This window comes from Quercus lobata, chromosome 2 (genome assembly GCF_001633185.2).
Source record: "Quercus lobata isolate SW786 chromosome 2, ValleyOak3.0 Primary Assembly, whole genome shotgun sequence".
NCBI classification, from domain to species: Eukaryota; Viridiplantae; Streptophyta; class Magnoliopsida; order Fagales; family Fagaceae; genus Quercus; species Quercus lobata.
Genome location: NC_044905.1, coordinates 19,722,000 through 19,794,088, shown reverse-complemented (window position 1 = coordinate 19,794,088; position 72,089 = coordinate 19,722,000). Strand labels below are relative to the sequence as shown.

The window sequence follows — 72,089 nt, the reverse complement described above, 5'->3', positions numbered from 1 at the left end:
ACTTTCAAATCAAGTCAATTTCATTCATGAATCTTCTCCATATTTAAATTTCAATGAAATTAGTCAACATTGTAATTGTAGCATGAGTTAAAAGGTTATTATATAAAGTATAAGAATTTAAGAATCAAATCAATTTCAACTATTAAATTTAATAAAATTTAAATAAAGGGAATACCCAAGGATAAAATTGATTTACTATTGTAAGCTGAGAGACTAAATTAATACAATTAATAGTTGATGGATCAAATTAAACTTTATCCACTATTTAGAGGACAAAATTAGTTATTTAACCTATTATTTAAAAGAGGTATTTGAATCAACATGGGTTGAAACTAACTTATGGTTCTCCTTCAACTTCTATTGTTACTTTTTACACTTAAGTGTTAGGTCCATATATTAATTAACATCTGAGGTTTAGAATTCATCACTATTTTTGTACCTTCATGAGTTGCTTCTTTTTATCCTATACTTCATTGGCACACTAGGATGTTAGGAACGTTCTCATATGCACTCTACAATAAGAAAAATTATTTTCATCAAAATAAGGGGGAATACTAAGGGACTGTTACTTATCCATTAACAATGATGAAAGGACTCTTTAGTTGCCACATAATGGATTGAAGCAAAATAGTTTCAAATATGTTTAAAGCCTAACTTGTTCCTCCAAGTTTTGGATCATTCATATTTTTGAAAATTTCATTAATTCAATTTAAAGATTTTTTACTTACTCTAGTATAAAATATGATAATTTGTATCGAAAATGAAACTTTTTAATAATTTCACTTTGAAAACGGTAAAAATGGATTTTATTTTATGAAAGATCGCCATCAAATATAATTTTGATTGAAAATACTAAGCTTTTTTCTTTAGTGCTGCAACTTGGCCCCCCCCAACAAAAATTCCTAACTCCGTCCTTGCACACTGAAGAGTCCAGTTTCTAATTCAGCCAAAAAAGAAGGGTTTCATTTGAGTGAGTTTTTTTTTTATATATGCATGTTATGTTTTGAAGAAAGTGTTATTGAATCTTGAATTAAGTGACTATATTTAGTTTTTTTTTTTTTTATAAATGAAATAGTGACTTTTGTTTATAATATTTAATTTCACTAAGGTTGAGCTTTACAACTTTCATCACATAATCTTTTAATTATTTTTACACAAAGGGTCATACCATTGGAGCACAATTTGTACGACACGGCGAAATGTAGAATTTAGTATCTTCCTAAGTACACTCATCATGACCCTATCAAGAAGCAACCAAGGTTGTTATGATTCTAGGTAAAGGTGTTTGGTATCAGTGTTTAAACACTAAAACACATGTTTCCACCACACTTTTTAACTCTCACGTATTTCCACAATACTTAAACAACGATACTAAAAATCTCTAATCAAACGGGCCCTAATAACAATAACAATGTATTGGATTAATTGCCAGTAGGGTATACAAAAGAGCACAGATTTGAGTTTAACTACTTAAATCGCAAGAATTGCAATCAATGCTGGATCACGTTAATAATGCTCTTAGAGCAACTATAAATAAAGCATTTAAAGAAAATTTTGACACGTTTATGAGAAATATAAAAAGCCATCAAAAAAATTAATTGACTTTTTTCTTTTTTTATAAAAAATTTCTAAAAATATTTTCAAAACCAATGCTCTATTTTTTTTTTTTTTTTTTATGAACACAAAACCAATACTCTAGTGCATTAAATAACTTTTCCCATTAATATTATATCAAGCACAAAATATAAAGCAACTAATGGCCAAAATTACATATAAAAACTGAAATTTAGGACAGGACCAATCCAAAAAGAATGCCCACAATGAGCCTGGTTCTATATCCATAACCAATAGTTCTCCTTCTTTCCCTAAATTTCATACAACTGTGTATAACATAGAATGACTATTATGCATGTCAGATTCTAAAAATAGGTGTAGTGCCCATTGGATAAAGTATGAAATAAAAGAAAACCTCTCAATCAGCACTCTCACTCTTTTTTGGGATTTGTGTGTCTTGCTTTAATTAGTAATAAGTGTCATCATTAGTAAATACATAAAGTCCTAATTGTAATTTGCAACTTGTGAGTGCTCGTTTTATGCATAGAGTTAGAGTGAGAATAAAATATTTCATTCAAACATATCTTTATCATGGTTGATGCTCTCTTGGATATGTTGCTCTTTCTTTATTAGTTTATTTACCTCGGTCTATTCAGGCTAATCTTGGCACCTCCACAATTGAATATTCTTTCAAATCATTAGAATGTACTTTTTTTCTTTTTTCTTTTTTTTTGAGAATCAATACGACAAAATATTATTAGAAAACTATAAATCTGAAACTACAACAAGAATCACGTCTGGCGGAACATGCTCCATCCAAACTAACAATGGAAAAGAAAATCTTACTCTCTTGGCTAAGGCATGAGCCACACAATTACTCTACCTCCTAGTATGAGAGAAAGAGAAAGTTCGAAGCGAACCGGAAATAAACATAATATCTTTCACATATTGACTGATTGAGGAATGGCCCACATCAACTGATTTCAACGCCTTGTAAACTATCTCCGAGTCTCCTTCAAATATTGATTGTGACATGCCCAATTCCACAATGAACCGAACAGCTTTCACATAATTTTCCTTCTTTACATAGCTTTCACATTTCCACTACTGGTGGTATACTGTTAATCTAAACTAAACGTAGGATATATCACTATCTAGAATTAACTAATTATATTTTTACTAGTACTACTTGGAACTACTGACATTGGTGCCCAAGCATATGCCAACGTTAAAAATTACGATTCATCGATTTTGCTAGAACATCTGCCTTAGACAATGGACCTTAATTAATTTAGTAGAGTGGCACATCAATTCGATCATCGACCTCGAGGTGTGGTGAATAATATTTAGGCTATATTATTAATTTGGTCCTCTAACTCTAAGGTAATGTTCAATTTGATCACTCAACTCTTAGTTGTGTGAATTCTATTCCTTAATCATTAATTGTACTAATTTAGTCCCTCAACTTTCAAATCAAGTCAATTTCATTCGTGAATCTTCTCCGTATTTAAATTTCAATGAAATTAGTCAACATTGTAATTGTAGCATGAGTTAAAAGGTTATTATATAAAGTATAAAAATTTAAGAATCAAATCAATTTCAACTATTAATTCCAATAAAATTTAAATAAAGGGAATACCCAAGGATAAAATTGATTTGATATTGAAAGCTGAGAGACTAAATTAATACAATTAATAGTTGATGGATCAAATTAAACTTTATCCACTATTTAGAGGACCAAATTAGTAATTTAATCTATTATTTAAAAGAGGTATTTGAAGCAACATGGCTTGAAACTAACCTATGGTTCTCCTTGAACTTCTATTGTTACTTTTTACACTTAAGTGTTAGGTCCATATATTAACATCTAAGGTTTAGAACTCATCACTATTTTGGTACCTTCATGAGTTGCTTCTTTTTATCCTATGCTTCATTGGCATACTAGGATGTTAGGAACATTCTCATATGCACTCCACAATAAGAAAAATGATTTTCATCAAAATAAGGGGGAATACTAAGTGACTGTTACTTATCCATTAACAATGATGGTCAAGGATCATACTCAAGAAAGTAATTTATAATTGAGTGAACATGTACTTTGATAACAATTGAAAAATCTAGATTCCCTAATAATAGTTTAACATACAACAGAACCACAATAATAATCATCACAATACAAAGCATAAAAAGTAAAACATGGATTTTGACGTCGAAGTGGAAAACTTTCGAAAAAACTCTTCAAAAGAAAAATCACTATAAGAATAACTAACACCCTAAAAAATTTTCAATATAAAAGAAATTGTTGTTACAATCAATCTATACTCATAAAACCTTGGTAGACTAAACAAACCACTATAGCACGTCCAAAACTCTAGGCTTCTTCTATAGAACTTCCTCTAAGAATGAACAGGTAAAGGCCTAAAAGCTAAATTTAGTTTGAGGGAAACTCACAAGGAGAAGTTTTTTAACATTTTAGGTTTAAAAGGAATTAAGGCTCTCTCAATGATCTTAGATTGTCTATCTCTCTCACTAGATATTGTTCATGGAGAGGTATTTATATGTTTGTTAAGGATTAGGTTACTAACAGGTGTTTAAGAAACATCGAGAATCTAAATTCCACAAACTTGCTAGAGCAAGGGTTGAGATAAGTATATGTTTGACTTAAGTGATCACTCAAGCGAGCCTTCGTGAACTCACTGTTAGATTCCAAAGTGTAGGACTTTATGTATTTAGAACTCTAATTTGTATTGTTGGCAAACCATGATCAAAACAATGTGTTTAAAAGTGTTTAAAGCTAGCTCAAAGTTGTATTTCAATGTAAAGTTGGAATCGAGTGTAAAGCAGAAAGCACTGTGGCTTTCGGCCTGGCTCGATCGATCGAAGCTTAGGCTCGACCGATCGAAGCTCAGGCAGATCGCTTTTCTGCAAAATTTTCCAACTCAACCCTAGTTGTTTTAAAACGTTTTTAGGGTTTCTTATTTGTCCTAAGTATAAAAGGCAAACCCTAACCACGTTTTAGTGTTGCTCATATTGCGGTTTGTGTAAATCTCTTGTGAGATCTAGAGGAGCTTTCCTTTACACAAATTTAGGATTTTCAAGGAGGAGATATTTTCTACACCTTGATGATCAATTCAGTTGCTGCCATTAAAGTTTAAAGAATACACAAGCGGGGGTGCTTGTAGCTAGTGGGAATCCAAGAAAGAAGGAGTCCGTGGATTCGGAGCTTGCACGTGGTCGTGTCAGTAAGTTCTACTGGTTGGTAGCATTAGGAAGTCAAGCGGGGGTGCTTGTAAGTCCTTTTGTATGAATTTCGATTCTTTCAAGATAGTGGATTCAAGTTTACCTTGAGGATAGCTAGGTCAAATCCTCCCCAGGTTTTTACCGGTTTGGTTTCCTGGGTGATCATATCGTGTGTTATTTATTTTCCGCTGCTTTGCATGATTTGATCTTTATTATTGTGATAACCTAGACTTGTTTAATTGGACTAAGTAACAACTTGGCTAATTACCTAGGTTTAATCAATTGTTTAAGGGGTCTAGAAACTGTCAAGTGGTATCAGAGCGGGTAGCTCTTTTGTTTTAGATCTTTTGATCTAAGAGTTGATCCTTGACCCCTGTTGTCATGGATAATTTGAAGTATCTTTCTGATCATGTTTCTGCTCATGCTTCTGCTGATTTTATTGATGCCTGTGAAACTCTTCGTAAGGAATTATTAAAATCTATAAAAATTGCTAAGAAATTCAAGGAAGAGTTAAAACTGGCTAATCTTGAAAAAGAGGAATTGGTTGTTAGATTAGATGAATCTAATAAAAAGAATGAATTTTTGAGAAATCAAATTTCCTTTCAAGATGAGAAGATGAAAAGCTTGGAACAAGAGTTAGTTGAATCTAAAGCTAAAATTGAAAATTTAACTTGTACCAAGTCTGCTGTTGATAACAGAAGTATTTTTGTTTCTCTTAAGCCTAAAACTGAGAAAGTTTATATCCCTCTTTTCAAGAGGAATAATAAAGAAAAGGCTTATTTTGCTAGGTTAGACAAAGGTAAAAGTTCTGATGTTGACGCTGATGTTTCTAAACCTATGTCTAAACCTACTGTTAGAGAGCATAATAAATCTGTTTTTGTGCCTACTTGTCACCTTTGTGGTGTTGTTGGTCATATTAGACCAAATTGTTCTTTGTTGAGGCAAAAACCAAAATCTGAGACTAGACTTGTTGTTAGGAATACTGATATTCCTAAATTTGTTCCTATTTGTCACTTTTGTGGTGTCTCCGGTCACATTCGTCCTAATTGTCATAAACTGAAATTTAAGCATTCTGTGTTTCAATCTAGGATATGTGATGATATTTCTCCTGCCATAAGTCCATATAAATTGTTTCATATTATTTTGAAAAATTTAAGCTTGTTGGCTTGTGAAAGGAATTTGCAGGATTTGAATCTGTCTCAGAAAATTGGTGTAATCCCTCAAATACACTCTGCTTCACATGGATTTTCACCTACAAAGCCGAAGACTCGTGCTAGATGGGTGAGAAAAGATTCTCTAAAGTGAGTGTTGCTGACTTGTCCCTGTTTTAATTCTTTCAATTGTTTATGGACATGTCTTGTTTTTGTTTTTTTGGTTGTTTTGTTTCTTTTAGAATATTTTTTTATTTAATAAAAAAAAATCCAAAAACATTGAAAAAATTTCAAAAAGACAAAAATATTTTATTTTGTGTCTTGTTTTATTTGTTTTGAGGATTACATGAATTATGATATCTCTCTTGATTTAGAACATGCTGGACATTGTGGAGAAACTTGATAGCTATTTTTGATTTTATGTGAGTATGTACTAGTTTGTACATATACTCAAGGGTTAATTAAGAAATTGATATTTCTTGTTTGTGTACCCTCTATAGCCTAGTTAAGCATTGTCATGCATTGCATTTGCATTGTTCATTTAGCATAATGTATGCTTTTTGTTTTTGGTCATAAATTTTTTAAAACTAAAAAGATTTTTATGTTTTGTATTTCACATCTTGGATTTATAATCAAGGATTGGCCATATTATCTTTACATAACATATTCATGTACCTAGTTTAGCTTTGATGAGCTTACTTATTGCACTTTACTAGTTGAAATTTTGTAGTGCATGTTGTGTGGGAAAGATGTTTATGATGTTTATCACTTTGTCTTAATCTTGAAGTCACATGTTATTTGACTGTCAGACTTGATCCTTTTGAGAAAGACATAAATAACCATCTCACCACTGTTCACTAGCCAATCATGAACATCTTAGTGCATATTATAAGATTTTGTGCTCGAGAAAGTATAGCACATGCACAAAAAGAACATAAGGTGAAGCCTCGGTTTAAATTGCTAAATACTTAAAATTGGTATGTACTATTAGGCTTGATGTCAAACTCACATGACTTAAAATTGGTATGTATATTATGAGGCATAAATACAAGAAACTTACATGATTGCAAGCTTATGATCTAGGAGATGTGGGAGTTATGTGATGTAACTCTTTAGGTGATAGTCTCTTTTAAATTCTATGTGATGAATTTTGTAGACTTTGTGATTGATTGCTATTCACATATCACCTCACATGTATCTCAAGTTTTTGCTAGTTACACACACTACACAAGTTACTCTTTGTTAAACTTGGTACATTATATTGTGTGTGATCTTGTTGTGGCCATCCAAGATTAAAGTTCCTTGATCTTGATGCAAAATGTGCTTAATGTTTAAGTTTTTGAGGACAATTGGTTGAAAAACTTGTTTTTGGAAGATTTGGGTTGAATTCAAGTTTTTTTTTTTTTTAAAAAAAACTTTTAATCTCATACTCATGCATTTCATTCATGAAATATTGTGCTTTGAGGAGTTTCTGCATTAAATTGCTCTGTTTTTTCAAAAATTTGATTTTTCCATGCATCATTTATGTTTAGAATTCACATGCATTGCATTGTTTTCTGTATCCATCTTGCAGTTTTGCAGTCATATCTCTCATTGTTTTCATACATAACATGCATACACTTTGCTAAATTGGGTACTCAACTTGATTTAAAAATTGATTGATTAATTTTTGAGTTATGTACTTTCTAGTATATGCTATTTTTATGTGTGAATTGTAGAAAATTATTTTCGTAAGAGATATGATGGATAATCAATGTGCAAATATTTTCTCTACTCATGCAACTGTTTATGGGTCACATAGTGCCATGTTTGCATTTTATTGAAAGAGAGAATATTTTTCTTCATGTGTATCCTCAACTTAGTTTTTTTTAACTTGGTTTGTGTCTTTTTATTTATCCCCACCCCCTCTATTTTTCCCCAAAATTGTTTTTCCCAAAACTTGTTTTGTTTTTCCTATTTTTATAGGGGGAAAAGCTTGTTTTTAACCTTTGTTGTTCATAGGGGGAGTTGTCTCTATTTCTTATAGAATTGAATTGTTTTGTGTTCCCCTCTTTCTCTATTTTCTCTTACTTTGTTGCGTATGTTTTCTGTCAACTCTTTATTTGAGTTGTCTTTGTCAATGCGTGACAAAAAGGGGGAGAGATTTAGATGAAATGTGTGGAAAATACAAGAATGTTCTGTTTAGGGGGAGTTAACATTGTTTTTGATGTATCTAACTTAGGGGGAGAGTTAGATTGCATATTTGTTGATTTACTGTTTTTGTTTTTCTGTCACACATGCGGTTATGCATTTTGTTTAGTGTTTCAGGAAATATACAGGTTGATTCAATTGAGCTGCTGTCTACACTTACAACTGATGGATAGTAGTTAGGATTGAATTTGGTTTATGAGCATTATTTTGTAAAGGGCTTTTCATTTTGTAAACTTTGAGTTTCTATGTTGTGTTTTGTCACAGATTGTCAAAGGGGGAGTTTGTTAGGTTCTAAAGTGTAAGACTTTATGTATTTAGAACTCTAATTTGTATTGTTGGCAAACCATGATCAAAACAATGTGTTTAGAAGTGTTTAAAGCTAGCTCAAAGTTGTATGTCAATGTAAAGTTGGAATCGAGTGTAAAGCAGAAAGCACTGTGGCTTTCGGCCTGGCTCGATCGATTGAAGCTTAGGCTCGACCGATCGAAGCTCGAGCAAATCGCTTTTCTGCAGAATTTTCCAACTTAGCCCTAGTTGTTTTAAAACGTTTTTAGAGTTTCTTATTTGTCCTAAGTATAAAAGGCAAACCCTAGCCACGTTTTAGTGTTGCTCATATTGCGGTTTGTGTACATCTCTTGTGAGATTTAGAGGAGTTTTCCTTTACACAAACTTAGGATTTTCAAGGAGGAGATATTTTCTACACCTTGATGATCAATTCAGTTGCTGCCATTAAAACTTAAAGAATACACAAGCGGGGATGCTTGTAGCTGGTGGGAATCCAAGAAAGAAGGAGTTCGTGGATTCAAAGTTTGCACGTGGTCGTGTCAGTAGGTTCTACTGGTTGGTAGCATTAGGAAGTCAAGCGGGGGTGCTTGTAAGTCCTTTTGTATGAACTTCGATTCTTTCAAGATAGTGGATTCAAGTTTACCTTGAGGATAACTAGGTCAAATCTTCCCCAAGTTTTTACCGGTTTGGTTTCCTGGGTGATCATATCGTGTGTTATTTATTTTCCGCTGCTTTGTATGATTTGATCTTTATTATTGTGATAACCTAGACTTGTTTAATTGGACTAAGTAACAACTTGGCTAATTATCTAGGTTTAATCAATTGTTTAGGGGGTCTAAAAACTGTCACTCACAATCTTAACTCCAAGGAGTTAGCCTAGAGGTTTCTAAGGGCTCATAATATCCATGAGATCTTAGGTTCAAAACCTTTTGCCAGCATCTTGGGCCATCCCCATGGGATTCCTCCTTGTAACAACTTGGTGCGTGTGGGACGGGAGACTACAAACACCCAAGGAAATAGTTAAATACTCGAAAAAGTTTGGACACCCTCATTTGAAAAAAAAAAAAAAAACCTCACAATCTTCAAAGCAGCAATTAACCAATACTTGACCTAACAAACTTCCATCATATACAACCCTCATTTTTTACATAAGAATTTGCCAACATAAACCTAAATCCTAACACCTTGTCTTAAGCCACTACTCTTGGTCTTGCGATAAGATTTAATTTTAAACCACATTTAGTAGGAAGAAAAATAATATAACTGATATGTACTGGTGGATAAGATATTCACAAACTTTTTTTTTAGACCAAACTTCCTGTGAACACAGAGGGTCCTATGCTAATGATTGGTGGTGATTCCTTGTTAGTATCTGTACCAACTCTCATACACATTCTCTCTTGCCCGCACAAAAAATGGCCAGCCATGTTTACTTAGTGGCACAAGATTTCAAGAAATATAATATGGAAAGGGAAGATTGTAGGAATCCACACCAAATGTTATTATATTGTGGGCATATATCCCTTATGGGAGACAACAATAGCTAAACTTGCTACATGCATAAGCATTTTTATCAAGATACACTGCTCTTCCCCCCTAAACAGCATCACCTTAAATCATGCCAAGGAGAGAGTCATGTGACTCCAAAAAGCCAGGAATCTAAAGATTTTGCACCTCCCATGAATCTTCTATATATTGTGTTGTATATCATAAAACACAAAGTGTTCCATTGTAGTATATTTTGGTGAAAAGAGGTAATGATATCATGCAAGAATGAAACCCCTTATGGATGTTAATGGGCAGTTAATGATGATGCTCCTAGATAATTATATATAAATAAGCTTATTGGGATCTTGTTTGGACTTCGTATCTATATGGTGATGCTAAATCCGCAGCAAGGTGTAGTTGGAACTTGAAAGCTACTCGATAAGTAACTTCTCACAAATCTGAATCATGATGCGATTAACCACTCAAATGAATATTATAGTTAAAAATCCCTCCCTAAAAGAAGAATATGCTTACTGATGAGGACCTCTTTCGATCAATTTTCTTTTTAAAATTTCCTTGTCAAAATCCTTCAATTTTAATTAGTCCAACCCTTTATCAAAGTCATTCTCTTTCTTGTTCGTTGTCCTTAGCTAATCGATTTGTGAATGTCGATTAAAGATAGATTGTAAGATCAAATACTTAACCTGCACTAAGGAGGAATCGCATTTTAATAGTATCTTGTTAGGATACAACCATTGTAGTCACTGTCTAGTCATTGAGTTGGTCTTATCTTGAATTGACATTCTAGAACTTCCTAGTTCCTAGTTATAGAAGCCAGAAACAAAAAGAAATGACAACCATAATAAAACAAGAAGTTTAAACATTTAAAAATTTTCCCCATCTATTTTATAATCATCAAAATATAAATTATGGTCACTATATCAATAGTGAGCAAAACAAGTAAAGTATCTGATGGTTAAATAAGAGATTTGGGATTCAATCCCCGCCTACATCAAAAACCAATTAATGTCTTGGTCTGATGATAAAGAGCACAATCATCAGTAGCGGGCGTCATAGGTTAAAACTCTATAAAATAAAATAAAAATTGTTTTTCTCTCTAAAAAAAAAAGAGTATATTTAATAATAATATCAATTTAATAATAACTTTTCATGTCAATAATTGTAAAAAATATATTTTTTCTATTTATTGTAATTATCGAATCATTAAAAAAGAATTTATGGTCATTTTTAATAAGTGTGAGCCATCTTCCTTGATTTACTCGTGTCTATGCACAAACTCATAAATAACATTACACATTTTTCTTTTTCTCTTCCTCCATTTGTTTCAATGAAAAACCTTATATGAAGATAGTTTTACACATTTTTCAGTGTTTGGTAATATCAAGGAAAAAATTGATCAAATGAAAACTATTTCTTAACTTCTTTTATTTAGTTTGACATGAGATAAAATAGTTTTATTCCACTAAAATTTCCTAGAAACAACTCTATCTAATTAAGGGAAATTAAGAAATAGTTTTCTAAGTCATTTTAAGATTATGACCAAACATAGAAAAATGATATATTTTTCTCGAAAATACTTCCTAAAAAATGAATCGTTTTTCAAAAAATGTTAATGTTGAAACAAATATAGCAAATACCAACATGTCCATAAATAAAAAAGAAATGTTATATCCACAACATTTTCATAACAAATTCTAAGATGCATGTCCACAACATAACATTTCTCTAAATAAAAAAATGTGGTTAGAAGAACAAAGTGATAAAGAACCCTTGCCAAGGGCCTTATAATTGAATTAACATATCCGCATGCACAAAGTGCTTAGAGGTTTAGGACTCTAGGGGGAAAAGATTCGATCAATAAGATTAGCCATATTGTAATTATCTTAAAAAGAAAAAGAAAAAAAAAAAAAAAAAAAGAGAGGAGATAAAGAACCTTTAATATTAAAATATATATTACATGATTAGATGATGTAACTTTCCATACCAAGTCTGAAAACCACATACAAAAGTTCTTTCCACTCAAAGGACACACAAAATAGTGGGCATTCAACTATTCGGTGATTTGCTAGCTTTTTAGTCATCATCTTACTTTAATACTTTTGCCACCAACCTTCAGAAAGTGGTGGGTTCGTTTGTATCGTTTGTAGTTATGACCTAAGTCGATCGTGTGTTGATTTGGTAAAAATTATTTTTATTGAGTACTTTTATTTAGGAAATATTTTAGACAAAAATGCAATTACATTAAAATAAATAAAATTTAAAAAATTATACATTAGAAAAAAAACTAAATAAATCTAAAAAGCCATATTAAAAAATAAGCTTTTTATTTTATGAAATTTCATTGGTGAGCATGTGTCATCATTTATTTTAAAAATAAAATTTAGATTTAACAACTATGACATAAGAAATGAAGTCAGCTGGGTTTATGAAATATTATTTGGAAATTAAAATCCGTACACATAGTATTACTTATCTATGATTTTTTCTGTAAGGACCAAGTTGGAATCACTTACCCAAAGGATGAATAGGCTCAGGTCCAAAAAACCCCAAAACAATAAATTTGTAGAGAGTGAGTTGAAAAACTGGGCTAAAATAAGATGGATGGCAAACAAAGTGGATTCAAATGACAAGAACAGAAAGATAAATGGATTTCAACTAAAGAAAGTCGTCCTCGAATAGGTCCGAGGAGATCAGTTCTTGTATCTTTATGTTAAGTATAAGGGATAATTACAACAAACCCACCTAGGGTTTGGCCCGTTTTCACATTACCTACCCACGGTTTAAAACTTAACACTTTACCCACCTGAACTTCAATCTGTTACCCACCTTTGGCTTTTCCGTTAGAAAACAGCTTTTACAACCAAAACATAACATAACATAAATCAAAAAGTTAGGGTTTGAATTTTTTTGAAAGAGCTTGGAGGGTTTTGTGTCTCTATACAAGGACAAAGACAGCAACACATGTTTCCAGAGTTGAGTTCAAGGGTATGGTTCTGTGTAATGATCTATTTCTTTAACAATTAACATTAATCTTTCTCGTAAAATATTTAGCATTGGAAAAAAAAAATCATGCGATAAAATTATAAACATGGTGGTGGCTCTTCTGTACTTCAAACTTATCGTATCAACATGGTGGTGGCTCTTCTGTACTTCAACATGATCTTTGCCTTCCACAAACTCATCAACAACCCCATCACCCAGGTCTGAGAGAGGAGAAAAAGGATTATGAACCACCCAATGGGTATTGACCAAGGATCGGCGACACCACTGTTAGACTCGGAGCCTCAATCCCCGCCGTCGTCGAGCTACCCACCATAACACTGATGGACGCAGAGTCACGATAGCCTCGTCCATGAGTAACCTCGGCATCGGAGACTGAGCCCAACAAGAAACCCACCTTAATGGAGCCGAGAACCACCGCGTCGGAGTTACTACAAGCCGCCAAGGCTTTTCCGACCACTAGATGTCCAAGAACTCTCGACGGGATGGGTGCGAGAAGCTTCGAATCTTGATCGAAGCTGGAGTACCTACCGTCGTAGCCTCGGGCATCGCCGATGACTTCGTTGACTCCATCGTTGGCTTTGAGTTCTCTCCCACCACACTTACACTCTGACTCACACTCACGCCCAACCCAATAGGAAGATCTCAGAGAGATATTTCAAGTATGAGAAATTTTTGATCATGTGTTCTAGGTTTGAAATTTTTTTGATTTGAGTCATCTTCTAAGAGATGCCCATTTTGATCTTGCTTTCTTTTGTTTTTGTTTTTTTTTTTTTTCTTGTTTTAAGAGGAGAGAGACATAATTTTTAACAGAGGTGGGTAACAGAGGCTAAACGGAAGTAAGTTCAGGTGGGCAAAGTGTTAAGTTTTAAACCACGGGTAGATAATGTGAAAATGGGCCTAACCTCAGGTGGGTTTGCTGTAATTATCCCTAAGTATAATTACAAATTTATTTCCCAATTGCTACAATGTTTCTCTTTAGATTTTTCCTCCCCCCCTTTCTCCATAAAGGGTCTCTTACTTTATATAATCCCCTTTGAACGATCTTGGTCCTACACTTGTTGATCATCTAAGCCACTACTTGAGTGCTTGTCCCATCAAACACTCCTTTAAGCCCTCTGTGAGTTGGGGTAGCCAAGGCAGCACTGTTCAGAGGTCTTCTCCACATTAATGCAACCAGGAAGTTAGCTGCAGAGCATTTAATGCAGTGGTAGCAGCCTTTCCCTAAACAATTATGGGCTTCCATCTTGACATGTGCTTGGCTTATCCGAGGAGACAATCCTCCTCGGACCACCTTTTCCAACCTTTTCACTTGCACGTTACTCACAGAACTCTGAACTTAACAATCTCACTACTGCTTATTCGTCATCGGACCAATCAACGTTCTCGGCCAAAACCAAGGCCCAATATACAATCTTGGGCCCTTATCCCTACATTATATATATAAAATGGACAAGAGGGAATAAATTTTTTCTATATATTTGCTAGCTAGTTCTATGTAAATTCTCAAAAATAAGCAATATGTTCATTTAGAAAATGATAGAAAATATTTTTTTGTCCTTTGTTCACGAAAACTGTTTTCTGTTATTTTCAAGAGCTGCTTTTAAAAATCATAACCAATCAGACTCTAAATTTTAAGAAATTCAACTTCAAAACAACTGCATTAACATTGAAAAGAGAAGATTGTTGTTGTGATGTCCATGTCATTCTTCTGAGTGACAAATGTTGGCTTTTACATAATGAAAGAAATCTTCTTGGCAATGCTGGTATAAAAGAACTATGACTTAATGCATCTTTTTTATTTTCCTCCATAGGTTCCTAGGATGGGTTTTTTCTACCACTACAACAAAATGTATTTTTAGCAACAAAAATTAGTGAGGAAATTTTTTCCGTTGCTAAAAATACAAATTTTGTGACAAAATATAGATTTCATCACAAATAATGAAAAAAATTATAACATTTAACAATGAAAAGTAATTTTCATCACTATTGTTGATCTAAAAAATGGGCGCCAGTGGAGAAAATTTTGGCGCAAACTTAATTAATCTATAGCGATGAAATATTTCGTCGCTAAAAGTTGAAATTTTTAGTGACGAAATATTTCATCGCTATAGGTGTTGCTGTGAATATTATTAGCAACAAAAATTGTTTCGTCGCTATAAGGAAGAATTAGCGACGGAAAATAATCGTCACTAAAAATAATCATGGTTTTCATTTCATAGTTTTGGCAACGAAATCACAATTTGTCACTAAAAGTATGCTACAAAGACGAAATTTGAAGTTTGTCACTAAAAATCGTAACAAAATCTATCTTTTTTAGCAAAGAAATTAAAAGTCGTCGCTAAAAAGAGTAACAAAATCTGGTACCGTTTGCAACGAAACCAAAATTCGTCGCTAAAAGTTGCAAATAGCAACAAAAAAATTTTGTCGCTAAAAATGTTCCTATTTATATACCCAGATCAGTTTTTTTAAAACCCTAGCTCTCTAAAATTTCGCCGTCACTCTCTCTCTCTCTCTATCTTCGATGTTCATTGCGCCATCGACTCCCTTTGCCGCTATCGTCAAGCTCCCTCCTCTCTCTTTCTCCCCATCACTCTCTTGGATTCACCAACACCGTCTCTCCCCTTCACTCTCTTGGCCATCCCTCTCTCCGTTCACCACAACTTCAAATAACCTCCTCAATAACTTGAATCCAACAAGTATCATCATCCATGAGTTTTGGCTACCCAAAATATGATTTTAAGGTGAGTTTTCCATTGACCCACTTCCTTGATTATTTCGTTTATGGCTCAATGCTCGTGTGGGGTTGATCCAATGTTTGTGGATAACACTTTGGTAGTGTTAACTACGATTTTTGGGGGTGGTTTTAAGGTGTGGGTATGTGATAGTTGGTATTAGGGTATTCAACCATGGAGGTTTTGGGCATTTGGTTTATTGGAGGAAGGAGGAGCTGACTTTTGTGTATTTTATGATGATTTTTCTGTTTTGCGTTGAGTTATTGGAATGATTTTTGACATATGTAAAAAGTTGATGAAATGTTAACTATTACTTGCCGTAGTGGTTTGAGAATTTGCTTGTGCATGCCAAGTGTTTGGTATATTGCCTCTATGAGTTTTGGGGTTGGATTGCTTATTTGTTTTCATGATAATTGTTATATGAGATTATGGGTTATAATCCTAGTTGTTAATTTGAGCTAACATATGTAGATTTAAGGTTAATAAAGTCTCAAAGCTTTTGGCACAGTGTTAAAATTTTAGTAATTTTCTTTTGAATCAGATGCATTGCGTGATTTTTAATAAATCATTGAAAAATTATTTTGAGCTGAATTTTTTATGGTACGTACTACACATATAAGAGCTTATCCTATTTAATTTCAAGTTAATCGGATAAATTTTCATGGACCAAACAATTTTTACAAAAGGGCTGACCTGTGGTGTAGTAAATCTGAAAGTATGACGAGTATATTGGGATTTTGTGGAATTTACTTGAACCCTTTTGTTAAGTGGGTTGGCTTGTAAATTCTTGCATTTTCTTCGACATGTGTTTTACTTAGTTAATTTTAATAATGGTTTGGTTTAATCACTTGATATCCAAAAGAAAACTCATGAGATATGCTACCTATGTTTCCTAATTTTCTATCTACTCACTGTAACCAACAAAAAAGAAGGTTTGATGGGTCCCAAAGAGCTTTAAAAATTTGTGGTTACTATGGATTGAGGACGCCTCCTTATAAGCTTGTAAGTGATTTTGTTGGTTATATGCATACAAGTAGTCCATTTGCAGGCCCATACCGATAAGTTCAGCTAAGTCACTTCTACAATTTCCATAAAATGTGTGTCAACACAATCAAGAGTCAAAATGTGTTAAGAACCTAGTTTTGCCTAAAACATGTACTTGTGGATGTTATGTTAAGGTTGTAACTTGTATTAGCACTTGTGTGTAAGGTATTGGCCTTGCCTTGGCAGCCTTAATAATTGGAGCATGTGACTAAAGAATTAAATTAAGCACGTTTGTATTACTAATTAGTTACAAGTTGGTAGTAGTTACTGCCTAGCTCGCAAATTAGTTAGGCAGTTAGTTACAGTTATTAGCCAAGTTTGTTAGTTAATATTGGCCTTTTCTAGTGTAATACATAACTAAACCTTCCTATATAACACTGATTGCTGCTTATAATCATTCATTCAGAATCTATAAAGCAAAGTTAGTCTCTTAAACCTCTCTTTTCTGTCTAATCTCTCTTCTTTTTCTAGGAGGCTTGGCTATCTCAAACTAGCCACCTAAATACCACATCCCCACTTAGTTAGGCTCCTAGCAACATGCTTTTGAATATATTGTAATAGTTTTTATGTGCCTTTAGTGGAGACTCATCAGCTAATTCACATTTAAGATATAATCTACAAATCATCATTAGTACTAGTAACTTATAAGCCTAGTAACTTTTTATTTTTTTTTTATTTTGGCAGGTAACTCATTATTTGTTTGTGGTCACCTTGGATTTCTTTGGTAGAGGTGTGTGTTGGCTTGAGCATAGTAAGTAATTTCTTATTAAATTCTTGTAAGCATTATATTTTGGGATGCTGATAATTAGTTTTGTGGTAGGTTGTTGTGTTGGAACAAGCGGGTGGCTGACATAGTGTTATTATGTGGTTTAAATTCATATTGAGAGTGTTTTTTTTTTTTTTTTTTGGGAATTGTGAATAGATATTGTTGATTTATATGTGATGGATATTATTTTAATTATTTTCAATACTTGTAAGCATTGTATTTTGTGATGTTAATGATTGGTTTTGTAGTGGGTTGTTGTGTTGGAATAAGCAGGTGACTTGCATGGTGTTATAAGGTGGTTTAAATTCATATTGGAAGTGTTTTTTTTTTTTTTTTTTTGGAATTGTGAATGGATATTGTTGATTTATATATAATGGATATTATTTTAATTGTTTTCAATACTTGCAAGTATTACATATTATGATGTTGATAATTGGTTTTGTAGTGAGTTGTTGTGTTAGAACAAGCGGATAGCTTGCATGGTGTTATAAGGTGGTTTAAATTCATATTGTGAGTGTTTCTTGGATTTTGGAATTGTGAATGGATATTGTTGATTTATATGTGAGGCATATTATTTTAATTGTTTTCAATCCTTGTAAGCATTATATTTTGGGATGTTGATAATTGGTTTTGTAGTGGGTTGTTGTGTTGGAGCAAGCAGGTGGCTTGCATGGTGTTATAAGGTGGTTTAAATTCATATTGGGAGTGTTTCTTATTTTTTGGAATTGTGAATGGATATTGTTGAGTTACTTTTGTTTGATTAATTATATTATCGTTTTTTGAATACTTGTATGTGTTTTATATTGTGATGTTGATGATTGATTTTGTGGTGGGTTGTTAAATTGGAGTAAGCAAATGGCTTGTATGGTGTTATAATGTGATATAAATTGATATTCGGAGTGTTTAATTGTGCAATTTATATTTGTTTAAGTATTAATATAGATTTATGCATTCATAAATGAGATAAGACTTTATCTAAGTAACTTATAGACTTAGATGTTAGAATACATTATGCATGAGTTGTCCTTATTTTACTGAAGTAACATTCACCTTGCATGGTGTGACTACTTTTAATGCATTATTTGAAACTAATTGTATTACATTACACTTGAAAATGTATATTTACTTTCTACAACTTATATATTAGGAGTTGTGATTTTAATTCATTGGTGTGACTACTTTTAATGCGTTGTTAGAAATGTTTCTTATAACATAGTCAATGTTTTCACTTTACAATTTTAATGTAGTATTGCTTTTATATTTGTGCAAATTTCTTATTAGTGGCTTTAGGGTATTTTCTTTTGGCACTACTTGAAGACATTTGAGGACATCTTCTTTTGGCCCTAACTATATTATGCTAAAGTTTCTGTATTGTTATAAAAACATATTGTGTTATTGTATGTGTTGCAATCAATTTGTATGGATAGATTGAATCGATTACTTGTTTTATTTTTACTTTTGGAATGTATGGATCAATTGCTTATAAAGTGTTGTTGAAATAAATGTGTTATTCAAATGTGAGATTTTAATAATGTAATGGCAGGTTACAAGTTAATATCAAATACAAATATAGGAAAAAAGTGAAAACAGAAAAGTAGTTTTAGTGATGAATTTTTCCGTCACTAAATATAGAGAGAAAAAAAAAGGTTTTAGCAACAAAATATTTAGTCACTAAATGTAGCCGAACTTTTTAGAAAATAGTTTTAGCGACGAAATTTTTCATTGCTAAAAATGACTTTTAGTGAGGAAAATATTTAGCAATGAAATATTTTTGTCGCTAAAAGTATTTTTATTTTTTAACTAATCAGACCTTTGGCGATGAAATTTTTCGTTGCTAATACTTTTAGCGATGGGGTATTAGCAACGAAACGAATTTCGTCGCTAAAAATTAGATTTTGTCGCTAAAAATCCTTGGTGATAAAATACTGGACTTTTAGTGACAAAAATTTTGGTTGCTAAAAATAAAAAATCATATACGGTATATCGTATATGATTTTGTGCAACAAAATAACACACAAGGTAGCGCTATGTTTTAAGAGCATACCACAATGATGGTACTTGTAATTCGTCTTCTTTTTTTGTTAAATATAAAATTCGGTAATTATGATAGTTATTAATGTATTTATTATGATTATACTTGGATATGAAATTATTTTTTCTACGATTGAGCATTTATTATAATTATGTTATATATGAAACTATATATTCTATTATTTAAAGAAAATATGATGTGCTAAGAATTTAATACATGGTTTAAATATAGAATAAAATTTAAATTTAATTAAAAATATATATTATAATAATGAAATGTAAAATTGTAAGATCTCAAAAACTAATGTTGCACAATATTATGAAATCAACCAAAAATTCAAACTATATTATGGAGCCACCTTTTTTTTATGAAAATTATGGAGTCACCTTAATTACATATTTACATATGAAGTGGATTTTCATCCAACTATTATGTCACCTTGCTAGCTAAAGTTAGAATGTGCCTTAATCCAATCTAATATGATTTCTTGCAACTTATACCCATTTGTTTTAGAGTACAATGTTTTCATCATAAAACGTTTTTCTTTTATTGAAAAATTTTTTAGAAAAAATTATTTGTTTAGGAGTGTTTAGTTGTGTGCCTGAAAAATGGGTAAACAACATTTTTGGTGTTTCATTGATACGAAAAATCACAAATTTCATATTTTTTATATAGAAATTAAATAAAAACTTTAATTCACCAATTTTAAATATAATAAAAAACTCATTTTTATTAGGATATATATATACACACACAAAACAACTCAAATCAGTTACCTAGAAAATAAGTACAATTTAAATAAGATTATTGAAAAACACAAAAGTTTGGAGAGGCTGGTCAATCTTGGAGTAAAAAAGACAGAAGTTTCTTTTATAGATGATGGTGAGTTTTTTACTGTACAAATTCCTTAAAATAAAATAATACCATTAAAATCCCCAAAATACCCTCAAAATTTTCAAAATTACTAAAATCCCTATCAACCTTCAAAATAACCAAAACAACTTTGAAACATCCAAAATGATGAAAATACTTTCAAAACCTCCAACATGATTGAAATACCCCATCGAAACCTCCTTTAGTTGTTTTCATTTCTATTTTTATTGTTGGGTTAATCTTGTGCCAATGTAAGCTCTGCTATTACACCCTCTTGAAAGGAACTCAAATTAGAACCTATCTTCTTGCTAACTCGAAAAATAAAAGATGAACTCAAAAAAATAGGCAAAACTTAAAAAGGTTCTAACCTAAAGTGCCAAACGACACTTTCAGGCCTTCAAACAACTTATTTTCTAGACCAAATTGGCAATTTGTCCCGCCTTTTATTCTTACTTCCATATATCTTCTTACAATAGTTTTTTTAGTAGTTAAATGCATGTGTTGGGAACTTGTAACTTGAATGGGAAGCTCAAATTATGGTTAATTTGTATATCATGATCAACAAGTCAAAGCTAGTTATAGTTTGTTACACATGCATGGATTAGTTAGATTAGTTTTAAGTCTCATTTAACACATGTTAAATATAGGAATAACCATATTTAACATGTGCTCAATAAACTAAATATGGTTATTCCGATAAATATGTTAAATATAACAGTAACCATATTTTACATATATATGCTATATCTTGATCATCAAAATAAAAAATAAAAAATTAACATGTGCTACATGAAAAACCTATAGAATTGGAGCAAGTCCTTGTATAAATACTTAACTTGTAAGTTGTAACTCTAATCTCATTAGTGAATTGTGATGTGGATATTTCTTTCTTGAACTCTCTATAATTCTCTTTTAGAATTTTCTCCCTAGTTCTCTTTCTCTCTCTCTCTCTCTCTCTCTCTCTCTCTCTCTACAATAATTCTATATTCTATCTTACTCCCCCATTATCACCTAACCAAACCCTAGTTTATTTTCTTCTTCAATCCTATTTCTCTAATCTATAAACATTTAAACACCTTGTTTAAGGTCGATTTTCAATAAATTAGGCCTATCAACTCAAGTTCAAAATAAAAGGGATAAAGCCCACAACTCACTCTAGTATTAAATGGAGAGGCAAGTGGTGCTTAGCTTAGAAAGATCATGAAAGGGCTTAACATCATAATAAAGACAAAGGGAATACCTATCTAGTATTGAACAAATGATACAAAACAAAATGGGGAGAATGAGATAGGTGATAAAGGAGAGAGAGTAGACACTACTCATGCCATTACACACAAACACTATTTTCAAACTGTTGTATTTACTCTAAGTCAAAGTAGTGAATATGGGTGAGAATTAGGTAGAATTGATGGTAGGAAGTTTAATTATTTTTATTTCAGTCCTTGGGATTTATAATAGGTTAGGAAGGAACTTATTATCTTCATCATTCTCATAAGAACAAAGACTTTTTGATTGTTGGGTTTTAGAAAAAATGGCAATCTTGTTTTTTCTACGACTAGCTTCTTTAATGATAAATTCATATAATTCTTTGACCAATATCATGTTTATGGGTCTTGTTGAAGGGAAACAAACCCCCCCCCCCCCCAAGGAACTTGATGAATTTGTGGGATGTGGTTAAAACAAACTAAATGAACCCAACCTATTTGTTTTAGCTTAGGTTAATTACTTTGAATTTTGCAGCAAATATAGCAAATTAGATCAATGTTTATTTTTGTGTTTATGGCTAGCACATGAGCTTGCTCATGGACCTTTCAGCTTTTATAAGTGTTCCAAGCTCACTCTGTAAAGCCTAAGTTCAAGTTCCCAAATAGGTCCATGTAGCTATTGCACCCACACCCTTCTTAGTACCCTCCAAACCACACTTATTTAATTCTCTAGGAAAAAATGCATTGAATTGGACCATGTATGTAAATAAAAATGCTATGAGTAGAGATAATAAGCCCGTAAAAAAATTCGAGCTTTACTTTGTGTGAACTTGTAGGATATTTACAAAAATGACCATCAACACACCTAAACCATCAATGTGATCCTATCACCACTATATCTGCTTCCATAGCTTGTAAAATAGGGGGGTGACAATTTGTGTTAGCAGGTTGTGCTTGTGTTTGTGTCGAGGGACTTTAGAGTTTCATCGAAGAATTTATTAGTTTAACCATTAAAATTACTTTAATTACTTAATTATTTTTGGAATTTAAATTTATTTTAGAGAAAGTAACATTTATTTATATTAAATCAAGTCATTTTGGGTTTATTGTAGGTCAACGTAGAATTGAACCCATTAATTAATTGTGTTAGAGCACGTCAACGTTGTTTTTGACACAAACGCATTTATAATAAACACTAATCCGTAAAAAAACCATGTCATATTCATGGGTCCTGTCAAATATTATCATCCTTACTTGTAAACCACTCCCACGTCTTACTATTGGCGGAAGCCATGTTAGTCACTGTAATAGCATGATTATATTATTTTTCTTTTTTGAAATTAAAGAAAGTTATTAAAAACTTGCTACTTTTGTGTAGAAATGTTTATTGGTTAAAAATCAACAAAATTACAGCTGTACTTTGAAGCAAATTTAGAAACAAATGCACTCTTCTTCTTTTTTTCTTCTTTTTTTTGTGCTACATAAACAGATGCACACTTAAATGTGTTCACAAGCAAAGAAACAAATAAAATAACTAAAAAATACTACTTCAAGTGCACATTTCATTATTTAAAAAATAATAATAAAAATAAGATTGCCACCTATATATGGATAAGATGATTCCGCTTTTCTTTTCTTTTTTCCGTTAAAAATTAGGGAACGTTAATAATATATATATTTTTTGCTTTTACCCTTGCAGCTAGTCAATAGTCATACATAGCTCAACGTGAACTCCAAAAGCAAAATAAATAAATTGGTATTCTTTTGAAAGTTTATGGAAATCCCAATGTGCTTTTGTTTTTATATTTGTCTTCTATGCAAAAGTGTTTCTAACTTTGATAAATCTGATCTGACCAAAACCAAGAATGGCAGTACGACATAAAATTTACTTCAAAAAGGATAGATGCAAAGACAATAATGTATGATTGTTTTTTACACTTGTTCTTTCTCTTTTCCCATAATCGAAGATATTGTTATTTATATTGCTGATCATTATTCATATATAAGTATACCTTATTAAAATGTGGGTTTTCAATATCCTCTCTTTATTGGGGCTGTGTTTGCCTCTTCGGGTTTTATTATTATTATTATTATTAGAGGCTGATAAAGGCAATTTAACCCTTAAAAAGTCACAAAAGACTGAAAAGGAATGTGTTAAAAGAGAGAAAAAGTTAGCAAAGAACCAATAGTTATTTAGCGAAGCACGCGTAAGCGTGCTCTGTCTGCAATGAATCCAACAAAACAATGAACCCTTTTTTATTCTTGCTGTAGCCGAAATGAAATCAGCTTTATTATGCTATCAAAAACTAGGAAGAATATACATGTAAACTACATTCCTAAAAAGCCGACCTATAAACCAAAGAAAAAGAAATGCTAAAAACATGTTTGATGGTATTTCATTTTCAAATATAGAAGTAATTTTCCAAGAATCATTTTGAAAAGGACCTCTCTTTAGACTTTGGTGCTTCATAAAGACTTCTCTACAGTCTACACAACAAAGGTCCATTGACCACTGAAAACAGCTAAGATTACAACGAATTTGCAAAAAAAAAAAAGGAAAAACCTGCTTCAAAATTTAAACTCCTTTTAGAGTTGAATTTTTATTTTTGCACTAAATGTGGGCATTCTCATTTTTCTAATTCTCGGTGACATTATTGTAGTGAATGAAATTTATATTCGAATATATTATATGTCATCTCTCAAAAAATATATATATATATATATATATATATATATTTTATGTCGGTGAACTTTGCTACCCCACCTTATTATGGAATATATGGATGGACCATTCAGCTTGGACAAATTTGACATTTCAAAGAAGTTAAAAGTGCCTGCATTCACTTACAATAAATTTTCAAAGAAAAAATCAAAACCTTATTAGTTCGTATTGAGAGGTGGTCCTCATGATAAAATTTAATCCACATCATTTATCTACATATAATTGGAATATGTCTTTGAGTCAAAATCACACCTAATATGCATTTAACATAAATCTTAACAAGATATAAGAAGGAAAAAAACACAAAAAAATCATCTTATTGTTTCCCCTAAAAGCACGAATTTTTTAAGGAAAAGTTTTGAAGTTTTGAACACTGGATATTTCTGCAAGAAACACTAAATGGTACCAATTTAGTTATAAACTAAACCACAATTGCCTTGTTTTGTTATGCATAAACCTGTTGATTATGTAGCACTTTGGTATTTGGATATTATTTTCATCAATGGTCTGACTAGTCACAAGTCATCACAACTTACCTTTTATTTGATATTCAAAAAAAAAAAAAAAAAAACAACTTGCCTTTTATTTTAATAAATGCTTTTTTTGAGAACATTATTTTAATAAATGCTTAACAATTTACGCATAAAAGAATACACAGAAGGTTAAGTCTTATGTTCCAAACTTGGGAAATTTTGTGTTTTATGATAAGCCGGTACTTTTCCCAAATAAGAAATAACATGTAAATACATTATTCTTAACTATAAATAATAAATTATGACACCCATTAACTAGACCTTAAGTAAAAACAAAAAAGTAAGGTAAATAATATTTTAAAATTTTTAAAAAAAAAAATCTTAAAATGATCGATACTACACCACATTTTCCTTAAAATTAGCACATTATCTCACATTATCTCTCTACAAGTGTTAGTGCTTGTGAGGTGTGGGGGTAAAGGTCGAGGTTTAAGTCTTTAGGAGGGAGTTACACACCCATATACACTTAAATTAGGCTAGAGTATAATTTTTATCTTGTAAATAAAATAAAATAAATAAAATCTCTTTTAACTTTTAAGAGTGTAATTGTTTGTAACAAATCAATATTAGTCATATTTCCCTTATTGTTGGGTATCTATAATTTTCTTCAATTATCTTCTATTCGTATTGCAAATTTTGCTCTATTATTATTGTGGGGCCCAAATGATTTATGGGCCAGGCCCATCTCCCCGGGGAGAATCCGAAGGCCCAAGCCGAGGAGGGCTATGGCCCAAGCTCGACAAGATAGCTTTTGGATACCGCCGAGGACAGCTCAGTCCTCGGCAGACCCAAAGTCCCCCCTGAAAGAAGGGTAAAAACGGTATAGGACTGAAACTAGGAAGAAAGATCTAAAATATCCAGGGAAAGCTGCCCTTACTGCCATTCAATGCTCTGAATCTGACAGAGCCGCATTCTTTGGCTTTTACAACCACCCCCAACGACTTTGAATATGGGCTGATGGGACAAGTATCAATATTGGAAAGGTTGACCTTATACGTGGACGAAGGACAATGAACGCAGGCGAATATAAAAGGAAAAACAAGTAACCTAAAGGTTGGGTTGGGAAAAATGGCCAAAAACCAGAGCCTCCCAGCCCACCTCCAAGAGAAAGACTCCAGGGGTGAAGGAAAACTTAAACTTGGACGAACACCGCGAAAAACCCACCGCCTGTCAACCAAGGCCTAGCGTTCCAAACCCACGCTCTACAAATGATATTGTTAGGGGCCTTTTTACGTGCGAACCCGACACTGTTATGGTCTGCCACGAATCGCGTCCTTACAATTGGCGCCGTCTGTGGGAAAGGCTTGTGTGTTGGTATAGGATGTGGGTCGATAAAGTTTCTTCGTTATTTCTAACCGTTGGTTATAGAGTTCTAGTATAAAGTTCTGCTAGAGGCTACGTTTCTTGACTAGGGGCTTGGCTGAGGAGCTAACTCCCTTAAAGCCAAGGTCCCCCGTAAAGAGCAAACTAGGCACTTGATAGCGTTAATCGTATGGATAAACTCTAGGGGCTTGGTTGAAGAGCTAACTCCCCTAAAGCCAAGATCCCACACAAAGAGAAAACTAGGTTTTGGACAGAACCAAGGCATTGTATGGTCCACGGACTCAAACCTATGGGGAAACCAACTACCTGGTTGAGGAAAACTAGGTTTTGGACAGAACCAAAGCATTGCATAGTCCTCGGACTCAAGCCTATGGGGAAACCAACTACCTGGATGAGGAAAACTAGGTTTTGGACAGAACCAAGGCATTGTATGGTCCACGGACTCAAGCCTATGGGGAAACCAACTACCTGGATGAGGAAAACTAGGTTTTGGACAGAACCAAGGCATTGCATGGTCCACGGACTCAAGCCTATGGGGAAAACCAACTACCTGGATGAGGAAAACTAGGTTTTGGACAGACCAAGGCATTGCATAGTCCTCGGACTCAAGCCTATGGGGAAACCAACTACTGGATGAGGAAAACTAGGTTTTGGACAGAACAGGCATTGTATGGTCCACGGACTCAAGCCTATGGGGAACCAACTACCTGATGAGGAAAAACTAGGTTTTGGACAGAACCAGGCATTGCATAGTCTCGTATGGGGAACCAACCGAGAGGAAAACTAGGTTTTGGACAAACCAAGCATATGGTCTCAAGCCTATGGGGACCAACTACCTGGAATGAGGAAAACAACTTTGGATGAATCACGGACTAGGTTTTGGACAGAAGGCACTATATGGCCACGGACTCAAGCCTATGGGGAAACCAACTACTGGATGAGGAAAACTAGGTTTTGGACAGAACCAAGGCATTGCATAGTCCTCGGACCAAGCCTATGGGGAAACCAACTACCTGGATGAGGAAAACTAGGTTTTGGACAGAACCAAGGCATTGCATAGTCCTCGAACTCAAGCCTATGGGGAAACCAACTACCTGGATGAGGAAAACTAAGTTTTGGACAGAATCAGGGCATTGCATGGTCCTCGGACTCAAGCCTATGGGGAAACCAACTACTTAGATGAGGAACCAACTATTTAAAAAAAAAACTATGGCACATAAACGTCAAAATCCATCCGAAGAGAACTCCGCGTTAACAGATGGGTTAATACCTTGATTGCGCGGATTCCTCGGTCTACCCTCTGATCCCCAGTATCAAAGGGGTTGATGCGATACGGCGCAACATATTACCCAAAAGCACAACCAAAGTCCTCGCTTCTCGGCTACCCTCTCGGACGAATTACTTAGAGTTTATCGTTCTCGGACATCGCTCTAGCATGCATCGCGCACCACTCAGCGGTTATCCCGGTTAGTTCCAAGAGTTTAATTTATTAATGATTAACCTTGTTATGCTTGATAATATTTGTAAGTTTAAACTAGTAGGAATCTGTGTTAAGGCATTTTTCTGTCTGGAATATCATTAAGGGCAAGCTTATATTTAATATTCATGCATAAAGTAGTTGTTACGGAGAAGAAAGATATGTATAGAGAAATAGACACATATTTTATTAAGACAAAGGAACAGTACAGTGTACAATGAAAAGCTGAAACAAAGCCTACATTGAAGCTAACTACGTAAGTAATGAAAAATACAAGAGAATGAAGATAAAGCCGAGGAGGTAGCACAGAGGAGAAGTTGGCTACTGCCTCGAGACCTTATTCCTCCTCGATGCTTTTGCACGCCCATAAATCAGGCAGCAAAAGAACCCAACTTGGGGCCTGCACCGGTGAAGAAAAGGTGCAGGGAACCTGACCTCAGGCTAACACCATCTACAGAAAAGGTGCAGGGAGCCGGAAGTTGGGGAGCCCCCGCAAAAATTTGCCTGCTACAAGGCAGACGGCGCTGATGGCGGAAATTCCTTCTTCTGACATACCAAAAATCTGGCATGACCAGAACCTGCTTCGGATTTTGACTAAAAGAAGGAGGAATACCATCTTCCTCCTGTCAAGACGGAGGACTGGCTTGAATCTGTGCCATCCTTGTCCATACCATATCACCTTGAGGATTCGGTGCCTCTGAAGCGTGCGGAGACCTTTCATCCCCATCCACGCCTCAAACATCTTGCTTTGAGGCAGTGGCACTAGAAAGAGAGATCGCGGATATGGAAGAAATATGGTTCTGAAGGGAACAGGAGAGTTCATGTGCAAGTGAAGTGATCCCCTATCCCATTTATACCCAGAAGTAAACCGGTGGCATTTAATTCACGCAGCGTCCCAAGGAACGCTACAGACAAAACGTCTCTGGCTCGATTTCCAACGTCGTCTGCAACCCTGAGGTTAAAGGAGTCTCGAGAAGGCGCACCTCGAACACTGGGACGCCAAAAAGTACCACGTGTTCAAAGACTACGGAAATACCTCTTAATTTGCGGGCCCAGTAAATTCGCGGCCCAGGCCCGTTCAGCATAGGAGCCCAGGGACAGAACCAAGGCCTTGCATGGTCTTCGGACTCAAGCCTATGGAGAAACCAAGTACATAAAAAATTACAAGTTTTGGACAGAACCAAGGCCTTGCATGGTCCTCGGACCCAAGCCTATGGGGAAACCAAGTACAAAAAATTATAATTATTATAAGTTTTGGACAGAACCAAGGCCTTGTATGGTCCTCAGACCCAAGCCAATGGGGAAACCAAATACTTGGATAAGAAAATGTTTGAATTTCGTAAGATGGGTTACTTGATAAAAATGTCAGGTCACTTCATCCACGGCTTAAACACCATAAAAGGTTAAGGCCAATAAAGGTGTAAGGAAGGTGGTGGAACGCCCCAGCATTTAGTCGTATAAGAAGGTTGTTCATTTGGTGGGTGATATATCTTCAAATGGTTATTCCTCACACGGTATCAAACCTTCGTTTTTCTCCTCGGCTAGCATGGGGTAAGTATTACTTTTCACTGGTCGGCCTTATTGTGCCAAGCATTTCTATTAAAGTTATGGCGACATCTTTTTATTATCAAGTATTTTGGTCTTAGTCGTCATTGATTTAGATGCTATATTATGGTGCCGAGCAGCGTTTGTAAATTTAAAAAAAAAAAAGGCATAGAGACAAAACATGCGAAATAGAATAACAACAATTTTTATTAATACGAAAAATTATTACAACGTACAAAGAAGGGCTCAAACGAGCCTATACAAAATGTGAACTGCCTAAGCAACAATTGCATCCGTAGTACAAATAAGTAAACTGTCAGGCATCTTTTAAACTCGTCTTCAAAGTCTCTCCAATCTCTGCCTCAATACTGCTCATATTACGATAAGAACCTTCTTTGGGAAAAAATGAAGGAGAAGGAAATAGTAAGGAAGAAATCAATGAAGAAGATGGAGGAGATGAATGAAGAAGATGGAGGACATGAGTAAAGAAGGAGGAGAAGAAGAGAAAAGAGATGAAAAGAAAGAAAAATGAGCAAAAGAGGGAGAAGTGAAAGCACCAGGATGGAACTGGTGCTGGGAGGACTAAGAAAGGGAGACGGAGGATAGCACCAGTGAAGGAAGAGAGGAAGAAGTAAGGGCACTTAGTCCCTGCCTCGATCCTGACTCCCAACACACTGGAGCCATACTAGGTATGCTCATAGGAGAGCGGTTGGTACTGATGATAAGTGTTCTCGACTCAGTCACGCCGAAAGTTGGACGTGGCAAGTCCCTGCTTCGGATTTTGACTGAAAGAAGGGTGAGGTTGATTTTGAGTCTTCGCCATCCCTGTCCCGATCGAGCCATAATGAGCTTTATTGGAACATGGCGTTTATGGGAAGGGGTTTAGCTCCTGCATCACTCGTGGTTATGATAAAGTGTATCACGATTTAGTTTGTGAGTCAGTGGGCAAAATGAACCCTAGGGGAGGCCAAGTATTTCAAATCTCAGGAGGATGAGAAGGAATTCTTTACAAAAACAATAACCTCCTCCTTTCCTTCTTATACAGAGGGTGGAGCGGGAGACATTTAATAGGTTCAGATCTCCAAAGGAATCTGCCAACACAAACATGCCGGTTCCGTTTCTCCACCCCATCAAAACAAACCGCCGAATTAAAGTAGTCTCGTAAATAGCGGTCATTAAAAGCACGTTTTGGGAAACCCAAACGATAAGAGCGCATCAAGCGCGAAATCAAAAACTGTCTCATAAACCGGCGCATTTCTTGGACAGATGAAGAGCCGCCAGCATTATTAATAGGCCAAATTGATTGGGCCGTGGGAAGAGGTTCGGCATCACCAAAACCCCTCTTTCCAACCAAGAGGTTGGACAGCCGGGTTTTGAGGGGTTATTGTGGGGCCCAAATGATTTATGGGCCAGGCCCATCTCCCCGGGGAGAATCCGAAGGCCCAAGCCGAGGAGGGCTATGGCCCAAACTCGACAAGATAGCCTTTGGATACCGCCGAGGACAGCTCAGTCCTCGGCAGACCCAAAGTCCCCCCTGAAAGAAGGGTAAAAACAGTATAGGACTGAAACTAGGAAGAAAGATCTAAAATATCCAGGGAAAGCTGCCCTTACTGCCATTCAATGCTCTGAACCTGACAGAGCCGCATTCTTTGGTTTTTACAACCACCCCCAACGACTTTGAATATGGGCTAATGGGACAAGTATCAATCTTGGAAAGGTTGACCCTATACGTGGACGAAGGACAATGAACGCAGGCGAATATAAAAGGAAAAACAAGTAACCTAAAGGTTGGGTTGGGAAAAATGGCCAAAAACCAGAGCCTCCCAGCCCACCTCCAGGAGAAAGACTCCAGGGGTGAAGGAAAACTTAAACTTGGACGAACACCGCGAAAAACCCACTGCCTGTCAACCAAGGCCTAGCCTTCCAAACCCACTCTCTACAAATGATATTGTTAGGGGCCTTTTTACGTGCGAACCCGACACTGTTACGGTCCGCCACGAATCGCGTCCTTACAATTATTATTATTATTATTATTATTATTATTATGTGTCATTTTGAAAGAGAAAGTCTCTAAATTTTTTTTTTTGAAAATAGAAAGTCTCTAAATGCGTGTGACGTGTGTGAAGTGGCTAATACATTATGATTTATTATATAACATCTTAAAAAATAATGTATGAGTTGACTTCATATTAAGAAACCCTCTAAATCATAAAATTTTATCCACACAAAGTCACAAACTACTCCATAACCAAAAAAAAAAAAAAAACGAATACAGTACGATTCTATTCAATAAAAAGTTAAATTATCAGCACAAGGCTTTGAAACATTAAAACTTATGAGAAGGATTAGGTGGTGTGTTTCACTTAATGGTGAAAAATTGGAAAATTCATAGCAACTGGTGGTTTTGTTGAAAAAATCTTTACAAATACAAATCCTTAAAATATTTTTAACATATATATATATATATATATATCAATCCCTATTAAATTTTAATAATTTCATCCTCATTCTTAATCCATCCTGCTCGTTTTGAGTTTAGTCAAATGGACATTTAAAATATTAAAATTACAAATTAGATTTTTTTTTTTTTTTTATCTTAATCTAAACAATACAGTAAGAGAGAAAGAGACAAATTACATATACATAATTTTGTTATATAAACTTTTTTTTAAAATTACTAATGAGATATTTTATAAATTAATAATGAGATATGTACAAAATCCTAGTTTAAGAGGGTTTGGGTTTAAAACTTGTCATAGCCACAGAGTTACTGATCCATCTCAAACTTATAAGATCTCAAATCCTTAGTTTTAAGATAAATGTGAGTCAAAACACTAATTAACTGTTTTTTCAAGAATCTGAAAAACTTTACAATGAATTTAATTTCTTGAATTGAACAATGATACTAACTCCCAAACCAAAAAAAAAGAAATAAAAATCTAATTTTATTGAGAATATTTTACTTGCATTCAATTCCGGCTTAACAGATTTTGTGCACTATGCCAACAATTTACTAAGGCAATAATTTAAAATGGGGCATTTCATGAAGAGGTATTAGTTTTTTCCAATATCCTAATGGTGGTACTCGCTGAACACTTTGTTTTTTTTGCAAAAATTCATCAATTTGATATTTGTTTTTATAACAACTTTAGCCTTGATTTAATTGGTTTCTTTGCACTAATACTACCATGATCATGCACAAAATCATGAAAAATTAACCATGTTATTGATATGTTAAATGCCTTTCATGCAAAATATTGTCATGTTCCTATGAAAAATTTTCCTGTGTAAAGTATTTTAAATATAAAATAAAAAGTTTTAAAACTTGTAAATTTTAAATGATGCCACTCCTATTGAATCCCTCAATTCAACTTCAAATAGTTTCTTTTCAAATCCCATTCAAATTCATAATCGGTAAAAATATGGCATAGTTTAGGACCGACTCAATACATTTTTGAGGTCAAAAGCAAATGTAAAATATATTGTTACCTAATATTTTATAAGTTATACATAAATTAGAAAAACAAATTCAACATTTTTATATGATTTAATACATTAATTAGACTATTTTCATATATTTAAAAAACATATTTTAAATTTAATTCTAAAAATATCGAAGCAATTATATCAGAAATAAATATCATATTTTAGATGTCACTATTTTTTTGGCAATGTTGGACTTCAGTTATTCTATAATGAATTTCAGTAATGAATTTATCTTGAAAACTATTAATTCTACTTTTAAATTTAATAGAGAGAGAAAGGAAGAGTAATTTTTTTGGAAAATTAAAAAAATTTACACTCTTAAACTACACCAAACATAGTGAAATGTATTAATAAAATGTTGAATACTTGAAAAGAGTATAAAATTTTATTTATAAAATATTTGGGTGTTAGTTAAAAATTTTACATTGTAAGACAGATAGACAAGACATTTTATCAGCCAATAAAAAATGTCTTTTTTCTTTATTTCTAAGTGAGAGGCTTATAGTTTTAATAATTTTTTTTTTTTTTTTTGTGCAATACTATAAGACAAATAGATACAATATATTCTATTTTAGGGGGTCTTAGGTCATTGCCTAAGTAACCTAATGGTTGAGTTGCCTTTGAGTTAATGAAAAAAAATGAAGGAAAGATATTTTTTTGGGCTTAAGTATAATCTTTTATTTTTTAACAATAAGTCTAGAAATACCAATTTTTCACAATTTGTGATTGGTGAGTAATTAAATTGATAATAGTAATGAACTCATGTAAAAGTGATTGGCTCTAATTACAATAAACCATTTCATAAGCATATTATGAAAAAAAATTATATCCCTAAAATTAGTTTTTTTTATTAATTTAAGATATATATATATATTCTTATATATACAACTTATTTTTATCCAACTTAATTTTCAAGCAAATTGAGCAAATAGAAATAAGATCTCACCCAAACACGTTAGGAAAAAAAAAAAAAAAAAAATAGCTTATAGAGTTTGCTGATAATATAAGGCATTGGCTGATTCAACAAAGAATAATAATTTCTCCCTTTGATTGCAAAAGAATAATACACATGAGAGAGAATGAAAAATATTGTAAATTATAAACTTCTGCATTTGTGAAAGCAACACCTATCGCAATTATGTCATATGCGACTCAAAAGTAAGACACCAAAAAATGAATACATTTGATTTGAGATTTGACTAAAAAAAAAAAAAAACAAAAACCCAAAGTTGAAGAAGAGAAGGCTAGTTAGTAGTTACACACCGTCCCAGCGTCCGTGGGCGCGTGAGTTACGCGCAATCGAAATCTTGAATGGTGATTTTGCCTAAATGTGTGTGTGTGACAGTGTTGAGAATTGAGAGGTGTTGCCATGTTGATGTTGGTTCCATTCATTCTACTACTTTTTGTACCTAAAACACAAAGTAAACTCAAAAAAACAAAAACATGGGGTCGTGAGTGAAAGCCTACAAACTCTCTCTTCTCTCTCTCTCTCTCTCTCTCTCTCTCATTGTTTATATATTTATTTATTTATTTCAGTTTGGACTTTACATGAATGATTGAATCTCATTCTCCATATTTGCTTTCTCTCAGTTTTCATAGACTCTGTTCTGTTTTAGATTCCTTCTCTCCTCTCTCTCTCTCTCTTTCTTTTTGGTTCCGTTCACGCACACCCACTTCTTCTAGACTCTGTTTCTCTCTTTGGAAATTTGTACTGTATACTAGAGTATTCCATAATCTTTGCAAATCGTTTTTTTTTTTGTTGGATTCTGGGTTTGTTCAGACCAGAGTCTAGACTATTGTTATATTCTTGAAACTTGAAAAACTCTTTATTTTTTGTGTGTGTTTTCTTTCATTGCTCTTTGCTATCTGAGTTTGGCTATTCTTCTCTGCTTCAACAAAATGACCGTTGAGGCTGAAATAGATGACCCCAGAGACCAGTTCCCAATTGGAATGCGTGTGCTCGCTGTTGACGATGACCCCACTTGCCTTTTCCTTTTAGAGAAGCTGCTTCGTCGATGCCAATACCATGGTTTGCTTCTTTTTTTCAGTTTTTGGATATGGGTTTCTGGATTTGTGCTTTGTTATTGAATATTTTGATTTTTTTAGTTGCTATTTGATAGTATATTGAATCTGTATGATTTGCTGACTAGATTACATGCAGGGACATATGTTTGATTGTGTTTCTTTGCATATGGAAATGGGTTCTTAGATTTCTGCCTTCTCATAAGATTTGTTCTTAATTTGGACATTTGGAAATAGTTTGGACTTCACACACTTTTACTGTTTCTCTTACTCCTCTCTCTATTTCTAATACTCTGCATTTGTATATAAGGTCTTAACTTTTAAGGTCTATATGGGTCATGAATTTCTTATGAGTTCTAAACAAGATTCGAAATCAGTTTTTCCTTTTGTACTGGTTGACTTCATGTAATTATAGAATGAGTTATCATTTCTTGTTCAAATATATTTTTTCTTTTTTCTAGTAAATATTCAGCAAATGGATTTCATTGCTGTTCTAATCTTATTCTTTATTTTGTGATTTGTCTAGTACTGTCATATTTTTGAACTATGTTCTTGGTTGGACTATGGGTTGGTCGATCCATTCGGTTCTCTGTAGCTTTTGGAAATATGAAATGTATTTACTTTTAGAAAATTGGCATGATAACATTATGAGTTCCGGTTTTTGCAGTTACGACAACTAATCAAGCAATCAAGGCATTGAATTTGTTGAGAGAAAACAAGGACCAGTTTGACCTGGTTATCAGTGATGTTCAAATGCCAGACATGGATGGTTTTAAATTGCTTGAGCTTGTGGGGCTTGAGATGGACTTACCTGTCATAAGTAAGCAAGGAACACTACATGATCTTTTGTATATTGGCATTCTTCAGTGAAGATTAAATTACTGAAAGCAAAAATGTGTTGTAGATTAAATAGCAAGTTTATTTATAATACTAACTTTTGTAAGATATTTATTTTTTCCATCTCAAACTCTTCAATTATATGGAGTATGTTAGTTTGATTTCCAGAGAAGAAGAAAAAGGATAATTTCAACAGTCCATGAGTTTGTTGGTCTTTCAAAAATTTTACAATGGATTTTAAATGGCTAAATTTAAAAATCTCTAGAGCTTGTGGTTGGATTGTGGTATCCTCTGCAGCATGCAGTTACTTAATCAGGCTTTAATTTTAATTCTAAAATCTTTAAATTTGTAGTGTTGTCCATAAATGGCGATACCAAGCTTGTGATGAAGGGAATTACCCATGGAGCTTGTGATTATTTACTGAAACCTGTTCGAATTGAGGAGCTGAAGAATATCTGGCAACATGTAATCAGGAGAAAGAAGTTTGATTCAAAAGACAGGAATAATTGTGGCAATCAAGAGAAGCTTCATTCTGGGAGTGTTGAAGGAGGACCAGGGTCAGCTGGGACACTTTTGGATCAGAATGGGAAGCTCAATAAAAAACGGAAGGATCAGGATGAAGAGGAGGTTGAGGAGCATGATGAAAATGGGCCTGATAATGATGACCCATCAAATCAAAAGAAGCCTCGGGTTGTTTGGTCTGTGGATCTGCATCGCAAGTTTGTTGCAGCTGTTAATCAGTTGGGCATTGACAGTAGGTTCTTCACAACCACTCTACATTTATTTATTAGGCACATATTGAATCCGTGAGACTTTTTTCCAATTTTAGTATTTCAGCCATGTAGTTTTTCTTTTAATTTATTTTTATTTTTATTTAATATTGCTTTGGATGCAGAGGCTGTACCTAAAAAGATTCTAGATTTGATGAATGTTGAAAAGCTTACAAGAGAAAATGTGGCAAGCCATCTCCAGGCATAGATTCTGATTTTTCTTTTTCTCGGTTTAATATGATCTAAACTTTTGATCCCAGGAAGCTTACTATTCTGCTTTATGATTGCAGAAATACCGGCTTTACCTTAAAAGAATCAGCTGTGTGGCAAACCAGCAAGCTAATATGGTGGCAGCCTTAGGTGGTACAGATGCATCCTTTTTGCAAATGAGTTCTCTGAATGGAGTTGGAAATTTTCAAACCTTGAATGGATCTGGGCAGTTTCATAACGCTGCTTTCAGATCCTTCCCACCTAGTGGGATGCTTGGTAGATTGAGCACATCTGCTGGTCTGGGTATTCACAGCCTTCCTTCTTCAGGAATGACTCAACTAGGTCATTCACAAAACTCAGGCAGCTCCACCATTGATCAGGTTAACTTCCAGCAGGTCATAATTCCTGGAAACCATAATGGGAGCGTACTTCAAGGAATGCCAATGTCACTACAACTTGATCAACTACAACATAGTAAAAGTGTTACACGTGTCAGAGAGCTCTCCGCTGCTGTTGATAATACAACAGTTTTCCCCATTTCCAGTGGCCTTCCAGATGCAAGAATGACCATTGGTAGCTCCAGCAATCCTCTTCTTGGTGTTACAAACAACACCTTGATGTTAGAAGGAGCCCCTCAAGGAGCTCAAACTGGCAAAGTATTTGGAAATCACTCTTCTGTTTCATTTGCCTCTTTAAATTCAGAATTATCTTCACCCTTGCCCGATCACAGAAGATTGAATGACAACTGGTCAACTGCTCAGTCATCTGGGATCCAGTCAAATTCTTTTTCATTAAATGACACTTTTAAACAGGCTACTATGCAGCCTAGTAACTTGAGGGACAATATGTCCACAATGGCCTTGCAAATTGGGTGTGATCCGTGTAATGTTTCTTCTGTTTCTTCAATTTCCACTCAATCACAGGATCTAAGGGCAGACGTACAATGCCGAACAAATCTGATCAGCAGTAATGCTGGCCAAGTAAGTAATAATGCCCCAGCTCAAAGGTGGGATGACCATGATCAGGATGGTTCTTATCACTCAAATGTTATGTGTAGCTCAATAAACTCTATGATCCCTGTCAATGGTACTGTGGGTCCACTGGGTCAGCATTTGGAGCCAAAGAACACAATCTTTCACACAAACATGGATTTCAATTCGATGGAACAATCAAATTTTATTGATCCGTTATACATGAATCATAATGAGGTTAATAAATCTACAATGGAGACATCACTGAAGTTGAAGCAAGGGCTTTTCATGGACCAAAGGAAGCCTCAGGGAAGTTTTATTTCTGGTAATTTTGGCTCATTGGAAGACATAGTGAGTGCAATGGCAAAACAGGTAATATCATATAATCTTGCTTTATTTTTGCAAACAGAGATGTCTTCTTTAATATTATTGCTGTAAAATCTTGACCATGCATGATTTTCACATACTATTTAAGAAATCAAACATCAAATGAAAGAATATGTAACTAGAGATGGCCTTTTTAGTGTCCACCCCCCCCCCCCCCGGCGGGTTTAGTGTACTTGTTTTATTGATGCTAATCAGAGAACTAATTGGAAGTTAGTTCTCTCTGATGAAATTATTTTGGGGTACCAGTGGAAAAATTGTAAGAGAACTTAGCATAGCATGATTTGATTTGTTTGCCTATTTGGTACTGGACCTATGACACATTTTTCTGTACTTTTTTTATCATTGTTCGTCAGTTGTGCATTCTTAAACCACTTAAGATAACTAGGTTCTGGATCTCACCATCAAACTTGCATGTTCTCCTTCCGTCCCACACCAAGTGATATACTTCCTTTTTTGGCTGCCCCAAAATAAATGAGACTTTCCCAAGTAGAAGTTCTCTTTCACATGTCACCCTTGTCTTTTTTCAAGAAACAAACAAGATTCTTATTAAAAGTCATGCCACCTCTAATATAAAGCAAAGGACATCTTAAGATCACTATATCTTTATCATTTTCATTAATAATCATGCTATTTCAAATGTTTCACTCAATTGGGGACAGGGAGTAACAAATTGGGGGATACAGTTGTAAAGAGAAGCACGTTAGCAAATTATGAATTATTAATCTCATCATCATATGATTGAGTCTCCCCAATCATTTTTAAGCAGTTTAGGACTTCATTGGATGCTAGTCCCATCTGATGAAATTATTTGGCCAGTGGAATATTATGGAGAAAAGCACAATACAATTTTAGACAAACAACTTTTTATGTACTTGTATTTTGATTGTTCATGGGACAAAGTTTGGCTACAAACAACCAACAATAAGATGACATGTGTTCACTTACTAAACCACACTTAAAGTGATTGTAATTTATTTTCAGACTGGCATAGATTCTACTCTACACGCAGTTCAGCATTTAATAAATACTGAATACAATATTAAACTGTTGAAAAAACTTAATGAATAAAATAAAAATCTGAACAGAAAATGGTACACCTGCAGATCCCAGTGGAACTTTTGTTAATTTTACAAAATAGATTTGACCATCCAATTTCATACTATAGATTGGAATTTTTTGGTTGCATTATTTGATTTCAGTTATTTGCAATTACAAAGTTACTTTGCTTGTTTGGGTCCCTGCCCTCTTTAATGATGAAATATTTTTACTATTAGTCAATATTCGGTTTAGTGGTTCTCAAGGCCTTATGATATCCATGAGGTTTTGGGTTCAAAACTTAGAGCATCCGCATCAGTGGATGTAAAAATTTTGTAAATTTTGCAAAAAAACCCACTTTTTCTATTTTACATACCCATTTTTACAAAACACCCACATCAGTTTGTCTATTCTACACATTTATTCAATAAAATATTCATCTTCACACTTCTCTTTAGAACCTTCTCACAGACCCATCACAACCTAAGCCACCATCAACGATCAATCCACACCCACCATCAACCCACCCAGCCACCATCATCAACCCACCATCATCAACCACCATCACCCACTGATCAAACAAAGAATAAAACAGGATCAAAACCCCAAAACCCACTGATCAAACAGAAAATCCCAAAACTTATCAAACAAATAATTAAAAAGATCAAAACCCCAAAACCCACTGATGAAACAGAAAATCCCAAAACTGATCGGCAAGTGAGCTTGCTTCAGCGGGTGAGCTTGCTTCGGCAGCGATCAGCGGTGGCAAGGTTGCTTCGGAGATCAGTGAGGTGAGAGTGAGGGACCAGAAACAAAATGAGAGAGAGGTGAGAGTGGAAGCACCAGAGAGAAAAAGAGAGAGTGAGGTGAAGGAGAGAGAAAAAAAATAGTAAAATATTATTTGCAAAACTACAATAACCGTGCATATATGCACAATTATTGTAGCATTTTTGTAAATATACACAATTTTGCACCCATTGATGTGGGTGTTTTTTTGGTTAAAATGTGTAAAATTCACACCTTTTTTAATTTTGGAAGGACTGATGTGGTTGCTCTTATAGCCAATATCTTGCTTGGGTCACTCTCAAGGGAATTCTCTTTGTAATTAGTTGGTGTTTGGGATGGGGACTACACACATGACACACCCAGGGGAATCTTCGGGCATTCAAAGAGTGTTGGACACTCAAGTTAGCCTATATTATATATGTATTGGTGCCAAAATTGAATTATGCCGCACAATTAAACTGCATATGATGGTTTACTAAATGAATTAATGTCCTGGTTGGGGAGAGTAGGTGGTAGATAAGTGGGCAACTTCTATCTGGCATTATTTCTATGATGGAATGATTTGAATCTTTTTTGAAGAGGGTTTGTCTTAGTTACTAACCTTACGAAGTATGTTAGGGCTTGAGAGAGAGATATTTGAAATTTAGTTGACTTTCAATTTGGGGGCTCACTCCCGACCCCTCAATGTGATGAGGTGTACTAAATGTTAGCTGCATTACACATTTTTTAGAGAAAAATTAATGCATGAGGTGCTTACTCAACCAGATCAAGGTTCCCAGTTTCTACCCATGAAATTGAGTCTTTGTTAGTAGCTCTTGAATGAACTGGTTCTTCATTTAAATTCAACAATTTGGTTATGTTAACTAATTATCAATGAAATCACATGGTTGAATTTAATTGTTCTTGGAAAAAATAACATTCTTTTTGCTGCATTGGACAATACAACGATGTGGTTTAATTCAATTGGATAACCTAAGGTAAAATGCCTAATGAAATGTACCTAAGTTTTTCCCTGTAGTTAGTTTGTTGTCGCTTCTTTTCAATTTTAACCCCAAGTTGTATCTATAGCCAATTTATTTGCCTGTTCGCATTATTCAGTCTGATCTTTAAATGTAGTAATATTCTTTATCACTTTGAACGTAAAAGTAAATTTTACTGATTCAAATCATTGTGTGCACACGTGCGACATGTGTGTGCACATGCATGTGTTAGATGCTGGCCATGGATTGGTATGTGTCACTTTTTGGTTATTTCATATTGGACCATTCTTTCAGGCCTAGACTATTGGCATAACTGAGCAAGGACTGGCTCTTACCCAAATGGACAGCAATAGGTGCATTTGCAAAAGAAGAAAATTGTATTAAGAGAATAAGATTTACTTGTTAGGGAAGTGCAGTTCGAATGTTTTTCTTGGACTTGTATATGTTGTAATACTAGGGTGGTTTATGGACTAATTCTGACTTCAGTTGACTTCCTGATAGCATGCTAATAAACTTAACCGGTTCAGGTTGAGTTGGTGATATGGTGTTTTCTTAGTAGATTTTATGAACAAGTGATACTAAATGATTTTGGGCTCATTTAGTACCACTATAATAGTGATTACATGAAAATAGGAATCTACATTACAAAAGATACAAGAAGCTAGAATGAAGTAATTATTACTATTTGTTTAGTGACAATATAGTAATAGAATCTTGAATCTGTGTTTCAAAATTTAATATGGCATGATAAGATTGTAGAATTAAATCATATTTCAATCAAATTTCCTAAAATAACTTTATTTATAAAATTATATTTACACATTTTGTGGGTCTAGCTTAGTATTATTATGTATATAAATTGTATAAATTTATGATAAAAAAATGATAAAGGTTGCATCAAGTGCACAAAAACTCTCACTTTTTGCAAGGTCTGAGAGAGGTGATCGGTAGGCAATCTTAACGCTTTTTTTTTTTTGAGAGGCTAATTCCTGAACTCAAACTCATGACTTGTCACTTTTGGTGGAAGACACTTGTCATCGTAGTTAGGTCTGTCATTAATTGAATAATTTTATAATTAATGTTATTTTCCTTTGTTTAATAATTAATATCTCCATAAAGTCATAAATATTACTAAGGAAAAAGAAATGATAATATCTTCCATGAATGTTAAAGTTTTACTTGCTTGAATATCATGTTATCATATAAAATAAGTTCTTAATTAAAAAAATGTTTCCAAAAAAAATTAATCCAACTATAGTGTGTGTGTGTATATATATATATATATGAGGTTCTGAAAGATTGTAATACTTTTAGTGAACTTGGTAGAACTAAGCTAGATTTAAAATAATAATAATAATAATAATAATTGAAATCAACATATTCATTGAAAAACTAGAAAATGAAATTATAAGGAATCTTTTACATATCAATAGCATAAAACAGATGAGAGAGAGAGGGAGAGGGAGGGAGAGAAAGTACCTGTGTATCCAGAGGGGAGCGACTGATTTTTCTTTCTTTGGTGGGAACAGCAGCCAACAATGACCCTTTTAGGTATTCTTTTTTAAGAAATAGTTATTCTCTGTAAGGAAAACACAGCCAAACAGCAAAAACTTTTCCTTCAGAATAGTTATTCTATTACCGTGTCTATTCCTTCCTTCCAAATGTGGCCTCAGTCCGAAAATTTGTTATATTCTGCTCCATACATAGCCCATGCGCATTATGTATTAGTGTTCTTAAGCCCTTTATGTGTTTGTGCATATGTATTGGTCCATATTGATGATCATTGAATGTTTGTGTATATCAGCACGTTATTAGATGGATATTCCAGTGGTTCCAGCACCTCTTGTGGTGTCTGGGCACTAGGTTCGAGTCCCACCAGCCCCCTTGCCCCAATTTACTTACCATATATATGTTTGTTTGTGTTTGTGTATCAGCACCTTATATAATTGGAAATCGTAATTAGGAATTACACTGTTTCACTGGATTGATAATTGACCCATCCAAGAACTTACACACTGGCTGAATGCTTACACAAGATTGTCCTATTTGCTCATTTGGACCGCCAAGAACTAGATTAGGATTTCAATAGAATCTTAACTTACCAAAAAAATAAATAAATAATATTTCAATAGAATCTTTACATTTGAAAGATCAGGCAGCATTTGATATATTGCACCTTTGTTTTTCTTACCCTATATAATAAAAAAGAAGCTGTTCTTGGCTATAAAATTCATCTGACTTGCAAATATCTTTTTTATATTATTCTGTGTCTGAGTAGGTGATACAAATATTCATAAGGCCTTGATATGAATATACAAGCAATGTCATCCTAATTCATCTTTGAAGCAAATGATATGTAAAATGATAGAAAAAGGTAAAAGCTATACATTCAGTGTGTATGTGTTGCAAATAGAACAAGTGATTTCTTTTCAATCTAATTGTCTGATACTGTTTTCAAATTTGTCTTTAGGCTATTTAAGTTGTAGATGGCATGTCTATTTCATGGTCACCAAATAATCGTTAATTTATGCTTGTGTGAACAATTTTTCATTTTCAAAATTGGAGAAGAGTTAATTTCTTGAAGGAGATTAGTTTCAAACTCAAGGCTACTAGTACTTGTCTGTCCATGCATTTTTTCTTGTTTCGTTTATTTATTTTTTTTTTTTTAAATGGTTCCTTTAAAAAAAAATCGTTCATAGCTATTCATAAAATGGTTGATATGGTTATTGATAGAGTGAAATGGCAAACCATCTAAATTCATCACCAACAAAATGGGTTGTAGGTCAGCTCATGGGTTCAAGATCTATAGCTTTCCAATAAATTAGAAAAGAAATAGAGCAGGTTATCCAACATAGGATAAAAAAGTCGTTTGTTTGATCTAGGATAAATTACACCTCTCACAGCCTCACTTCACTTTTATAAGAGACAGCCAGGTAGGTTGCAACAGGGATTATTTCTTGAACTTCTTGTCATTGTTGTTACTTCAAGTCATCTCTTGGGGCATTGTCTCAGTGTATGTTTCCTGGTTCTTTTGGAATCCCTTGCATGCCAACAAATAATGCAATTACACAGTCCACTAAACGTATATAAGGTCCCCCCCTATAACTTCCTTCAGGTTGACACATATACCCATTACAGTGAGTCTACTGAAAAAGATATGTAGCTGTCAACATCTTGGCCACCATTGTAATAATAATAGAGAGGTGGTGGGGGTGGTGGGTCTTTAATCTCATCTGAAGACACTCGTCTTGTTAAATGGATGAGTTTTCACTGATTTGTTCTCATTTCTTTTTTGTCTCTGCTTCCTTTCCCATGTTATGAGGGATGTTTGGTACATCGTGTCTTGTGATAGCTATTTTAATTTCCTTGAACATGCCTGTAAAATGGTGCAATCATTCCACTGTAATTTTTTCAAATCAGGGCAGATCTTATAAGTTATAAATTTAATATTTTGGATTTTAATGAATGTCATTGTCTCCTTGCATTATCACCTTAATAAAATAGTAGTAAATAATTAACTGACTAATAAATCTGTCTGCATAATACCCAGATCTTTTTTTGCCTGACTAGCAACCTTTTGGTTAACTTGATGAATACCTTGTTTTGGCATTCACATTATCTTTGCATTGAAGAATCAAAACAGGCATGATTGCATTGTTGTCACTATATTTTGTATTGTTATTGGACATTCAATGACATGATTTTGGTAATGCAGGAACAAGATAAGTTGAAACTGATCGAAGGAGACTTTGGATGCGACCCTTATTCCCTTGGGACATGCATGTGAAACAGCCAACTACTAGAGACAGAAGGACTTGCATTCTAAACATTGTCCTTGATGATTTTCTTGTTGCATAATTCATGACACATCTATCAACACGTCCACTTTTGCCTTTATAATAGATTTACTTGATAAGATTAGGTTCGGATTTTCTTGTTGATTGAGCATTTTTATGATTTATGAATCAGGCTTGTTCAATTTGTAGTACAGAAACGCATCGTTGTCCATGGTTTGACAATGCATGATAGAGTAATTGATGTTACTTGATTACACTAACACATGCTTTCCTTAAATGTATAATAATTAAGATTACTCCGAGATTAAAGGACCCACATTAAAAAAATAGAACATTGTTCTAAAAAAGAAAAGTGCATTCAACTTTATTTGGCTCCATATTGTGTCTTTACCAAACGACATTTCATCTATATTATGTATAGGAATATTAGTTCTTGAACAACTCAGCAAGACAAGTCACAATCATAACAGTGATACTATATATAATCACTTTTCTATTAGCCCTTTTGGCAGACCACCTAAACCTCTCCACCAACTAAAATAAGACCAAAAAAAATAAAAAAGGATGGGGAGAGATCACAGTTTATTTTATTGCACTCCATTGAGGAAGTAGTGAGAGAAGGGATCGAGGGTCTTTGAAAGCAAACCAATCCTCACATCAATGCCCCTGTTATCATTAGGATTCTGTATGAAGAATGCAACCTGTGGGATTGGAGAAACCAATGGAGATGCATAAGCTGCTTCTCCATGTAAGAGTGAGATCTTGTGGAATGGCATTCGGGTCCAATCAGAAACTATGGTCAGCTCCTTCAGAGGAGGGAGAGAACCCTGTGGTCCTTCAAGTGCATCAACATATGCATTCACGTAGTCATTGCTTATGGAATTCTTAGCTTCCCTTATTTTCTCAACTATGGTTTCATGGCTTTGTTCCTCCAATGCTCCTGCTGTCAACGCAACAGAGGCAAGCACATAAGCATTGCCACTGAAACCATTTGGTAGAGGCGGCACCATTTTGTTCCTTGTGTCCACAGCAAATTGCAAGCACACCATGGTTTCTTTCCTCACTCCTAAAGCCCTGGTCCTTGCCTGAATTGACAATCAATATTCAAAATTCATGTATAGGTTGTTAATTCTACATTACTGTCTTGTATACAGTGTATCCAAGTAATCATGAATCAACCAGTAATGTTACAAACCACAACAAATTTTCCTTTTTACCGAAAAAAAAAAAAAAAAAAAAAAACCCACCCCAAATTTTACAATTTTTGTTCACAGCTTGTGGAGGTGACAAATTTTGATTAGTGAACATCATCAAATGAAACCACTACTGACATCACTTTTATTATACACTAATCACAATTTAACACCACAACAATTGTGAAATTTGATATATTATTAAACAATGTATACAACAAGTCTAAGGATGAAATTTCACAATTTTTTTTAATAACAATGAAGATTGCATGTTATAATTGATGTATAATAAAAGTGGAATTAATGATATCCTCATAAGAAGTATTATATCTAATACAACTTAGCCATCTTAAGAAGAAAGTTGTGAATTTTTTATATTTACATCGTTAAGTGATCATAAAACTCCAAAACTCGTTATATTATTAGCTCAAACCTTTGTCACGGTTGATCCTGAGTTGTAATTATCTGACTATGAACTTTTCACACATGAGAAAGGACAAGATGCCAATCCTGTAAGATTTTATCTCACTTTTGGTGATTACAAATGGGACGCATCAGATATTGTATATACTTCTAAAACTGCTAAAACAACTTGTTTCCGCTCTATATACTTGTCTTGTCTGAACCTGAATCATTAGAATGCTGTCGAGCATATTATTACAAATGACTTATCTCGATAAATCTCATTAGCACTGAAAATTTGCCAAGTTGTCCTCGTCAGACCTTTGATACCGCATCATAACATATTGAGATCTAGGAATATTGGGGATTTGTAAAAATAATCAAGATTTACACACACACACAGCGGTCAATTTTTGTTGTATATAGAGCTGATACCTTGAAGCTGACAAGTCACAAGTCACAACTAGGTTTTCGCACATGTTTGCATAGGACCAACAAAAAATTTCTATCTTCATGGGTTTACGTCATAAATTACAAATTACAAACATTTTCATAGTCCATATGAAAGTGATGTAATACAAATTACAATCTATAACATTCACAAATTATGAAAAAATTTGTGAAATCTATATTTTGTAGCATTAATGGTTGTTTTTTCACACTCCTCTCTGGACACTTTTTTATTTGTACTTTTCAAGTCTAATGTAAACTCTTTTTTAACTTAATTCTTTTTCTTATAGAATTCTATTTCTTTTTTCTTTAATTCAGTTGTTACAATAAGCTATTAGAGGATTTAATCATTGGTTTTTTTTTTACAAGGTTTTCGTAGTAATAATAGAGACTAAACAAGATTGCTAAACTACAAAACTCTCAACAATATACTTTAAAATAAAAAAAAATAAAAAAAATTGAAGATCTTAAGTAAATTAGTTCCAGATATTAATGATTGCGCTATATTTTGTCTGGTAACTAGGTTGAAGATCTACAACTAAATCTACTCAAATAGTCTAAAAGCATAGTCTTATCATTAGTTCATTACTACAGAACCTAAATTTTAGTTTGGGAAAAAACTTGTATACAGTATGTTACATATACTTGAGTTTTTATTACTGAAAACATGAAATAAACACCCTTTTTTAGTTTATTCATCAAAAAACGAAGAGGGTGGAAAAGTTTTTAGCGAGTTGAAAAATTTACCTTCCAAAGGTGAGCTGCAACCACATCAAAGGATGAGCAAGTAAAGCTACCTCCTCTCTGACCCAAGACTTTCCTCTTCAAGCTTTCTATCATTGCACCACTTAGATGAAAGGTCCTAAAAAGGTAACTCTTCTGATTGGAGCTCCCCATGTCGGAGAGATTTTGATTATGAGTAGTAGCTTGCATTATCAACTGATATAGATGATCAATGGCTGCAGCCCTTGTCACTGAACCTGGGTTTTTGGATAACCTTGTAGCCATGTTTGGGGCTCTACAATTAGCCAACAGTGTTCCTCGCTCATGCACTGGTTTTTGCTGCTGCTCAAGACCTCCCTTTGCTTTCATTATAGCAGAATTAGAAGCCCATGCGCACAAGAAATCATAGGTGGCCGGTCCATCAAACAACGAGTGGCTTGCACCGAAACCTATTGAATAACCTCCACAACCAAACTTTGTCACCTACACCAACACCAACACCACTTTACTACTTAAGATTACCCACCAAAAAGAAAAAGAAAAAGAAAACAAAACCCTATCTATCACTTCAAAACCAGGTTCTTGATATTTATCCGGGGGGAAAACCAGATTCTTGATATCACTTTTGACTCACCTTTTCACTGTTTTCGATTGTGGATCTTACCATCAGTGCTCAAAAACAAGTTAGTGATGATATGTAATCAGTAATATTTCATATAATATGCTGGTTTTCTCGATAATTGTTACAATTTTATCTTAAGAAATTTTGAACAAGTTGTTGTGTCACCTTTGTTGTCCAGTGTGAAGGAAGCATGTTCCCAAAGGGCATGGAAATACATGTAGCTACCACCCTGTGTGTGACCAATATAATCAAATCTCTTCTTTTTTCGAGAAAACTGTTATCACAGTTGCTGGATGTGGAAGCCTTTTGGGTATAAATTTATGGACAAATATCGATACTATATGTTACAATTTAATTTCCCAAGAGACCAAAAAAAAAAAAAAAAAACCCTAATTAATGAAAGGTTTAGGGCCATTGATAATTTTGTAACAAACTTCATAAGTAAGGCTTGGGAAAACCATAGAAATGACTAATTTGATTTAAGGGCTTCAAGGGGAAATCTCACCTGAGCAACAACCAGAGGCATATTAGAGAAGTTTCCATCAAAAACAGGCTTGTACACCAATTTCTCCAAAAAGTCATTGTACTGAGAGAGGTCTCCAAGCTGTGAGATCTTAACTTGGGTCACTGCCTCAACTAGAATTGCACCATTATTGTTGCACCAGAGATCGAGCTTTCCATCGTTTCGGTTCGGGCAAAGTCTACCCGCTGCCGGGTACCAAACCGACAAGGTCTCCTCCAACCCAGATTTCAAGCTGCCAAACACAGAATTAAGTGACAAATTTTTGTTAGCATGAGATGGGTTATAAAAGAAAACCAAGTACATTAGAATTGGACACTGCCTGTCCAAGTTTGAGAGGTTCAAAACTTTTTGAGGGTGTAAAAGTTTTGGATACACAGGCACAGTCTTTGTAATAGAAACTGTTTGATAATTTCCATGTTGGGAGTCCATGTGAATGAGTGTGTGTATATGTGTGTGTGTGTGTCTTTAGCTCAACTGCTTGTAGCTTTAATTTGTGAGGGAGACACAAGAGAACAGCTTTCTAAATATAAGGAGAGAAAGCTTATTAGATTCCTAGGAGCTAACCTAAGTGTCTCTCGGAGATTTATTTAAATGTTCATGAAAATAAGACTGATTTGTAAAGCATTTTTTTGTTTGTTTTTTTAAACTAGTAAAATAAAAAATGCTTTGCATGGCACTGTTTTTCTAAGAAAAAAAATCCCCGTGGGTCGGCGACTGTATTACCTGGCTCGCACTGGAAGAGACTAGAGAGTGAGTGAGTGAGTGAGTGACAATGACCTAATACCTATCATCAAGTGGTGTAGAACTCTGATTGATCATGATCATCAGTCGGTGGGCCCACACGTACGTCTACTTTTGTGGGACCATCAAGAGCGCGCGCGGGGCTAACGTCCAGTCAGCCATCGAGCAAAGTCCAGAATTCTAGCTAGTCTGGCTTTCAGAACTCAGCAGTAAACTTTGATGTCATTGTTGAAGTGGTGAGTGTGACATATACATTGTTCATTGTAATCATTTAAAGCACTGTAACATGAGGAAAATCGTCCTCTATATCAGCTAAAGCATGCGAGCTTGTCACATCCAACAATTGGATAAACATTACATGTTTTCCTACTAATCTAATAAGTAAGGGGTAATATACTTTCCACGTGATCTCTTACGTAGGTTTACCTACGCACCATTTTTGAATTGAAACAATGAATATATTTTTTTTTTTGGAAACAAATTGAAACAATGATTTGAAATCATGGTTACTTCAAAATGGTAACTTCATGTCTCAATTTCAATTTAAAAATAAAGTGTGTAAAATATCTGTAACAGTTTGTGTATAATAAACATAATCCATAAGTTAAATTGGGTTCAAATCATTACATGTTTTTCTATTAATATATTATATTAGGTGATAGACAGCAATAATAGTATTCTTCATGGTTCCAAAATCACATCTTTCTTCCTTTTTCCTATTATATATCTACATATATATATATATATATATATTAAAATAAAAATTTTAAAAAAAAGTTTGAATCTGATATATCCTATTAGGGGGAGGCATGGGTTAGATTAGTTCGAATTGCTTCCATACCAATCACTCGATCCAATTGCTTTTGGATGAAAATTTTTTAAACTACCACATATTGAAAAGGGTCAAATACATTAATTAATTGGGATCCACTTTGAGTCAACGATTAGATCACTCAATTTCATTAGGTTGTGGATGAATGGTTGTTGAAAGAGGGAGATCAAGTAAATAATAGTGAGTGATAACAATGAGGCCAGATATGATATGGAGAAGACATCAAAAAGCTGGGTGGTGCCAATGAGGAGCATGGCAGAGGTGAAACTAGCAAGGGGGAGCAAAGGTGCAAGTCCATTGAGGGACAACAAAGGGGTAAGGCATGATAGTGGAAGAAGGGGGGGGGGGGGGGGGGGGGAACAATTCCAACAAATCCATCTATTATGGATCAATTCAATTTGGACCATACAAGTTAAGTTGGGTTACCAATTTTTCTGCTCCTGATCCCGACTAAGTATTCCGACAAATCCATCCATTATGGATCAATTCAATTTGGATCATACAAGTTAAGTTAGGTTACCAATTTTTCTGCTCACCCCTATATCTTGTTGTCCGAATTAAAGGTCATGCAACAATTATGAAAATAGTTATGAAAAATATTGTTTTCCTAATTTTACTCTTTCCCCAATTATCATATATAGTGATCACTCACAAATTTTATATTTGGAAAGGAAATCCAAAGAGAACTGGAATGAAACTTAATTGTTGTTTCAAGTGAAATGAAAAAAAGTTTACTTATGATTAAAATGTTATTCTCATATTAAAATAGTGTATATGGTACATTATTATTCCAATTAAAATTTTAAATCAATGACATGACATTATATGTTCTTTCTTATAATAATTAGTCTCAATTATAAACTAGAGAGACGCAAAAATGCAAAAAACTGTAGTGATGCACAAGGCCAGCAACGATCAAATTGAACATCCATATATATGTAGTCTTGCATTTACATGGTGGCAGTGGCAATTGAGAGTAGCTAACAAATTATTAACTCTGCAAGTTTGCTCCAACTTTTACCTGAGCAAATTGCTAGTGAGTTGCGAACCAAGCAAAAAGAGCAAAAGTGAACGATTATTCGACTGAAAATCTCCTAGGTTGAGTTTCAAAAGGTGGCTAACAGTGCACTAGGCGCTAGCAGAAGTGGGCTGACACCATTTCAATAGCGAAAAACTGTATGATTGTTGTGGCAAATGCTGGATTGCCATTTACTATGGAGGAGGATAAGCCAAATAGGAATAAGGCCCACAATACTCGATGTACTTTTGTTTGTTGGTCACAAGTTCAAGTGTTCAACAAGATTCTATACACTTGCATTACTATAACTCGTAGCAAACAACCAAAACAAAGAAAGCATTATTTTTTGTTTTCTTTAAGGGAGGAAAAAAAGAAGTAGAATAGCTAATTAATTTGTGGCAACAAAGGGATGTGGGGTTCAAGCCTGATAGAAAAACAGGTTGGCGTGTCTCGTTGAGAGAGAGAGAGAGAGAGAGAAAAAGAGAGGAGAGGAGGGATTAGGATTTAGGGGAGGGGGTTGGGAAGTTGCTGTATGCATCACAGCATGCGTGCATTTGAAGCCCAGACTTGTCTTTTCCTGTCTCTGCCTTTCCCAGCACTGCCCTTATTTCCAGGTCTAACCCTTTTTCTATTGACCTTCTCTCATCCACCCTTTTTCCCCTTGGCTCACATTGTTTAGTATAAAAAACCAGTCCTCCTTTTGGCAGTGCCTGAAGTTCCTATACCATATCTACTAGTATATAGCCATTATTTGTTTATCAATGGAATTTGTTCTTTTGCACTACTTGTAAAGTGTTTTCTTCTTTTTTATATGACATATTCACATTGGCAATCTATATAACATGCATGTTTTATGTGAACAACAAATTTGCATGCATGAGTATGGCTTATGCATGATAGCACAACAATTCTTTTAAGAACCCTCACCTTAGCAATATTTTGAAAATTTTTCAAATGTAAAACTTAACTACAATTATTATTAAGATATTAGATTCCCCAATTGAATTCTACCACATGGTTTTATTAATCAATAAAAAACAAACAATGTTATCAATTCTAAGAACAACTAAATTCAACTATATAATTTATTAGTTATTGCTACCATATTGTTGAATTTAATTTCAAAACTTAAGGTACTGCCCTAAAATATTGTACCTAAATTTGACTATTTCTAAATTATTGTAAGCTCTTTTGCAAGATTTGAGTCTTGTATAAAAGCAATGCTATACTTTTTCTTTTCTTTTCTAGAATGGATGCTCATTGATGGGCTACACATAATCAGAAGTACCTCTTGGTCCTCTCTTATACCCCATCAAAGTGTTGGAGAGATAAAATCTTGGGGAGACTCCATATGAGGCCTTTGTATAATATATATATATATATAGGAAAACAACTTAACCCAAAAGTATAAGCCCATGGGTTTGGACCCCAAATATTATATTCACCACTTATTCTTGTTATTAATATCTATTGTGAGACTTCATTACTTAGCTAATAACCACACCACTCATACATGAATATTCCAACAAACATCCCTTCATGTGTGAGCTTTTTACTAAGTCACTTGTGGTTACGTTTTATTCTCCCCTTGAATGAAATTTTTTTTCATAACAATCCAAACCCAATGTCATGTATTACCATCATCAATATTAGTATTCCTTGCATACTATGTGTTAGGGACATATTTTATGTAATTGGCTAATCTTTTGACAAAATATACTTTACTTATGTAATTGGATAGATCTAGGATGGGTTTAAAACTTCAAGAAACATGCTGTTCAAGTCAAGTGTTAAAGCCATGAAGATCTGACCAAGAAACAGGTGAAAAAGAGTTGTTCATTAAAGCTTGACAACAATCTTGACAAAAAGACTTCTATCGAGATTTAAAGTTGAAACTCGACACAAGCTGTTTCTGTCGGGACTTACGAAATCAAAAATTTTAGATTTGATTTTTGGCCCATGCTGAAATATTTATATAGGATTTCTTTTCTCACAACTCGAGACATATATAATGATTATTTTAAAGGCCGTCACATATGCAGAAAGTGCCTAAGTTCATTATTCTCTCTGAAGAAGCTACTGCGTCTTTACGCTAAGGGTTTTGTGATCAAGGAGCTTCCTGATCTTCATTGTTAATGAACTAAAAAACTTTGTAACCAACAACCTCTTCTAGTTGCTAGAGTTAGTCACGTATTGAGATCCGTGCATCATTGGTTAGTCACGTACTGAGATTCGTGCATTGAACTGAAAGATTGCAACTACAATACAAATCTAATTGGGTATTGAGGTAAGGGTTCAACTGTAGGTTGATATTTCGGGATAGGCTAAATGATTTGGTAAGATTCCTTATACTTATAATTGTTTGTGATTGATAATAGTGGATTCTTGGGAATGGTAACCTTAAAATCACCCGATGGGGTTTTGCCTCAGTGCTTTTTCCCATTTGTAAACAAACTGCCTGTGTCAAATTTATTTTCCACTGCATTTAGATAATTTGGTGATTTTTTTGTGCTGCCACACTATTGCATGTAATTAAACCTAATTAATTAACTTCAGTAATTAATTAATTTGCAAGGGGTCAATTCATTTTAACCCAACACTATAGGAGTCTTTGACATGAACAATCACCTTAACTCACCACTAATAGAACATTTACTTAAACATGAGTCGAGCTGACATAAGAGTCTTTCTCGTTCTACTTGGTGCGACTCATTAATGAAAACTTACCAAATTGAGCCATTAGCTCTAGTAACACTTGTTGAGGAAACTCTAATTGAGGGGTTGGTATAACATTAAGAAATACCAATTGATCCAAAAGTTTAAGCTAATGGATTTGGGCTTGTTCTATTATATTAATTCTTCAACCTTTTTACGTTTTCTATATGTGAGACTTTCACTCACATATATACACCCAAAAATCTCCCCCACACATGTGAGTCATTGCCTTTTTGTTGGTTTCGAGGCCTTTTTTTAGACCACGAACAAGCCCTAGTAGCTCCCTCTTGTCTATGGCTTTTTCCTTCTCTTACGCTTCATCAATGGTCCTCTCGTACACCATCCTTGGTAACCACATGTCAACCCCACATGCTCATCCATGGGAACCTTGTACATTCACCCATTATAGGACCCTCATGTTGCGTCATTTTTCTTTGATTTAGCATCATTGAAAATATTATTTTGTTAAGTCTTTTTCCAAGATCATTTGTGTGGCTTTTATGGGCTTGCCTTGTGTAATGCACAATTGTATGGGCTCCAAGTACGCACACCATGTCCTTACTCCAATTGCAAAAGGGACTTTGATAATCTTGCCATCTTTTCTACATGTCACTATGTGCTCTGATATCACTTGTTGAAGAAATAACATCTTTGGGAGACTCTATAGTTGAGACCTTAATATGACATATAGGGACACAACCTAAGCCAAGAGGATGATATTAGTTTTAGGCCTATGAGTTTGAACCTAATTATGTTATATTAACTTCTTCTTTTTGTAATTAATATTGAATGTGAGACTATTACTTACCTAACCACACCACTCACACTTGAATATTTCAATACAAAGTAAAAGCAATTGTTTCAATTCTAAGTCCCTTGTTGAAAGACAGAAGATTTCACCAAAGAATAACCTGACATTTACAAGTCAATTAATGTCAATACTTCATAGATAGCATTCTATGGTTATTTACGGATGTCATTTTTCAACGATAAGGTCTTATTATTTTGTATACATGCATTAGTTTTCTCTTATAAATCCCCAAGTATAGTTAATCCAAATCAAAATTATTAGGATTTAGATTAACAATATCCGTTGACATTGTAATAAACATGGGCTATAATACTTGGGCAAATTGGGAAGAAAAGTCAAGTCTTGAAGTTGCTCGAAGAAGTGCAAACTGTAAATTTTCACTCAATCGAAACCTCATCTCACTCAAGCAAAACAATAATTTAATAAGTTGATCTGTCCTTTAAGCGAGAATGTAGGCTTTGTTTTTCAATACCTCTAGGAAAAGAAGTGTTCCACCTTGTTTAACCAATTTCTAAATACAACAAAGCACGACTTTTCAACCTAAGAAGGCTACTATACCTTGAGCCTCTTGAGAGCATTCCTTTGTTTTCAAAACTTCTTGTTCTAACTCTTGGCTTTGCACCCCCAAGGATTCATGGTATACCTTCAACTAAGAACCTTAAAAACCCATGCTTATTGAAACCAAAAAGTTATTTATCTTGTATCAATGCATGCATTGAGGTCCCAAAGTTCCAACATGAAGCAAACGTGTCATTCATGAAGGAATTCATGTAAAAGAAGTTTAGCGGTTATGAAGTTATGTGAAGTCAACAAGTTAACTATTTGGCCAGTAAGATCTAATTACTATGATTTTGTGAGTTCTGTAAATTCCTTTTATGGTAAATTGTCTTGTGGGTACATTACTTCTGTTATTCCGTAGTGGTTTTTCCATTATTGAAGAAGTTATTGTTTTATTTTTCACTTCATTATTAAATTTTAAAATTTTTTATGTTATTTAATTTATTGCATTATTATTATTACTTTGATTGATTTGGTTATTATAGAAATTTGTAACTCTAGCATTTTTCTTTATAAATTATATATATGAGAAATGTTATGTGCATAATATTTTCAAAACACTTTCACAACAAATAATATGTGGCAAGTTATTATGAGTAAACAAAAAAGTAATTTAAGTTGTAAATTTAAATTAAAACCAATAACAACTTACTACCTATGATTTGTTATAAAAATGTTATAAACATAGCATCACTCTAATATATTGCTTTATTGCTTACTAAAGCTTAACTAAAGTATAAACTTGTTTGAATTTTCATTGAATAAGTTGTATTGGGGTCAGAATAGAATTTTTAAAATTAATTATAGCAATTAATTCTTCTCCTAAGTTTTACATAGTTCACGTTAATTTTCCAGTAGCTCAAGATCCGAATATTGAAGCTAATTCAGAAATTGTTTTCGACCAAACAATTTCTAGTGATGTCAAATAAGATGGGTACTTATTCTCATGCTAGCGTTCTATCGGAATTATTCTCTTCATTTTCTTATAGGTTCAATTCATGAACCTGAGTATATGTCATTGTGCTTGTTTGTGAAGACATGTAGTGCATGTTAATGCGTGGACATATAATATATTTATATACAATGCTTTTTCTTACTCATATTCTCTTTTCTTTTCTTTTTTTTCTGGGGGGGAAAGCTTTTCGTACTCATATTCGCTCAATATCTTTTTCATGGGGAAAACTACAATTATAATCATTTGGCGCAGTTCATCTCTATGTCACTATTCACAGTGCTTTTTATGCAGGGATGTACGTGGTAAATTTGTCCGTTCATAAAACTTATGTATGAAGCAACATGACATAGAATCACAGATATATATATATATATATATATATATATATATATGCTAGTAGGCTCAATAGAGAAAAGAATATAATTATTATTTGAAAAAAAAAAAAAAAGATAGAGAAAAGAACATTCTTTTACGAGATAGTGTATACAGTATAGAAATAAAAACAAAAACAAACGTTTTAATATAACTAGTCACTAACCCGTGCGATGCACGGAAAAGCTATTAATAACTTAATATGAAAATATATATATATTTATATCATGGTATAAATTATATACCAAACCAATAAAATCTATCATTTACAAAGTAATAAAATCTATCACATACAATGAGATATCATGAGATCATATTTAGAAAATATATAACTGATATAAGTATACTCCAATACAATTAATTACATGAATATAGTTAATTCCATACTCATTCAATCAAATATCTTTCATAAATTACATTAATCGTTCTTGATGTCCAAGATGTATCTAAATTCTAACATTGCCAGTAAACAAAGATGCTAGACCTCAATGGGATTAAAAAGGCAACATAATGCAAATTTACACAATTTCTGAAATCATTATTTCCACTATTGAGAGAGAGAGAGAGAGAAAGGTGACTGTTGTGTTGCATCTCTTAAGAAGAATCTACCCTGTACATTTTTTTTTATATGTAATCGACAAATAACAAAATAGATGTACCACATTTAGAGTATGCACATTTCTGGGATTAAAAGTAAAGGAAAATAAGAAAATGAACCCACCTAAAGTTTTTTGCTCTCCCTCTTGATATTGACTTTTCCAACATCTTCCAAAATCAAATTTATGTTCTCCTCCCTGTAAGGCATAAAAATTAATATTTGACCAAATTTACATGTATTTTAAAAACAGGTACATGGAAGCAAAACACAATTAGTGAAAACAGAAAATGCTCTAAACCACAAACTATATTTTTGAAACCGGTTTGAATTTCAAATAAGTAATTACAAAAGCATCAGTATGTAGCTTTTCAATTTTACCTTCATGACTCTTTTACAATTTTTTGCTATATATATAACCAAACTTAGTCATTTATAACATATCATTGATATACGGTTTACTAAATACTCTTCTTAATAGGAATTGCTAGTCATGTCATCTAGCTAAAACTTCCATTTAAATTATCATCTCCAATCACCCTTTGAAATCTCATGGTTGCCTTTGCTTCTTGCCTAGTAGGACAGCACAAATTTATTATCCCACCTGCATCCATATTAAAACACACAGTAAACAAAAGCAAACATACAAAACACATAATCTTTCATGTAGTTGTTTAATTTCTCTAAACAAATGCCAAGTTAATGTTAATGTCTCAAATTCGATTAGTAAACACTATGATACACACCTATTCCAAACTTAAACACGCAACCAATTCTACCAATACATGTAACCTTGCATAACTTAAGTTTGTGTCCATAACTCTCAACTTTCTTGACCCTAAAACCCATCCCAACAATTTGCATTAAACAATCACCGCCCAGAAAAATTATCTATTATTATTAGCAAAATTTTCCCATAATTTCTATCTAAAAAATGCTTCCACCATTACCATGTATTTCCAAATAAGTTCTCACGCAACTTGTAGGCTTATTAATCAGTAATTAGCTATCTGCATATATCATAGAATACTTTCAACCTAGCAACAATGATAACGCAAATCGTAAGAAATCCTACCTAATTATGCTGCTATTTGAGGGAGTACAAATAAACATAGATCTTGTGTGACTTCCATGGAGAACTTCTCTGCTAGAGTGCTAGCATTCTTCAAAATGGGCTTCCAAATTCTTAGATGTGTCTATAACATGAACATTACTCTAAATAGGTGAGTAAACAAAGCATCATAAACAATAAACTATACGCAAAGTACATACGATATAGAAAACTAACCAAATTATAGTCTAACTCATTTATCCTAAAATTTTCAAACACATGCTAACAAATAGATATTGATATAAAATATTCACCTTGTAACAAAACTTAATAAGTCTCAAACACACATCTTTAATAGCTTTAAATGAATTTGTCATAATTGTATTTAAGCTATGGCTCAAGCAATAAGAGGCAGCAAATATGATTTCATAAAAAACTATTCTCTTCTTGTCTAATAATGTTTAGGAGGGTTGTCGCCTTGAATTCAACTAAATTCTCTCAAATCATATTTAACAACCAAGAACGAAACCCTAAATCATATTTAACATCCCAAATTATAGAACAAAATAAAAACTTACCGGTAATGTTTGCGGAGAGAATCTGGTCAGATGGTAAAGACTCAAAATCAAAAACTTTCTGCCACTAAAGGAGTGGGTGGCTGGCGCCTGCGGACTATAGTTTAGGGGTTTAAAGGTAGAGAAGGGACAAAGATTGAAGGTAGAGAAGGGACAAAGATTGGACTATAGTTTACGCTTTGAGCTTTGTTTTTTAAGGGCTGAAATTTTTGGGTTTTTTTTTTTTTTTCCTTTTTGATAATGCCGATTGTCTCTACACCCAATCGTCCCCTAACAAATCCTTGGCTTCTGACCTGAAAACAGATATTAAAGAAGCACCAATATTCACAGGCAAGAAAATCATTCAAGATTTAAAAAGAATTCTGATAATATGTACACGACCTACCTGCGCATAGATCTGACCATATAATGAATATTATTCATGAGACATAAATGGGTCAAAGCAGGATCTTTATACTGCTTAGCTTTTCCATCCAAATTGGTTTGAAAAGCCTACATTATTCTTATTGTTATTGAGGCCAATTGCGAACCCGTTTCATCTTTGTTATCAAATTCTATAAAATGCTGCTTCACGGTTGATTGATAGCTGTAAGCTTTGAGCTTTGTTTTTTAAGGGCTGAAATTTTGGGGTGTTTTTTTTTTCCTTTTTGATAATGCCGGTTTGAAAATTTTGGGTGTTTTTTTTTTTTCCTTTTTGATAATGCCGGTATTTTTTTTAGTCTTAAAAAGTTTTTTTTTTTTTTTCCTTTTTGATAATGCCGGTTTGAAATTTTGAGTGTTTTTTTTTTTTCTTTTTGATAATGCCAGTTTGAATTTTTTGGGTGTTTTTTTTTTTTATTTCCTTTTTGATAATGCCAATTTCTTTTTTAGTCTTAAAAAGTTTTTTTTTTTTTTTTAATTCTATAAAAAGCTGCTTCACGGTTGATTGATAGCTGTAAGCTTTGAGCTTTGTTTTTTAAGGGCTGAAATTTTTGGGTGTTTTTGCCGGTATTTTTTTTAGTCTTAAAAAGTTTTTTTTTTTTTTTTTTCCTTTTTGTTAATGCCGGTTTGAAATTTTTGGGTGTTTTTTTTTTTTTTTTTTGATATTGCCGGTTTGAATTTTTTGGGTTTTTTTTTTTTTTTCCTTTTTGATAATGCCAGTTTTTTTTTAGTCTTAAATTTTTTTTTTTTTTTAATACTGTGCTGATGTGGAAAATTGTGGGAACTTCAAAAGTTTCGGTTTTATATATATATATATATAGATGATGTCGTGGTGCTCAAGTGATAATTACATCATTTATGGTATCTCATATCTATATTTTGAATCTCACCTCCATTCTCCCACTATATATCTATCTATCCAACAAATAAAATCATGACAAAATTTAGTTACAAAATTGGTTGTAGACTAAAACTACAACTTTACTCAATAAAATAAACATTACTATATATTTTGAAAATCTAACCGTTGAATTGCATATTCTTTATACTCTTTATACACATGTCAAAATTTATGTCAATCTAATATTATTTACTATATGATCTAGAAACTTATATTTTATGTATAATTTTAAACTATAAAATTTGCAATTTAAATAATTTATTAATGGCATAGTTTTTTTTTTTTTTTTTTGGATGGGATCTTTAATTTTCTAGAAATTTTGCAAGTATGGAAAATATAAGAAGAAAATGAATTTGTCAAAATTTACCTCCAATAAGAAGATATTGAGTAAGATTGTAGTATAAGGCTACAATTAATTTTGTAGTTAAACTTTGTCGATAATATAGAATCTACCTAAAATAGTGGCATAACAAAGATTTTTCTATGTAATTGTAAACTTTAACTTCTTCTTTTTTTAAAGAAGGAATGTAAACTTTAAATTAAAGCATATATATATATGAGTTATTTTTTTCAATATAATGAGATTTCATATTTTAAAATCTATATTTTCTATCGCTGGAGAAATTTATTCATACAAAGAAATATTACTTTAATCAATTTCAAAATTCTTAAAATTATTGTATCAAAAAAAAAAAAAACTCTTAAAATTATAATCTCATATTTTTAAATTGACTTTCTAACTTGAGTTATGTATTAACTACTAAAGAATTTAATTAAACTTATCAAGGCTTAAAAGCATATGATATTAAATTAAGAAATTTATCTCTCTCTCTCTCTCTCCCCCCCCCCCCAATTTAACCAAATAAATGATTGTGGTATTTGATTTTTTTTTCTTTTTCTTTTTTGGTTGCTAAAAGTGGTTGGTTATTTCTTATAAGGCTACAACTAATTTTGTAACTAAACTTTATCCATAAAATTATGGAATCTACCTAAAATAGTGGCATAACAAAGATTTTTCAACGTAATTGTAAACTTTTAATTTAACCTTCTTCTTTTTCAGAAGTAATGTAAACTTTAACTTAAAGCATATATATATATATATATATATATATATATATATATATATATATATGTATGTATGTATGTATATGAGTTATTTTTTTCAATGAGATTTCATATTTTAAAATCTATATTTTCTTTCGCTTGATAAATTTATTCATACATAAGAAATATTACTCTAATCAATTTCAAAACTCTTAAAATTATAATCTCATATTTTTAAATTAACTTTCTAACTTGAATTATGTATCAACTACTAAATAATTTAACTAAACTTATCAAGGCTTAAAACCATATAATATTAAATTAAGAAATTTATCTCTCTCCCTCCCCCAATTTAACCAAATAAATGATTGTGGTGTTTGAATTTTTTTTTTTTTTTTGGTTGCTAAAAGTGGTTGGTTATTTGTTATACGCTACATATGGAGAGAAAATTTTGGGTTATAGGTTTTATCTTTTTGGATTATTTTGATAAAATAAAATGACTAAAATAACACTTTTGCCTTATAAGGGTGTTCCCCCCCCCCCCACATTTTTCATTCTATCCCTACATGTTTTCATATTGGTTTATATAGTTCATTTTTGTTAGTAATCTAGTGACATCTAATATCATATGAGTGATGTAAAGTTGTGATTTATAACTATTTTGTATTGGCTTTAATTCCGTGCCAAATTTGATTGTAATTATGTTTAATCTTATGTACTCCGTATTTTATGTGGGATTTATTTGTAAGGGTTGTGTGTGAGAGAGAGAGTATGAAGACTCAAGGAAAAGTGCAGAGCAAAGAAGATTTTGTGGGTGGCTTAGGAGAAGCCTTCCCGCAAGGTGAAGCATGTGATCAGCACATGACTGAAATGCGAAGAGTCATAACAACTAGTTTTCGCGAGTGTCTTGCGAGTAAAGCCTTCCCGCGAGATACCCGTAAAACATTCTGTTTTGTCAATTTGTCATATCTAATACACCCTGTCCCTAACCACACTATATATACCCAACCACAATTTTCTACATAATCCATTGTGGTTTTCCTCAACTCCTGCCTCTCCATTTCCATATCTTTGAGAGGTTGATAACTCAAACACTTACCACACTCATTCTAAGTGTCAAGTAAGGTTTTGGTGCTACTGGGAAGTATTGGAAGAAGCCAAACTTTGGCGGATGCAATCGAGTGTATTGCGGGATCCGAAGAGCTAGACAAGATACGGTTCTGAGAAACCTTGTTAGAGTAGGAGCTTGAAGGGCTTAGGTGCATTGGATAAATTAGGCTTGAAAGGTCTCTTGCTATTTATGTATCCCAATTGATTGTCTAGTGGATCGATTTACCGCTTGGAGGGCGACGGAAAGGTTTTACGCCGAGTACTTCAGTTTCCTCTTCGATAACACATTGACGTATTATCTTGTATTTGCATTCTTCTTCTTTACTCTTTTAGCTTTCATTTTACTGCTGTGATTTAATGAATATGACTTAGAGTAGTTTTATTGTTTGTACGCTCGCATTTACTCTTTTCCGCACTTAGTTTAAGTAAGAGTAAAATCAACCGAGCCGTAATCTTTAATTTGGAAGTCTAAACAGCTCTTGTGTTTTAACACATTTTCAAACTTTTAAGTGATATGTTTTAATGGATACAACTTATTTAGCACATAATGGTTATATTACTAACTGAATTGAACGATAAAATCAATATGAAAGCAGAATCAAATATAAAGGGCCAAAATAAAAGTTTTAAAACATAAAGGACTAAAATAAAAACAATCTTAAACTTTAAGGAACAAGCGTGTACTTTATTAAAATTTAAATAAATAAAAATTGTTCTACTTTTGTAGGGCTATAAATGAGATGAGCCAAGCCGAACCGAGTATTAAAAGCTAAGAATTGTTCATTTAGTTTTATTTTGAACATGAGCCAAGTTTGAGATCATCAACAAATAAAATTACATATTCAAACTTTGTTCATCTTCTTGTTGAACAAGTTTAAACTCACAAGTTATATGATTGACTTTTTTTTTGCTCTATATAGTAAATATTTGACTAAATTTTTTTTTACTCATTTACAAATCTATGAATTTTATTACGAATGAATTGTTTATACTATAATAAACTTTTAAATAATAATTTGATATCATATGAACCCCCTTAAAAACTTATAAAATCTATAATCTAAAGCCTATAAAAGTATATTTGAAACAAATATACATAAATAAATAAATGTAATATTAAATATAGCTAAATCAAGTTTCATGCTCACGAACACATTATTATTTTTGAATTTAACATTTTTAATAATCAAGCATAAACTTGGACTTAAACTTAGCTTATTTGTTAAACAAACAAATATAAATAAGTTTCCGAGTTAAGTTTGAGCTATTTATAAACAACTTGATTCATTTACGACCCTAATTTTTTGAAATTAGGACAAAATCTTAGAAAGGTGTTATTTTTCATTCTTTTTATATTATTATAGAGCTATAAATTTTTAAAATTACCCCCAATGATCTAGTCTTTCAAAAAAAATTCTTATTATTGACCCTACAAAAAAAGTAAAGTGAGGTGTGCAGAGAAACATTTTCTAGAGCGTCTTTTAGTCTTTTTCTTTAGATTGTATGTTATTTGTTCCTATATGTCGGTACTCAGTAGACAAGTATTATTTAGAAATTAAGGGCTGGACAAGGAAAATAATTTGAATATAATAACCTTATGCTACCTTTCCCCATTCTCTATTACGGCTATACATGCTCTCAAAATTAAGTCCAAATAGAATGATCTTAAGGGCTGGACAAGGTTTTTTTTTTTTTTTAATTCGGAACAATTATACTGATTAACTTGCCATGTATTGGTGCATGTTTTTTTTTTTCTTTTTTCATTTTTAAAATTTTGACAAGCACTAATAAACTATAATGATTATGTCAGCCACTTCAAAACAAGGTGTGTTTTTGTTTGGGATATATTACCAAACAAAGACTTCTTTGGTTTGGTTTAAAGGATAAAAGACCTATCAAAAAATAAAATAAAGAAGAAAAAGAAAGGCTTAAAGGATCAAAAGCAAAAAAGCAAATTTAAAAAGAAAAATGCATAAATAAATATAATAAAGATATAGTGATCAGTAGTGATTTCACGAAATTAAGTCAATAAACAAATTAGGGTCATGTGCAGACACTTACGCTTTTGATGATATCGCAAACCCTTCACGCTACTCAAAAGGACCATAATCAAATTCAAAACCACTTTGAATTAGGAATGCATATGTGGCCAAAATGGTGGAGTGAGTAGAGAAGAGATCAGGGCACATCTATGACCTCATGAGTCATGAGTCATGACTATTATTTTCAACTGTGAAATTCGGCATAAATGTTTTAAAGTAAGTTGAAATTGGATGGCTTTTTGTTGTCTCTACCTAAACAATAATAATATTATTATGGCGTATATGAGATCATAGAATGAACCATCCTAATTTCGTTTGTCGAAATGACCTCATAGAATGGATTATTATGATTGAATCATTATTTGTAGTATAAAGATCCACATTCATATGTTAGTAATGATATGGTGATGGTGATGTGAGTTGACAAGAACCAACTAATCTACAATTTTATCGTATATATAATGAACTTTCTTTCCTATCATTTGATAATTTTTAACTTCACCTATGGTTTGAATGGTCGAGTTGTTCTTTAACAAAAAGGAAAACCATTTGCAGTATTAAGTTATATATGGTACATTTGTGTCTCATCACTCTTTTGCATTTTGTAACTTTTTCTTTTCCTCTTGCGCCCGTCTTTCTTCTACATCTTCTCCTGCCCTTGCTTGTTGAAGAAAAAGAGAAGGCAGAGGGAGATGCATCATTCTTGTAGGTGTGCAAACAAATATTAAGATGCGGGACCATTCTCCAAAAGCTTGGCCAAAAGCAAATTTGGTTTTGCAGTTTGGTCGGTCATAGTCCTCTAAGATCAAACCACTTTACGTTGTTTTGATCAATACGAACTGAATTTTATTTTTAAATGAAATTTATGAATGTTCATTGGACGGTTCAAATGACATTGTTATTATTGGATTATTTTAAAATTACAATCGATTTTACTCCTTGGATTCCTTAGTTGCAAAATAGGGGTGTATAGACTCTTGAGGGCACCCTCGACTTTACAAATGGAGTTTGTTTGGTTAACATAGTCATGTCTTATATCATATTTTTAGTCTCTCACTATAACACAATCCTTATGACTTGTGCTTTATTCTTGTATGCTCTTTCAGTCTTTTGATCAATCTTACCATTGACCTCCCTAGAATCGATCACCTGCCAATTCATCGTTTGTTTGTACTGTTCCTTTGAGCTTAGGGCTAAACTTATATATCCATCCGCTGTTTATCACCAAGATCTAAAACCTTTAAAACAAATAATTTTTGTCTCTAAATAAAAACACATGATAAATCATCTAATCTATGAAAAAATCAATTAGTCTAAACTCCACAAGATTTATACATTTTAAAAAAAAATCATAAATCCTCACAAGAGGATTCTTTCTAAATTAAAACTTAAAATTCTAATACTTAGGAGCTTCCTCAAGAAACCACCAAGTGTTTGAAATTTCATAATAAAAGATCCTTGCAACAAAGCGATCACATCTAGCAACCTCTTTTCACAACGAATCTGAGCCAAATAAACATTATAGTTCCTAATGATGAGAACATAAACAATTCTACCCCAACTAGTAAGATTCTTTTATTAAACCTAAGGTAAATTTAATGTAATCCTACCATTTGGTCATCTCACTCAATTATATACTCTAGCCTACACTTAGGTACGTACTGTATCCTATTATAAATCATTTCACCCTCAATTTGATATGAAAGCATTAAGAACATCAAAATTCTTAATTCTAATATATTAATCACTGCAACTTACACAATTAGTCTACAATAACGGCCTCAACTTATTGGTTCTTTAAGTAGGCATCAAAATTATTTGATTCTACACGGGGCAAAGTCAGGAATTTTTGTTTGGAATGGCCAAGTTGCGGCATTAAGATATTTATTAAGACAACCCTCACACACACACATATATATAAACGCACGATTTTTTATTATACACATACTTTTTTATTTGATAAGTTTTTTATATACACACACCCAACAACAACAACAACAAAAAGCTTAGTATTTTCAATAAAAATTATGTTTGATGTCGATATTTCATTAAATAAAATTCATTTTTACCATATTCATAGTGAAAATCTTAAAAAGTTTCATTTTCAATACAAATTATCAAATTTTATGCTAAAGTAAGTAAAAAATATTTCAATTGAACTAACAAAACTTTCAAAAACATGAATGATCCAAATCTTGAAGGAATAAGTTAGGCTCCAAACACATTTGAAATTATCTTACTAACCCATTATGTGGCAACTAAAGAAACATTTCACATGTCGTTTTAGTAACAAGATTTTTTTAATGAGTCAATAACTTATTAATCGTCACATAACGGTTGAAAAAGATAGATTCAAATATGTTTGATGTCAAACTTTATCAAATATTTAATAGATATAAGAGCATATATTACAATAAAAAATAAAATTGCAAAAATAAAGTTATGATTATATAACTATTGTGGGGCCTGATAATTCGTGGCCCAGGCCCATTCTACACTTGGGCCCAAGGCCTAAGCCGAAAAGAGATATTGCCGAGGACGCATAATGAAAGCCCAAAAAGGGCACGAGGACATGGCCGAGGACGATTTTATGCTCAGCACCTCCCAAAACGCCTGAAGAAAAGGGCAAACTCAGTACAGGGGCAGGGCAAGGAAGAATGCTGCCAACATCGTAATACAGAATCCTACATCTGACAAGCCCATGCTCCAAACCATGCCATTTAACTTTTCCAACAACCCCCAACCACTCTAGGTATGGATTGACAGGACAGGTCTGCACCCCAGAAAGTAAAACTTACACGTGGACACTAAAAAGGGAAATGAACACTAGTATAAAAGGGAAAGAAAGCAAAGGAGAAAGGGGATCCCCCAGGAGGAGGAAAAATCCTGGAAAGGGAGAAAAAAGAAGGGGTACAATGCTCCTCGGACAGCGTCCGAGGACTTAGATCCCACAACCCACACTAAGGGAAGACTAAGCTAATCAAGCCAAGTCCGCCCATATAAGAGCCTCCATAGAAACCCCGATTACACCGCTCACCTATGCCCAAAGTCCTGCCTTTCAAGCCCACTCTCTACAAATCATATTGTTAGGGCCCTTTACATACAAGCCCAATGTCTAAGGAAACCATTCCTCAATACTTTTACATGCCTATAACTCAGGCAGCAAAAGAGCCCAACTTGGGACTTGTACCGTAAAAGAAAAGGTGCAGAGAGCCCGACTTCAGGCTAGCACCGTTGAAGAAAAGGTGCAGGGAGCCGGAAGTTGATGAGCCTCTGTATAACCACACCTGCGATAGAGCAGACGGTGCTGATGGCGGAAAACCTTATTTCTGACGCACCAAGAATCTGATGGGACCAGTACCTGCTTCGGATTTTGATTGAAAGAGGGAGAAATATCATTTCCCCCTTGTCAAAACGGAGGATTACCTTGAATCTGTGCCTCCCCTGTCCAAACCACATCACCTTGAGTCTCGGAAGGACCCGGTGCCTCTGTGGCGGGTGTAGCCCCTTCACCCTTACCCGTGCCTCAAACATATTGCACTAAGGGTGGATAGCACTGGATATGGAAACTGTGGTTATGACTGAAGGATTATGATTTTGAAGGGAGCCGAAGGGTTTATGTGTAAGTGGAACAACCTCCTATCCTACTTATTTAAAGGACAAGGAGGTGGTATTTAATTCACGCAGAGTTCCAAGAAACGCTACAGACAAGATGGTTTTGGCTCGATTTCCAACGCCGTCTGCAACCGTAAGATTAAAAGATCCTCGTGAAGGCGCGCCTCGAGCACTGAAACATCAAAGGACACCGCGTGACTAAAAGTTAAAGGGATGCCTCTTAATTCGGTGCATCTCCTATGCCAATGGAAAAGCCCAAACATCAATAAAGTACATAATCTGGGCGAGTCATAATGTGGGCCCAACATCATCAAAACCCTCATCCCCAACTAAAAGTCGGGCAGCAGGATTTTGAGGGGCTATTGTGGGGCCTGATAATTCATGGGCCCAGGCCCATTCTACGCTTGGGCCCAAGGCCTAAGCCGAGGAGAGCTATTGCTGAGGACGCATAATGAAAGCCCAAGAAGGGCACGTGGACATGGCCGAGGATGATCTTATGCTCAGCACCTCCCAAAACGCCTGAAGAAAAGGGCAAACTCAATACAGGGGCAGGGCAAGGGAGAAAGCTGCCAACATCGTAATACAGAATCCTGCATCTGACAAGCCCATGCTCCAAACCATGCCATTTAACTTTTCCAACAACCCCCAACCACTCTAGGTATGGATTGACAGGACAGGTCTGCACCCCAGAAAGTAAAACTTACGCGTGGACACTAAAAAGGGAAATGAACACTAGTATAAAAGGGAAAGAAAGCGAAGGAGAAAGGGGATCCCCCAAGAGGAGGAAAAATCCTAGAAAGAGAGAAAATAGGAGGGGTACAATGCTCCTCGGACGCTGTCCGAGGACTTAGATCCCACAACCCACACTAAGGGAAGACTAAGCTAATCAAGCCAAGTCCGCCCATATAAGAGCCTCCATAGAAACCCCGATTACACCGCTCACCTGTGCCTAAGGTCCTGCCTTTCAAGCTCACTCTCTACAAATCATATTGTTAGGGCCCTTTACATACGAGCCCAACATCATTCTTGGGTCGTTAGAAATCGTGTCCCTACAACTATCATACCAATTATATTTTTTTAAGAGTATCATTGGACTAATTCAAATATTTTTTGGAGGGAGGCAATTCTTATTTTTGTAGGCTAAATTTTGAAAACATTACAATAATTATATATATATATATATATATTAAAGGAAATTTCAAAACCCCCACCCATATACAGAGCTCCACCCCTGATTCTACACACACACACACATATAAATAAACAATAAAACCTAACCATCTTCTCATCCAAATGATCAATAATTCAATACCTGTTATTATGATTTTTTTTTTTTTTTTTAAGTATCTCAAACCCATTTGTGGTGTAACCTAACCCTCCAGGTTCTAACTCTAATTTTTTTTCCCAATAGTGATTAATTCTAAGCCAATCTCTTAAAGATGTGCTTTGCCAATACATCAAGGTGGCTTATTCTTTATTAAAGAAAAAGAATATAGCTCAGATCGGTTCATCAGATTGTACGTCAATATTTGCTTACAATTTCATATGAGATGGCCACACACATCAAACTCTAGTCCAAACGTCTAACATGTTTCTCTAATCATTAGCATCCCAACTTAAAATCCCATCTAAGATCTCCAATGAAGTATTCACGTAGTCCCTAAATCACTACTAGTGAATAAACTGTGACAAATGAAGCCCTGCCTACCTATCAAAAGAGAGAATGGAAAAAAGTGAGCATGAAAGATAAAGACTTGGAAACTTACCTCTGGCTCTAAACAGCCCCACGTGTAAAAAAACATTGAACAAGGAAAAGTACAATTTAATGGCTTAAGGTTTTCTTTTTATTTTTCTTTTTTAGGCCCAATTACAAAATAACCCAAAGTTGTTCATCTCACTACCTTTTGAGTCCAAGTCTTACTCAAACAAAAATGCATTGGGTTCCTTGAAATAGAAAATAGTCTCTTTTGTTTTATTGCGAACACATGCTAGGTTTCCCAAAACAGAATTCCCTATTAAAAAAAAGGGTCTAGTAAGGTATACATTAATAATTTATTTTATAAAACTTTTCAAAAGATATTGAAAAATTACACAAAATTTGCCCCTTTTACCTATCATAGAGATGCATAGAAGAAGAGAACATCATTCAGTCACTTTTCATTTTCCCATAAAAAATTTCCTAAAATTATTTACTAATGTATTCTCTTAGTAAAACTCTCATTAAAAAAAAAAAATTAATCCTCTTTTTATGTTGTGTTGAATATATAATTGATACAATAATTTTCATTATGTTAAAACTTGCAGGGTATTACAAGATGGATGCTCGACTCAAACAAGCACTAGTAGATAGAGGCCATGGATAATGAGGATGATCACTACAAGAAATTTGGCTATTTTTAACCGGTGAAATTGTTGAAAAAAGAACTAGAAACCATTGAAAAAAATATTTTCGGCGGTTGAAATGATTGTTGAGAATTGTCACTAAAAGCCATGAAAAAAGCGTTACACATATATCATCGGTTAATAAACGTCGAAATATTATTTAAAACCATTGGAACATATACACATAAATGTAGATTAAAGTATGCTTATTACTTTTATACACAGACACTCAACCGTTGGTAAAGGATATCTTGAAATAAGTTTCAATAGTTTGTAAACGTTGAAATAAGTTTCTTTTTTTAAAATAAATAAATAAATTTGGATACCGTCTTTTACATTGATCAAAATTTAATAACTTGATTCAAAATATAAATGTAAACGCAATTATGCAATTCCAAATTAAATTACATTAGCAAATCAACTATATATGAAAAGCACTCTTTGACAAAGAAGTTTTTTTTAATCATCATATTTTGATTCTCAAAAAAAAAAAATCATCATATTTTGAATCTCTATTAAAAGATAGTGCTACTCTATTGGTAAGCAGAAGGTAATCCTCCATGAAATTCAGCCCAATACCCCTCATGAGTCCATTACACTAACACAAGAATTCTTATAATTCATAAATTCTTCATGCACAAAGAAACATGAAATTCTTTTTAGATTAATACAAAGCTATATTAGCTAATTCACACGAAAAGGAGAATCTTCACTAATCAATAAAATATAAGAAGCTATATTAGCTATTAAAATCAAGCAGTAAAAAAATTGGCAAGCACCAATGCCAAAACTATCTAAACAAAGAAGCACTTTTATTTGATGTAGTGAAGTTTTCAAGAGAGAAGAAGAAAAAAAAAAAAAAGACATAATTAATACTAATTCTTAATCATCCACTTTATCAATATCAAGTATCATTGCACATTCAAATACCATACTTCAAAGTACAGGAACTCCATGGTACCTGCATTTCATCTGTCCTATTTTCAGCACAAATTCTCAAAGGCTTGGTCCCAACTCAAGGCCAGCTGAAACACAAAGCAAAATCAGGTATAACCTAACGATAAAGACTCAATTTCAATTTTAACTAGCATTTTCATCAGTCAAGAAAGTAAACTTCAATGGCGGTAAAAAGCAATTCAGCCATTTTTATGATAAGCAAGAGTAATTGTATTAATTTAACAATAATTGTACAATAATTCCAGATTCACAGTTTAATTATACAGACTATATACAAAAATTACAAAATCAAAATAAAAAAACCAATAGAAACTTTTATGCTAACAATGGTCAACTTTTCAGCTATTCCAAAATTAAAAAGTCAGTAATTAAGATCCAAGAAAAGAAACAATCGAATTTAAAAATTGAAAAACAAAGAAATACAAAGATTGAAGATTAGGTTTTAAGGAGAATGAGAAATCGGATTCATCGATGAACATATAGAAGATACCTAATCGGAGGGTTTCAATAGGGAAAAATGTGAATATATAGAAGATATGGATATAATAGTACCAGCTTGGTGAATCTAAAGCAAAGTAAAATCAACCGAAGGCAAGTACTCTGTTTGGTTGCCAAGAAAATAACAGAGAAATAGAAAGGTTTTCTCAAAAACCAAATAAGGAAGGCAAAGAGCCCAAGAGACAGAGATAGAGAGAGAAAGAGAGAAACATGTGAGGAGCGGAGACTCTATTTGTATCTTGGTATAGCTATTTATTCACATGCATGAGTTAATGAGATATGTGCTTTTAGCATTGTGAATTAGGTTTTTGTTGAGTTTATTTGCTATATAACTTGTCTATATATTCCACTGGTGTGCGTAATGGTTCTATTAAGTGCTTTTCAAGAAAGACAAGTTAAAACCAAGTCAAGACTTTGAGCATCATTCATGAAGTATCTTCCAAGGTTCAAGTGTTCTTAGATTTGGTTGGTGTTTTAATTGTAGCTAATTAGGATAAGTTGGTAATCTTAGTTCATTGT

General features: G+C 33.5%; 2 protein-coding genes across 2 annotated transcripts; one reads left to right on the top strand and one right to left on the bottom strand.

Moving 5' to 3' along the window:
- The first annotated feature begins 33,895 nt into the window (after positions 1–33,895).
- Positions 33,896–44,725, top strand: LOC115974879 (two-component response regulator ARR12-like). Its single transcript, XM_031095425.1, has 6 exons — positions 33,896–34,699; positions 35,360–35,512; positions 35,882–36,283; positions 36,425–36,501; positions 36,590–37,852; positions 44,384–44,725. The coding sequence occupies exons 1-6, from the start codon at positions 34,570–34,572 to the stop codon at positions 44,453–44,455; spliced, it is 2,097 nt and encodes a 698-aa protein (XP_030951285.1). The 5' UTR covers positions 33,896–34,569; the 3' UTR covers positions 44,456–44,725.
- An 80-nt stretch (positions 44,726–44,805) lies between these two features.
- On the bottom strand, positions 44,806–49,002 carry LOC115974880 (brassinosteroid-related acyltransferase 1). Its single transcript, XM_031095426.1, has 3 exons — positions 48,361–49,002; positions 47,258–47,716; positions 44,806–45,550 (listed from the first exon to the last, which is right to left on the bottom strand). Exons 1-3 carry the CDS (start codon positions 48,805–48,807, stop codon positions 45,053–45,055), a joined length of 1,404 nt encoding a protein of 467 aa, XP_030951286.1. The 5' UTR covers positions 48,808–49,002; the 3' UTR covers positions 44,806–45,052.
- Between the last annotated feature and the right edge of the window lie 23,087 nt (positions 49,003–72,089).

Bases quoted from the DNA above. Each gene is read 5' to 3' on its own strand.
- LOC115974879 (XM_031095425.1), top strand. From the start codon at position 34,570: ATGACCGTTGAGGCTGAAATAGATGACCCCAGAGACCAGTTCCCAATT. The intron at 35,513-35,881 runs GTAAGCAAGGAA...TTAAATTTGTAG, and splicing joins GATGGACTTACCTGTCATAA to TGTTGTCCATAAATGGCGAT. The intron at 37,853-44,383 runs GTAATATCATAT...TTGGTAATGCAG, and splicing joins TGAGTGCAATGGCAAAACAG to GAACAAGATAAGTTGAAACT.
- LOC115974880 (XM_031095426.1), bottom strand. From the start codon at position 48,807: ATGGACTCCCAACATGGAAATTATCAAACAGTTTCTATTACAAAGACT. The intron at 47,717-48,360 runs GTGAGATTTCCC...GTGTTGGTGTAG, and splicing joins TGCCTCTGGTTGTTGCTCAG to GTGACAAAGTTTGGTTGTGG. The intron at 45,551-47,257 runs GTAAATTTTTCA...TTGTCAATTCAG, and splicing joins TTGCAGCTCACCTTTGGAAG to GCAAGGACCAGGGCTTTAGG.